The sequence below is a fragment of the Coregonus lavaretus genome (genome assembly GCF_964263955.1).
Source record: "Coregonus lavaretus genome assembly, chromosome: 3".
Classification (NCBI taxonomy): Eukaryota; Metazoa; Chordata; class Actinopteri; order Salmoniformes; family Salmonidae; genus Coregonus; species Coregonus lavaretus.
The window spans coordinates 50319625-50391472 of record NC_139990.1 but is presented as its reverse complement, the minus strand read 5'-3'; the positions used below and the strand labels follow the sequence as shown (position 1 = coordinate 50391472).

The 71848-nt window shown below is 46.0% G+C and overlaps 2 protein-coding genes and 1 pseudogene across 5 annotated transcripts in view; all 3 read left to right on the top strand.

The window, feature by feature from the left end:
• LOC311107810 (uncharacterized protein) overlaps nucleotides 1–17521 on the top strand; it is a gene marked incomplete at its 5' end in the record, with an annotated part of 20370 nt that extends 2849 nt beyond the window's left edge. The window contains 5 exons of the mRNA XM_084150364.1: nucleotides 456–674; nucleotides 1603–1749; nucleotides 2109–2349; nucleotides 2597–2761; nucleotides 12690–17521. Of these exons, the coding sequence (XP_084006490.1) occupies nucleotides 456–674; nucleotides 1603–1749; nucleotides 2109–2349; nucleotides 2597–2761; nucleotides 12690–15985 (4068 nt within the window). The 3' untranslated portion in view covers nucleotides 15986–17521. The remainder of the gene's footprint in view (nucleotides 1–455; nucleotides 675–1602; nucleotides 1750–2108; nucleotides 2350–2596; nucleotides 2762–12689) is intronic.
• A 3356-nt stretch (nucleotides 17522–20877) lies between these two features.
• LOC311120706 (zinc finger and BTB domain-containing protein 7B-like) lies at nucleotides 20878–41790 on the top strand (the record flags this gene model as incomplete). Of its 3 annotated transcripts, none has more annotated exons than XM_084157880.1 (4): nucleotides 20878–21229; nucleotides 26769–26889; nucleotides 39181–40259; nucleotides 40603–41790. In XM_084157880.1, 2 exons carry the CDS (start codon nucleotides 39187–39189, stop codon nucleotides 41309–41311), a joined length of 1782 nt encoding a protein of 593 aa, XP_084014006.1. In that variant the 3' UTR covers nucleotides 41312–41790. The 3 variants fall into 3 exon arrangements, with proteins under 3 accessions (XP_084014006.1, XP_084014007.1, XP_084014008.1); XM_084157881.1 differs by having other exon boundaries at nucleotides 20883–21229; nucleotides 26769–26896; XM_084157882.1 differs by lacking the exons at nucleotides 20878–21229; nucleotides 26769–26889 and adding an exon at nucleotides 37064–37126.
• A 3907-nt stretch (nucleotides 41791–45697) lies between these two features.
• LOC311125558 (NADH dehydrogenase [ubiquinone] flavoprotein 1, mitochondrial-like) lies at nucleotides 45698–57379 on the top strand (annotated as a pseudogene). Its single transcript has 10 exons — nucleotides 45698–45808; nucleotides 45936–46018; nucleotides 46267–46437; nucleotides 53569–53752; nucleotides 55121–55310; nucleotides 55711–55904; nucleotides 56069–56235; nucleotides 56340–56421; nucleotides 56770–56915; nucleotides 57284–57379. The product of its transcript is annotated as an NADH dehydrogenase [ubiquinone] flavoprotein 1, mitochondrial-like (transcript).
• Nucleotides 57380–71848: the final 14469 nt, after the last annotated feature.

Genomic DNA, 71848 nt, shown 5'->3' with positions numbered 1-71848 from the left:
CACACACACACACACACACACACAATCACACACACAATCTCACACACACACACACACACACACACAATCACACACACAATCTCACACACACTCAGCCTGAGATAAATACTGTATACTGTAGGTCTCTAATATTCATCATGCTTCATTGCATGATTGGCTAACACACACTGGGTTTATAACATATTTTAGGGCCATTTTATGATGATTATGATTATTATTATTCTCTAGCTTTTTGCCTGTGAGTAGTCTGTTTTACACAGCAGGAAGTGGAAAAGCAATGAGCACTTTACAGTCCCAGATATAGCCTAGGTTGTAGCTATTACCTCCCTCCCTCTCTTCCACCTTCCTCTCCCTCTCCCTCTTCCTCTTCTTCTCTGTCTCCCTCTGTAGAATGACATGTGGGCGGTCTCCAATAGCCTGTTTAACTCTCTCTCTCTATCTCTCTCACTGTCCAGAATGATACGTGGGGGATCCAATACTCATATGCCCTGTTCAAGGCGATGAGCCACATGTTGTGTATTGGCTACGGTGCCCAGGCTCCAGAGGGCATGACAGACGTGTGGCTCACCATGCTCAGTATGATCATTGGTGCCACCTGCTATGCCATGTTCATCGGCCATGCCACCGCTCTCATACAGTCCCTGGACTCCTCACGACGACAGTACCAGGAGAAAGTAAGAGATTAGGACCCTCTCTATCCCTCACTCCATCTCTCTCTCTCCATTCCTCTATCCCTCCTGCCATCTCTCTCTCATTCCTCTATCTCTCCCTCCATCTCTCTCCATTCCTCTATCTCTCCCTCCATCTCTCTCCATTCCTCTATCCCTCCCTCCATCTCTCTCTCCATTCCTCTATCCCTCCCGCCATATCTCTCTCTCCATTCCACTATCCCTCCCTCCATCTCTCTCTCTCCATTCCTCTATCCCTCCTGCCATCTCTCTCTCATTCCTCTATCTCTCCCTCCATCTCTCCATTCCTCTATCCCTCCCTCCATCTCTCTCTCCATTCCTCTATCCCTCCCACCATATCTCTCTCTCCATTCCTCTATCCCTCCCTCCATCTCTCTCTCCATTCCTCTATCCCTCCCTCCATCTCTCTCTCCATTCCTCTATCCCTCCCTCCATCTCTCTCTCCATTCCTCTATCCCTCCCTCCATCTCTCTCTCTCCATTCCTCTATCCCTCCCTCCATCTCTCTCTCCATTCCTCTATCCCTCCCTCCATCTCTCTCTCTCCATTCCTCTATCCCTCCCTCCATCTCTCTCTCCATTCCTCTATCCCACCCTCCATCTCTCTCTCCATTCCTCTATCCCTCCCTCCCTCCCTCCCTCCATCTCTCTCTCTCATTCCTCTATCCCTCCCTCCATCTCTCTCTCTTCATTCCTCTATCCCTCCCTCCCCCTCTCTCTCCATTGCGTTATATTAACGTTGTATTAATGTTGTATTCACGTTATATTACCGTTGTATTAACGTTGTATTAATGTTGTATTAACGTTGTATTAATGTTGTATTCACGTTGTATTAATATTGTATTGATGTTGTATTAATGTTGTATTGACGTTGTATTACCGTTGTATTGACGTTGTATTGATGTTGTGTTCCAGTATAAGCAGGTGGAGCAGTACATGTCGTTCCATAAGCTCCCTGCAGATGTCCGTCAGCGGATTCATGAGTACTACGAGCATCGCTTCCAGGGCAAGATGTTTGACGAGGAGAACATACTGGGTGAACTCAGCGAACCGCTAAAGGAGGTAACACACACACACAATGCACGTGCACACACACACGCACGAGACACGTACACACACACACACGCACGAGGCACGCATGCAGGCATACACGCACACACACAGTTACAAGTTACGAAAGCTAGCTGTAGCATAACAACAACAATAAAACTGCTCAAGCCAGTCGATTCAAACTGCCTCAAACACATTTTACATTAAAGAAAATGAAAATGTACTGATACAATTCAGTTCTTGTGCATTTTAACTCACTTCCCAACTCCTCTCCCTCCCCCTCTCTTTCTCCCCCTCTCTTTCTCCCTCTCTCTTTCTCCCCCTCTCTTTCTCCCTCTCTCTTTCTCCCCCTCTTTTTCTCCCTCTCTCAGGCGATAGTTAGCTTTAACTGCCGTAGCCTGGTGGCTCACATGCCGCTGTTTGCTAACGCGGACCCTAACTTTGTGACGGCGGTGCTGACCAAGCTTCGCTTCGAGGTGTTCCAGCCCAATGACTTAATCATCCGTGAGGGCACGATGGGACGCAAGATGTACTTCATCCAACACGGACGAGTCGGCATACTCACCCGCGGAAACAAGGAGACCAAACTCAGTGACGGGTCCTACTTTGGGGGTGAGGAGAGGAGGTAGAAGGGGGAGGGAGGGGTGAGGATAAGGACAGGGTGAGGAAAAAGAGAAGGGGAGAGGTGTGGTTGTGAGTTAGAGTAATCACTTCTTTAATTTTACAATTTCTTCAACAAAATCTTATTTTTTCCACTCTCTCCCACCCCTCTTCCCTTCTCCCTCTTCATCCACACCTCCCCTCCCTCCTCTCTCTCTCCTAATCTCACTCTCTCTCTCTCTCTCTCCCTCTCTCTCAGAGATCTGTCTGTTGACTCGGGGCCGGAGGACGGCGAGCGTCAGAGCGGATACGTACTGTCGTCTCTACTCCCTCAGCGTGGACAGCTTCAACGAGGTCCTGGAGGAACACCCCATGATGAGGCGGGCCTTCGAGACCGTTGCCGTCGACCGGTTGGACCGCATCGGTACTATACCTCTCCCGATTGGCTCAAGCATCTGCCAATCGGTCCATTACTTGCAATGACTTACAGTTTTCAATTCAGTTTCATTTCTATAGCGCTTTGTGCAAAGACCTTGCCAGTGAATAGCATTTTTCTAATCAATTCAGATTGTATTTCTAAAGCGCTTTGTAAAGTGACCTTACAGTTGCAGAAGCCCTTCGAAGCAGGTTAAGGGAGCGAGAAACTGAAAGAAAATCTCAGAGAGCTAATAGAACAGAGACCTACAGTGAGGGAAAAAAGTATTTGATCCCCTGCTGATTTTGTACGTTTGCCCACTGACAAAGACATGATCAGTCTATAATTTTAATGGTAGGTTTATTTGAACAGTGAGAGACAGAATAACAACAAAAATGTTATAAATTGATTTGCATTTTAATGAGGGAAATAAGTATTTGACCCCTCTGCAAAACATGACTTAGTACTTGGTGGCAAAACCCTTGTTGGCAATCACAGAGGTCAGACGTTTCTTGTAGTTGGCCACCAGGTTTGCACACATCTCAAGAGGGATTCTGTCCCACTCCTCTTTGCAGATCTTCTCCAAGTCATTAAGGTTTCGAGGCTGACGTTTGGCAACTCGAACCTTCAGCTCCCTCCACAGATTTTCTATAGGATTAAGGTCTGGAGACTGGCTAGGCCACTCCAGGACCTTAATGTGCTTCTTCTTGAGCCACTCCTTTGTTGCCTTGGCCTTGTGTTTTGGGTCATTGTCATGCTGGAATACCCATCCACGACCCATTTTCAATGCCCTGGCTGAGGGAAGGAGGTTCTCACCCAAGATTTGACGGTACATTGCCCCGTCCATCGTCCCTTTGATGCAGTGAAGTTGTCCTGTCCCCTTAGCAGAAAACACCCCCAAAGCATAATGTTTCCACCTCCATGTTTGATGGTGGGGATGGTGTTCTTGGGGTCATAGGCAGCATTCCTCCTCCTCCAAACACGGCGAATTGAGTTGATGCCAAAGAACTCGATTTTGGTCTCATCTGACCACAACACTTTCACCCAGTTCTCCTCTGAATCATTCAGATGTTCATTGGCAAACTTCAGACGGTCCTGTATATGTGCTTTCTTGAGCAGGGGGACCTTGCGGGCGCTGCAGGATTTCAGTCCTTCATGGCGTAGTGTGTTACCAATTGTTTTCTTGGTGACTATGGTCCCAGCTGCCTTGAGATCATTGACAAGATCCTCCCGTGTAGTTCTGGGCAGATTCCTCACCGTTTCACATGATAAATGCAACTCCACGAGGTGAGATCTTGCATGGAGCCCCAGGCCGAGGGAGATTGACAGTTCTTTTGTGTTTCTTCCATTTGCGAATAATCGCACCAACTGTTGTCACCTTCTCACCAAGCTGCTTGGCGATGGTCTTGTAGCTGTCACGATTTAACTAGATATGAACCCAAATGCAGACAACTACACCGAGCCAGAGAAGGTTTAACAGGTTTATTTACAAAAGTTCAATTTGTCCAGGTTTCCAATAATAGGGGAAGAGCAAGTCCAGGTTAACAGGGAGGGTAACAGATCCAGGTTCAGAGCAGGAGTGGTACCGTAACGTCCTAGTGTCCGTGGTGAGTCCAAAAGGAAGGTCCGGTAGTGGTAAGCAGGATGGTGGTGGCAGGAGTGAAGCGGAGGCAGGAGTCAGGTTCCAATAATATCGTAGTCTTGACTATGATCTGACGATGAGTGGCAAGTTTGACCGGGTCTTAAAGGCTGAGGTGATTATGGTGAATGAGCTGCAGCTGGAACCCTGACTCCCGCACACCAGACTTCACTCCTGCAATCAAGGACAGACAGAGGGGAGGGAGAGAGCAGAGAGAGAGCTACCTAGCAGCAGTAGGCCTAACAGTACCCCCCCCTCTACGGACGCCACCTGGCGGCCGACAGGGTTTATCGGGATGTAACCTATGAAATTCATGGACCAGAGCAGGATCCACAATGAAGCTCCTGGGCACCCAGGAACGTTCCTCAGGACCATAACCCTCCCAATCCACCAGGTACTGGAAACCACGACCCTGGCGGCGAACATCCAGAAGTCGCCGGACAGTGTAGACAGGACCCCCACCCACGATCCTGGGCGGAGGAGGGGGACGAGAGGGCGGGCACAGAGGGCTAACAGACACAGGCTTAATCTGTGAAACATGAAAAGTGGAATGAACCCGTAGGGAGGCAGGAAGCTGTAGCTTAACTGCGCAGGGGTTAACAATAGACAGTATCTTGAACGGTCCTATAAAACGCGGCGCCATCTTCTTAGACTCCACTTTCAATGGAAGATCACGTGACTTAAGCCATACCTCTTGACCAGGAGAGTAACCGGGAGCCTGGGACCGGTGACGGTTGGCTTGCCTCTGCATGTATGACGAAGCTCGGGACAGAGCTACCCTGGCCTTCCTCCAGACCTTGAAGCAGCGGCGCATGTGGGACTGCACCGAGGGTACCGCCAGTTCCCTCTCTTGAGAAGGGAACAGGGGAGGTTGATAACCCAGAGCACACAGAAAGGGAGACAAACCAGAGGAAGCGTTAGTCAAGGTGTTATGAGCATATTCCACCCAGGGGAGCATGGAGCTCCATGACCCAGGGTTAGACCCTGTGACACAGCGGAGAGCGGTCTCCATCTCCTGGTTCGCTCTCTCGGCTTGCCCGTTGGTCTGGGGATGATATCCCGAGGACAGGCTGGATGTGATGCCCAAAGCTTTACAGAACGCCTTCCATACCTGGGAGACAAACTGGGGACCCCTGTCAGAGACAATATCAGAGGGTAAACCATGAAAGCGGAACACATGTTCAACCAAAATATCAGCCGTCTCTCTGGCCGTGGGCAGTTTAGGTAGAGCCAAAAAATGAGCGAACTTAGAAAAACGATCAATCACAGTAAAAATGACAGTCTTTCCGGACGAGGGGGGAAGTCCAGTGACAAAATCCATGGCAATGTGCGACCAGGGCCGGCTGGGTATTGGCAGAGGTCGTAGATGACCAGCGCTGGCCTGGGTGGAGTTTTTACTTCGTGCACATACCGTACAAGCAGCAATGAAGGCTTGAGTGTCCGCCTCCATCCTGGGCCACCAGAACTTCCGTCGCACAAAGTCAAGGGTCCGCGTAACTCCAGGGTGACAGGTAAGGGGAGACAAGTGAGCCCACTGAAGTACCTGGGAGCGAACAGCCTCAGGGACAAACAACCGGTTAGGAGGACCCCTCCCAGGGTCAGCTTGATGATGTTGAGCCTGTCTAACAATCCCCTCGATGTCACATGTGATGGCCGCAATACTGCTGGTAGGAGGCAAGATGGGTTCAGGGTTACTACCAGTATCAACAGCCGAATGAACACGAGACAGGGCGTCAGGCTTGACGTTGCGTGACCCAGGACGGTAAGACAGAGAAAAATTGAATCTCCCAAAAAATTGTGCCCACCTGGCTTGACGGGGGTTGAGCTGCTTCGCTGACTGGATGTATGCCAGATTCTTATGATCCGTCCAAACGATGAAGGGTTGTTCCGCCCCCTCCAACCAATGCCGCCACTCCTCGAGAGCCAGCTTAACGGCGAGCAGTTCACGATTGCCAACATCATAATTTCTCTCTGCCTGAGAAAGTTTCCTTGAAAGAAAAGCACAGGGATGCAGTTTGTTATCTTCAGGAGAACGTTGTGACAACACCGCACCTACCCCAGTGTCGGATGCATCCACCTCTACGACAAACTGGCGGTCGGGGTCCGGCTGCATCAGAATGGGAGCCGAGGCGAAGCGATGTTTCAGTTCTTCGAACGCTGATTCGGCCCCTTCATTCCAAGCGAACGGTCGTGAGATGGAGGTGAGAGCGGTGAGTGGCGCCGCAATGCGGCTGTAGTCCTTGATGAACCTCCTGTAGAAGTTTGCAAACCCCAGGAATCGTTGAAGTTGTTTGCGGGTGGAGGGGGCTGGCCAGTCCGTGACAGCAGAGATCTTAGCTGGGTCCATCCGCAACTCCCCCTGAGCTATTATGTAACCCAAAAAAGAGGTCTCAGACACATGAAACTCACATTTCTCCATCTTCACAAATAGCTTGTTCTCCAACAACCTTTGCAACACCTGGCCCACATGCAGTTCATGTTCCTGGGAGGACTCAGAGAAAATCAGGATATCATCCAGATAGACAAAAACAAAACGATTCAACATGTCCCGAAGGACATCGTTCACTAGTGCCTGAAAAACAGCAGGGGCATTAGACAACCCAAAAGGCATGACCAGATACTCAAAATGTCCCAAGGGTGTGTTGAAGGCAGTCTTCCATTCATCACCCTTACGAATGCGCACCAGGTGATACGCATTTCGTAGATCCAGTTTGGTAAAGATAGTTGCACCATGTAGGAGGGGAAAAGCAGAATTAATTAAAGGCAGAGAATATTTGTTCTTAATGGTGATGTTGTTAAGTCCACGGAAATCAATACAGGGTCTGAGGGTCTTATCCTTCTTTCCAACAAAAAAGAATCCTGCTCCTACAGGTGACGAGGAAGGACGAATAATACCTGCCGCCAAGGAGTCCCGAATGTAGTTCTCCATAGCCTCCGTCTCCGGGCGGGAGAGATTGTACAGGCGACTGCTGGGGAGAGGGGCTCCTGGCTGGAGGTCAATGGCGCAGTCGTAAGGCCGGTGAGGAGGAAGAGAAGTAGCTCTGTGTTTGCAGAAAACGGATGCCAGGTCATGATACACGTCAGGGACAGCAGAGAGATCCATGGACTCCAGTGGAGGTTGAGGCACAGTGCTGGCAGGGGTCTGAGCAGAACACAAACAATTCACATGACAAAATGTGCTCCATGAAACAATTCTACCTGTCACCCAATCAATGTGTGGATTGTGTCTTATGAGCCAGGGGATACCAAGGATCAGGGGAGTCTGAGGGCAGTCAATGATGTGAAACTGAATGTTCTCCTGATGATTACCCGACACTCTGAGACAAACAGGCACAGTCTGATGAGTAATACGGGTCAACAATTGTCCATTTAGACCAGGGGTGTCAAACGTACGGCCCGCGGGCCAGATCAGGCCCGCAAACGGGTTTAATCCGGCCCGCGAGATGATTTAGAAAAAAAAAAAAAAAAAAAAAACATTTTTTTTTTTTTTTTTTTTTTGTAAAGTATAAAAATGCGCTGCAATTTTTCAATTAAATAAACTGCTGTTCCAATTGCGTCCACTGGATGGCGCAATAGCAATTGTGTTAAGCAAGCAAACTGTTTATACCGGGGCAGAGCAAGTAGGTCAAGCACGTGCAGCCAATGAGCTACTTTGTTTTGCCCACGATATTTATTACGGCTTCTACTTTTAACATTATGTGCTTTGGCACCCTCATTGCCCCAATATGTCTCTGTCAAAAAAGAGAAAAGTGGACGCAGAGTGCAGAGTGTTCCAAGAAAAATTGTCATCCTATTTATTCACGGAATTGAATGGGAAAGCTGTATGTTTGGTGTGTTCAGAGCATGTTGCAGTGCTGAAAGAATATAACCTTCGTCGCCACTATGTGAGTCTTCATGCCGACAAATATGACAACTTTCAAGGACAGCGGAGATGAGAGAAGGTGAATGAACTGTTGGCGGGTCTGAAGGAACAGCAGTCTGTGTTTACTCACAGCCGAGACATCAGTGACGCTGCAGTGAAAGCTAGCTACCTCATTGCTAATGAAATCACAGTGGCTTCAAAACCATTTAGTGAGGGTGAATTTGTAAAAACATGCATGATGAAGGCAGCGTAGATTGTGTGCCCTGAAAAGCGGCAGGCTTTTGCAAATATCAGCCTGACAAGAAACACAGTTGCAGACAGGATTTCCGATCTTTCAGTGGATTTGGACAGCCAGTTGAAGCAAAAAGTAAAGTCATTTATTGCGTTTTCGGTTGCAATTGATGAAAGCACGGACATTACAGATGTTGCACAACTGGCCATTTTCATCCGCGGAGTTGATGACACATTGACCGTCACCGAGGAGTTCGTGGAGTTGGTGCCGATGACAGATACAACGACAGCAGCTGATATTTTTACCGCACTCGTCGGCGCGCTGGACAGGGTCGGAGTGGACTGGTCCCGCGCTGTCAGCCTGGCTACAGATGGTGCGCCCTCAATGATCGGGAAAAAAGCAGGCGTTGTGACAAAGTTCAGAGAGAAAGTGCAATCTGCAAATGGAGGACGTGATTTTTTGACTTTTCACTGTATTTTGCACCAGGAGGCTTTGTGTTGCAAGTCATTAAAGATGGATAACGTCATGAAGGTGGTCATCCAAACTGTTAATTTCATCCGATCCAGAAGCCTGAATCACCGTCAGTTTGACAGCCTTCTCAGAGAGAAAGACCACATCTATGGCCTGCCATACCACACTGAGGTAAGATGGTTAAGCCGAGGTGCTGTGCTGAGGCGTTTCTTTGATTTACGAGAAGAAATTGAACAGTTCATGGAAGAAAAGGGCAAACCAGTGTTAGAATTTCATTCCGCAGAATGGATGCAGGACCTTGCATTTATGGTGGATGTTACAGAGCACCTGAATAACTTGAACAAACAGCTGCAAGGGCGCAACAAAGTTGTCACGCAGTATTATGACAGCATACGTTCTTTCAAGTTGAAGCTGTCATTGTGGGAGACGCAACTTGCCGGTGGTGATGCAGCTCACTTCCCCTGTCTGAAAAATGTGTGCGCGACCCAACATGTGGCAGACATGAAGCGGTTCAAAGATAAAATAACGGGACTGTTACGGGAGTTTGAGCAACGCTTTCAGATTTATGTTTATGTTTTTATGTTGATGTGCTATTGTTTTTATTTGTATATTTAACCTATTCTTGACTCTGTGGTTCTTGCACTTGTTTGGGGAACAGGATTTCATTATTTGTATCTACATTTCTGCCTGAGAAATGACACCCTGATATAGTTCTGTGATCTGTGATATACTTCTGTGAATCACTGAGGCATTGTGTGTTTGTGTGTTCTTTGTCCTCAGAACTTTCAAATAACTTGAGGTGTTTTATGATTAATAGTGATGTTGTGCTTTTGGACACTGTCCTCAGGCTCCAGCTTTATGTTTATATGTTTTTATGTTGATGTGCTATTGTTTTTAATTGATTTTATTTTATTTGTATATTTAACCTATTCTTGACTATGTGGTTCTTGCACTTGTTTGGGGAACAGGATTTCATTATTTTTATCTACATTTCTGCCTGAGAAATGACACCCTGATATAGTTCTGTGATCTGTGAAACAGTTCTGTTAATCACTGAGGCATTGTGTGTTTGTGTGTTCTTTTTCTTTAGAATTTTCAAATAAACTTGACGTGTTTTATGATTAATAGTGATGTTGTGCTTGTACTATTTTGGACACACTGTCCTCAGGCTCCAGCTTTATGTTGTATGTTGATCGTATTAAAACAAAGAAAACAATCTGAAGTTGTTGTTTTTAAGTTATATATACCATGATTTTTCCGGTCCGGCCCACTTGGGAATAGATTTTCCTCCATGTGGCCCCTGAGCTAAAATGAGTTTGACACCCCTGATTTAGACCCTTAGCCTGCAGCGGATGGTCCATAGGTACAGTCTCTAAATCCATTTGTTGAGCCAACTCTCGATCCAAAAAGCTTTCATCGGCACCAGAGTCAACCAGCGCACTAACAGGGAAAACCTGGGACTGCCACTGGAGGGATGCCTGGAGCAGAATGCGGGGAGAAGAGGAAGAATCCGCTGCTCGGCTCACCAAAACTTCTCCCATTAATGATGAGCCGGCCCTTTTCCCGGACGAACTGGGCAGGAAGGAACGAAATGACCAGCTTCTCCACAATACAGGCAGACCCGAGCCTGAATACGACGTGCCCGCTCCTCTGAGGACAACCGTGCACGACCCACCTCCATGGCTTCGGATTCAGTGCTCCTAGTATCGACTCGGGAAGACTCGGCCCTCTCCTTAGGGAAGAGGCGGGGAGGAGTTGGTCGACGACAGACAGGTTGCTTGGAACTACCACTCCTCTCCCGGCGGCGCTCCCGAATCCGATTATCCAACCTGATGGTGAGTGAAATAAGATTATCCAGCGTAGGCGATTCATCATATGACACCAATTCATTCTTCAAGGTCTCAGCCAAAGCATTAATGAACACTCCTTGTAATGCCTCGTCATTCCAACCACTCACTGCCGCTAAAGTTCGAAACTCCACTGCCATCTCCGCCACACTGCGAGACCCCTGCCGAAGAGACAACAAACGTTTAGCAGCCTCCTTGCCCGTACGGGGTGGTCGAAAACCTTCCTCATCTCAGTGGTGAAGGCAACGTAAGCGTTGCAAATGTCCGACTGGCTCTCCCAGACCGCGGATCCCCAGGAACGAGCGGAACCGCTAGTAGAGTTGATAAGGTAGGCAATACGGGCTCTTTCGGAGGCATAGGTGAGGGGCTGTTGTTCAAACACCAACGAGCACTGAGTCAAAAAATCACCACAGGTTCCCATGTTCCCGTCATAGCGCTCTGGAGCAGGAACAAAAGGCTCTCTGATCTGGGCTGGAGGGGCAAGAAAAACAGGCGGAGCAGGAGAAGGAGCAGTTTGTATGCCATGCACGAGGGGTGCATTATTAACTTGAGTAGTAAGGGCAGACACTTGATTGGTGAGTAATTGAACCTGATTAAGCAGCACCTGACTGTTCTCAGAAATAGTCTTAAACAAGGTATCATGTTGGCCAAGTAAAATGCCCTGATTGGCTATGGCAGTCCGAATCTGAGTGCACTCTGGGGTGGTATCCGAGCTACTGTCTGCTGGGTTCATGTTGGTCAGATCATACTGTCACGATTTAACTAGAAATGAACCCAAATGCAGACAACTACACCGAGCCAGAGAAGTTTTAACAGGTTTATTTACAAAAGTTCAATTTGTCCAGGTTTCCAATAATAGGGGAAGAGCAAGTCCAGGTTAACAGGGAGGGTAACAGATCCAGGTTCAGAGCAGGAGTGGTACCGTAACGTCCTAGTGTCCGTGGTGAGTCCAAAAGGAAGGTCCGGTAGTGGTAAGCAGGATGGTGGTGGCAGGAGTGAAGCGGAGGCAGGAGTCAGGTTCCAATAATATGGTAGTCTTGACTATGATCTGACGATGAGTGGCAAGTTTGACCGGGTCTTAAAGGCTGAGGTGATTATGGTGAATGAGCTGCAGCTGGAACCCTGACTCCCGCACACCAGACTTCACTCCTGCAATCAAGGACAGACAGAGGGGAGGGAGAGAGCAGAGAGAGAGCTACCTAGCAGCAGTAGGCCTAACAGTAGCCCATTCCAGCCTTGTGTAGGTCTACAATTTTTTCCCTGACATCCTTGGAGAGCTCTTTGGTCTTGGCCTTGGTGGAGAGTTTGGAATCTGATTGATTGATTGCATCTGTGGACAGGTGTCTTTTATACAGGTAACAAGCTGAGATTATGAGCACTCCTTTAAGAGTGTGCTCCTAATCTCAGCTCGTTACCTGTATAATAGACACCTGGGAGCCAGAAATCTTTCTGTTTGAGAGGGGTTCAAATACTTATTTCCCTCATTAAAATGCAAATCAATTTATAACATTTTTGACATGTGTTTTTTTTGTTTTTGTTGTTATTCTGTCTCTCACTGTTCAAATAAACCTACCATTAAAATTATAGACTGATCATTTCTTTGTCAGTGGGCAAACGTACAAAATCAGCAGGGGATCAAATACTTTTTTCCCTCACTGTAAGAGAAGACACCTGGTTCTGTTTGTGATCTTTAATCAGCCACTCAGCCCTGTCAGCCTCATTACAACTGTGTTGTTTGATCGTCACTTTATTTTCTACAACTTTGTTCTTGCTCTTGTTTTCGCCCATTTGTGTCAAACAAGAACAGTAACCATCCCCTCCATCAGTTTGTTTCTGTTTTGATCGTTTCATTCTAGTCTCTTCTCTCTCTTTGTTCTCCTCTGCAGGTAGGAAGAACTCTATCCTGATGAGGAAGTCGTCCCAGGCGGGTTCCATGGCGGGGGGCAGCGGTTTGGGGCGTGGGGGTCGAGGAGGAGGGGGGGCGGGGCTAGCCATGGGGGGGCTGGGCTCCTGTGACAGCATGCTGGTTCAGCAGATCGTTAAACACGACAGCATGCCAGCCATGCAGGAGGCCATCGCTGCTGCCGCTGCTGGAAGGGGGGGGGCCACGGGAGGAAGTGGTACGGTCTCCCCTAGGCCCCACCCACTGATCTGGGCTCCACTGATCCACGCTCCGCTCCAGACAGCGGCCGCTACGACTAACGTGGCCATCGCCCTCATGCACCAGCAGCAGCAGCAACAGCAGCTACAACATCAACTACAGCAGCAACATGCGCTAGGGGGCGCTATATTCTTCCCCTCCATCTCTCCATCACCTTCCGTCTCCTTCCCTCTCTCCCCCCCGCGGCCCCCTGTCCTGCAGCCCCTGCGCCCCTCTGTGAGTTCCCTCATTGGGATGATGGGGGTAGGAGGGATGGGAGGGGGAGGGCTGTCCCCTAGAGGGGGGTTTCCTGCCTTCCCCTCCCCCTCGCCCTTCCCCATGGCCCCCCCGGGAGGTGTGATATCATCCCCTGTTGCTCAAACCCCACCCACACCGGCCTCCTCTGTCCCCACGTCGGTCCAATTAGGAAGGACCCTGCACTACAGTCTCCGCCTCCACCCGGAACACCCTTCAGTGATGGGTGGAACCCCAGGAATCCCCAAGGTAGGAGGGGCCACCACACCACATCTGTTCTACCACGTGAATCCAACTGCAGCCACCAGTGTCATGTCAGACACTTGCAGTTCCATGGCTGGCCAGCAGGGGGCCAAGGAGGCACTGTTGCGTCACGGAGGAGGCAGCAACCAGGGCCTGCCTGCACTGGGGAGGCTCACCCAGGAGGCCAGACTCCGCTCCGCCTCGCAGCCCACCCTGCCTCATCGATCCTGGGCAAGCATGCAGCCTCACCCCCCTCTCCAGCGGAAGGCCTCTGGAGGTAACCTGCTGCCAGCCTCGTTCCTGGCTGGGACGCAGCTAACCAGGGGTGGCAGTGTGGGGGTGTTGACTACTCCCCTACCAGTCCAAGTCCCAGCACAACGGTTACAGATGCCCCCCTTCAATGCACAGACACAAGCACAGACCCTGGGCTCTATACAGACCCTCCCTGATCCTGTCTCTACACACTGCCCTGCACACACACACACAGCCACACACACACATCCCATCACTGTACCTGCAGCCACACCCACCTCAGCTTCTCCCCTGGCCTCCTACTCTTCCTCCCCCAAACAAACCCCCCTCTCCTCTGCCACCCCCTCCCCTGCTCCCACTCCTTCCTCCCTCACCCCAGCCCTGCCACTGACCCCTCGCCCCAAACCCACCCCTACACCCCCATCTCGCTCCTCCTCTCCTCCCCCCTGCTCCATCCCTCCCTCTGCCGGAACTACTCCCCTCACCTCAACCGCTCGCTCCAAACCCATCCCTACACCTCCCCCTCACTCTTCTTCCCCCTCTCCCTCCTCCACTCCCCCTCCCTCCTCTGTAACCACCTCTTCCCCCCTCACCTCAACCCCTCGCTCTAAACCCATCCCTACACCTCCCCCTCGTTCTTCTTCACCCTCTCCTTCCTCCACTCCCCCTCCCTCCTCTGTCAGTGCCCCTTTCCCACTTCCACAAACCCATGGGCGCAAGTCCTCTCTCGCATCCCCCTCTCCCCCCTCCTCCTCCCTACCTTCCTCCCCCACTCTTCTCCAGAGCCCCCTAATCAAGCCCTCCCCTACACCCCCCTCCCCTTCCCCTCTATCTGGGCCCACCCCTACCCCCTCTAAAGCCCCTACCCAGACTCATACCCCTACCCCCTCTCAAACACCTTCTCAAACCCCTACTCCTACCCATTCTCAAACCCCTACCCCTACCCAGACTCGTACCCCTACCCCCTCTCAAACACTTTCTCAAACCCCTACTCCTACCCCTTCTCAAACCCCTACCCCTACCCAGACTCGAACCCCTACCCCCTCTCAAACACCTTCTCAAACCCCTACTACCCCTTCTAAAACTCCTACCCAGACTCGAACCCCTACCCCCTCTCAAACACCTTCTCAAACCCCTACTACCCCTTCTAAAACTCCTACCCAGACTTGTACCCCTACCCCCTCTCAAACACCTTCTCAAACCCCTACCCCTACCCAGACTCGTACCCCTACCCCCTCTCAAACACCTTCTCAAACCCCTACTCCTACCCCTTCTCAAACCCCTACCCCTAGTCAGACTTGTACCCCTACCCTCTTTCAAACACCTTCTAAAACCCCTACTACCCCTTCTAAAACTCCTACCCAGACTTGTACCCCTACCCCCTCTCAAACACCTTCTCAAACCCCTACCCCTACCCCTTCTCAAATCCCTACCCAGACTCGTACCCCTACCCCTATCCTCTCTCAACCCTCCAATCGTCCCCCTACCCTTATTTCTAGTCCTGTTCCCACTCAGAGCCAAACCCTAACCGCAACCCCCACCCCAGCTGCAACCCCCACCCCAGCCGCCACTTCCACCCTAGCCCCAACCTCAACCTTGATTCCCACTCCTTCTTCCAGTAAACCTCCCACCCCTATCTCTATCCCTTCACCTGCCCTTACGCAAAGCCAAACTCTAACCCCAACATCTACCAGTTCTAAAACTCCGGCCCCAACCTCAACTCCAACTCCTACCCCCAAACCTCCCCCTACCCATACTGCCAAACAGACCCCACATATAGCCCCTGTTCAAACCTCCACCCCTACCCCAACACCCACTTCTAAAGCTTCTCTTAGTCCTGCACCCATCGCCTCCGCTGCTCCAATTCAAGCCCCAAAAGGCTCAGCCCACACCCCAAAACAGACCCCAGCTGTCCAAACCCCAGTCCAAACCCCTGCCCCAAAACCCACTTCTAAATGTTCTGTTACCCCCACAATCCCACTTGTTCCTATCCATACCTCAAAACAATCCTCCACCCCCAAACCTGCCTCAACCCATACCCAAAAACAGACCCAACCTTTAGGTCCTGTCCCTACACCTACATCTCCCCCTTACACCACTCATGCTCCCACACTGGCCCCTTCCCAAGCTCCAAAGCTGACCACACCCGTAACACCTGTCCAAACCTCCACTACCACCCTCCCACCCACTCAGTTGGCCCCAGGCCCAGCCACCTCCCTCCTTCAGACATCCTGCCCCCCAGCCGCCTCTGCCCACTCCGCCTCCCCCAAGGGGGGCAAGAAGGACCCTTAGCTGTCTCAGGAAAGGCTAATAGGGACTGAGACAAAAACTGCCTGCCAACATGTGATGGTCCTGGAGGAAATGATCTGATTGGAGGATGGACTTTTCGGGCCAGATATACTGTATAGGTTGTGTCACAAAACACCCCATGCCCCATATAAAGTAGCACACTGTAGGGAATAGGGTACTGCGGATTTGAGTTCAACAAACTATCCTCCAAACGGTCCATGACTTGCGACTAGGTTTTAACTGTTGTTGCCAACATGGCATGCCAAAATTCTAGATTGAAACGGAGTTGGGCAGACTCTGTATGTCTATGGCTCTGGTGACTAGGGCAGGCTAGAGTAGAATCACAGTTGATATTTAAAGTCCAAACATGTACATACATATCTGTGTCAGTGATGGTTGGAGCAAGCAAGAGAGATGAAGTGGAAAGGTAATGGCAGCACACAGTGGGAGGGACGATACAGCTGTCAGACAAGATGAGGATGATGATGACAAAGATAGCAATGGAGCTCGTTGCATCTTGCTGCTGATTGGAGGAGGGTTAGGTGGCCAATTCTAAGGCGACCAATAAGATAGGCATTTCCTGATTTCCAGCTCCACCTCCCTTTTGCCTGTCGCTCTTCATCAACGTGTAATATTTTGTCATTATATGATTAATCATAATATGAGATTACTAATCACTGCAAAATTGATCATCATATTGATCAGTAACTATAGGAGCGATTAGTCCACTTGTAGTTATGTTGTCCAAGGTGTGTGGTGGTTAGCTTCGGACCAATATGTTCACACAACTTCTGTAACTGAATTGTGTTTTTTGGTGCAACACTTAATACTGCTCTCTCGTAAACTGTGGATGTGGATTTATTTGTTCCGCCTAGCTCCCTGTAAATGCATGCCTCTCTCTCTATTCCCTCCTTTTCCCTCGTTCCTCACCTCCTCTGGCTCCTGTCTGCTTTCATCCTGTCTTTCATCTCTGTCTGTCTGATCCTCCTTTCATCTTTCACAGAGCTTTTGTAATTAACTACTGTTCCAGAGACATTCACAGATGTTCTCTACCTCTCTCCATCTCTCACTTTTTCTGTCTCTCCATCTCTCGCTTTCTCTCTCTATCTACTGTGTCTCCATCGCTCTCTCTTTCTTACTCATTTTGTCACCTGCCTTTCATAATGTACTCTCACCCCATCTCTCTCTCTCTCTCTCTCTCTCTATCTATCATTCCCTCCCTCCCTCCATCCCTCCTTCCCTCCCCCCTCCTTTCTTCCCTCTCTTGTCCTGGTGTCATGTCCAGTGCTGTTTGATGTTTTTCTGTGGGTAGCAACAGAGCATTCCTCTTTTAACCCTTGATACCATGTTGCCTAGATTATATTTAAGGACCAAATGTTATTTATTTTATTTGTGATCACAGCTTTAGCTTTTGAGTAAAATCAATTAAATGATAGTTGTTGATGATGATGATTATTAGGATGATAAGGAGGACCATGATTATGGTGACGGTAAGAATGCTCATAATGATAGCTAGAATAAAGCACATTTAGAAAGTCAGTTTGTCTTTGGTGTCATTGACGAGAGAGAGAGAGAGAGAGAGAGAGAGAGAGAGAGCGAGAGAGAGAGAGAGAGAGAGAGAGAGAGAGAGAGAGAGAGAGAGAGAGAGAGAGGAGAGTGTATGTGTGAGTGCTTGCATGCGTGTGTGTGTGTCTGTGTGTGCGTGCGTGTGTCCTGCCCGGTAATCCTGAACACCTCCAGAGGTGAAGCAGACTCGTATCCAAGATGACGCCTGTGGATGGGAACGCTGGGATCACTGTTGCTCTCGACTCTAACTAAATCATTATCCTCCTGCACTGGGAAGGATTATACCATATCTAATACACAGCCTGACCCTCCTGACTTGTGTCTCTCTCTCTTTCTCGCTCTCGCTCTCACTCCATCTAATCTGTGTTCAAGGGGGTTCAAAAGTCTCATCTCCACACTATGTTATGTTTGGTGGTGATTGTATTGTTTTCCACCTTTGGTGGATTGTGAGGCATTAGAGTGTTGGATTTACACTCAGAGTGATTTGCATTACGGCCTGAAATTAAATATTGTACTGAAGGGAACAATCATGATCTTTGGAGGGATGCATGATTGTTAGAGGGATGTATAGAGACTTATTGTGTTCATTCTACTCTATTCTAAAGGGACTCTGAGGCTGTTCTCAGACGTTTACTTAGCAGACACCAAATACTATACTATACAAACAAGTTTGTTCATACCTTTGGATTTAAATCTAGAGATTAAATAACTATATACTTTAAACCTATAACAAGAGACTGTATAGCTATACTCTTGTGAGAGATGTAGGCCTACCCTTCAGACACATTTAAGCAGTGAACTCTTGTAAGTACCAAGCTGTCATCTCCACATTGACCACTAGATGGGGCTCAGCACCTAAACCAGACTCCTGTCTGCATTCCAGGAAAAGGTAGCAGCTTAGGATAACACAGTTTATGGTACACATTGTTTTACCTTCACCATGGTGAGGTGTGACAGGCCCTTAGATTGAGATGAGATAAGAGAGCTTTGGAGATATATGTGGAGAAATATGTGGAATATGTGAAGAGATATGTGGAGACGAGAAATATGTGGAGAGATATGTGGCGAGATGTGGAAAATGTGGAGAGATGTGGAATATGTGGAGAGATGTGGAGTCTGTAGAAGCATGTAAGAGGTTAACAGCAGTGGCAGACCACAGGATTAGTAGAGAATAAATAGGACTGTAATTGCTGCCTGTCACTCTGGCTCTGAACTAGAGGACCTGCGGGGAAGCCCTATTCTGGGGCCGCAGCACTGGAATCACACCGGAATGTCTTAGAGGATCACCTAGGGCTTGCAGGACATGGACAGAAAGAGAAATGGATTTCAATTATTTTGTCAGTATATATGTCAGTGTTTTAAGGATTGTGTGTGTATTTGCAGTGTGTGGTGTGTGTGTGTGTGTGTGTGTGTGTGTGTCTCCCTGCAGAGAGCGAGGTGACAGTGGAAACTCTGATCCCCCATCATGTAACAGGTTATTAAGTCTATAAGGGTAGACTTGGATTCAGCACACCCAGGTGGGTCACACACTCCTCTCGACTGCTGGGCCAACTGTGTGAGGGTGTGCATTAGTTCCACTACTGTCAATGCATTTGAACTTCTGCAAGGAAATCCATAATTAGATTATTTGCTAAATGAAGTTCAATTCAGCGAGATTTTGGGGGACAATAAAACAATATTTTATCTTTGCCCTTTAACTTTTTTAGGTGAACAACAAGGTTACCCACTGCGCACAGATGTCAGTTCAATGTCTAGTTTTCATTTACATTTGGTTGAGTTGTCAACTAACATGAATTCAGTGTGAAATCCTCCCCCAAAATGAACCATGTCATTGGATCTAGGTTAAAAGTTGGGTGAAAAAAATATAAAATGCCTTTAGTTGATGACGTTTTGCTGATCCAATTAGTTTTCCACATTGATTCAATGTCATCACATAGATTTTTTTTAGTTGAAATGACGTAGAAACAACGTTGTTTCAACCAGTTTTTGCCCAGTGGGTAGTGTGAACACACACGTCACACACACCACACACAACAGGAGCCAGACAGGTAGCCAGACCGCAGATTGAGCACAGATTTAAGGTTAGGGGGCGGCAAGGGGAAGGTGGGCTGGGTGGGCTGGGTGGGTAAACCACAAGATGTTATATTTAGACTTCCCATCACTTCAAAACCTGCCATCTCTCTCACACACACACATACAGGGGAGGTGTTTGGGGGGGGGGGTCTGTAGTGTATGCGGGAGCAAAGAGCACAAGATGCAAAACTTAGAAAGGATAAGGTGATTCCTTCTGCTGTGTAGTTACCACTTCAAACAGGAAGCTGATGTGTGTGTAGTTCGCTATGAGGGGAGGGTTGTGTGAGCCGTGTGTGTCTGACGCTAACCTCATTCTCTCTCTAGTATGTCTCAAGATTCTTGCATCAGCCCTGTGTTGTCGTACACACTTCAGTCTCCCTCTGTACTGGAAACAGTGAATCACTTACAGTAGAAAAGGTCCTCTTTACCAAAAATTCGATTTTGAATTGCCTTCAGTATATCACAAGATAACACACACACTAACATAGACACACACACACTAACACACACACAGTGAGATATTATTCTTAGCTGTTTCAATAGAGTGGGTGTACCCCAGCTACTGTAGCCTGTACTGCCTCTAGTCTTCTCAGAATTTGGGGAGAAGTCTCTCAGAGTTATTATAAGTAGACTGGAGTTATTTTAAGACTCAGCAAGCCACCATGAGACTGCTGCTTTGTCATAGCTGTCAGTAAATATCTGGCAAGGGATGTGACTTGTGACTGAGGCTGAGTAGTAGCCTACAGATCTACTGTATGTGCACTTGCACATGCTGGTTTCTCTGTCTCTATGGTCACCTCTTGTCTTGGTCGCCATGGCTTCATTTGCAAATGAAATGCTGAGTCACTTTAGGCGCGCATAGAGAGAGAGAGGGAGAGAGAGACGGAGAAGAGAGAGAGAGAGAGGGAGAGAGAGAGATGTACAGTAACAGCCAGGTAGAGGCAGTTACACAGCATGAGTATCATAAATATCGCGTTTAAATAAGGCGATCTATTTCCAGTGGAAATGTCCGCTGCAGCTGGCACACGCATATGCCCTCCAACGTTCCTCTCCTTCTCTGTGCCCACCTCTCAGCCCCGCTGTGATCCCTCACAGACCTCCAACCTGCCCCAGGAGTCTCTATATCAACATGCCCACCCCGGCCCTCCTTCCCTCCCACCTCGCTGCGACAGACACTGCCGCTGGCCTATCGCACCGTGGCCGAACCCCCTGTGCCCTGCCCACCCCAGCGGTCCCTCTCCAGCCCCGCCAGAGCCAATCCGCAGCGGGGTGTAAGTAGGGCAAGCCGCTTCCTGGTTCAAGGAGGAGCTGCCTGGAGTAGGAATGGGCCAGTGGAGTCAGAGAGGGGGGAGAGCAGCCCAGCGAGCCGGCGGTCTGCGAAGAGAGAGCCGAGGCAGGGGGATATAAACGCCGGCAGAGAGACAAGAAGAGGCGGATATTACAGAGAACTCCCGGGTGATACGTGGTTCGTCAGAGGGAGTGGTTTGAGATTTTGGACAGTGCGGAAAGAGCGGTGACCCCCGGGGAGCGACGGGGGGGGGAGCCAGGAAGTACAGAAGCCGGTCAGGTGGGACGCGACGAGACAACACAGGTGACACCGGCGCACAGGTAAACCCGCTCCCTCACTCGCTCTCTGTTTCTTGGGGAAATTATGGAATTTTTAAAGTTAGGATTTTACGCTTGTCATTCCCATTTTCTATAACAACCGCCCCTGAACTCCCCCTTCCTCCCTCCCCATCGGTCCTAACCGGGGTCACGGGAGGACTACGTCATGGGTATTCGGTAACTCCCGTGTGACGTGTCGACAATAATTTCTCCCTAGAATTTTCGCGCTCTCTTTTCCTAGAGGCCTATTTTGACACATAAGCACGCATACTATTTAAATTACGTTAGCAGCGAATATGTATTTGATCTCAGGTTAGTTGTTTTGTGTTGCTACCTGTGTGGATGTGGCCAGGTGAACAAGCAGGGTCGACGGGTACACTTCTGGAGGCTTGGCTTCTAATTATAGCAGCGAACACCGGCTGACATCCAAAACCTAACCTGTTCTCACGCACATCACCGGCCTCTGTAGGCAACAAGCCATGTGTTCCACCACAGGGCAACTTTGGCCACGAATGATATTATTCCAAGACCCTTTCAGTGGGCAATGCTGTTGTCACCACACTTTGATATATCCTTCGTCTTAAATTCTATAGCTCTGTTGCTGATGTAAAGTTATTGAAATGTATATTAATGTTGGATGGATGAGGGCTTTTAAATGTATAACTATGGATGGTGGGGGGCTGTCATGCATGTGACTTTGCATTAGTTGTGGGTGTGTGTGTGTGTGCGTTGCTGACTCGCCCCTCTTGTGGTACAGACCGGCTGAACCAGCCAAACTGGCTTGGGTTTGGTCGTCTGTCTGAGTTTGTTGTTTCATTTACAACTTTATGGACACCATGTTATTAGTCGAATACACAGAAGGGTTTCTGGTCTACAATATTCATTTGGTGGTTTTAAACATGTATTTTTCACACAATAATTCTCCAAACAGTGTTGGTTCTAGACCTAAACTTCAATGCACTTAGAAGGAATAAGGAATATATTTGGCCTGTAAGAGTATGTAGGCTAATATTTGTACAGTGGGTTTCTGTGTGTGTGCTTGACAAATAGGTATTGTTGACGTCTGCGATGCAGATTAGATTTGTCACCAACCACAACTCAGTGAATAATGACACTATTATGTGTGAGAGTGATGGAAGAGAAAGCCCAGCGAGAAGCAGAAACGTTGTTCTGCACTGTCACCCCTAACTGCACCTTGTCTGAACTGAAGCAGTCTTCTCACCAACTAATTGACAGTTGGGAGACCTGGAAAGTCTGTGTAAACTGTCTTTGGCTTTAGTGGTAACTGATCTACCCCTCCCTCTCTTCTCATCTCTCCTTCCATCTCTCCTTCTGGTGTCATGGTAACTTAATTACTCCTTTCATTTACTAGATTGGACTATTCTCATGCCCTCTCTCTCTCTCTTTCACTCTCTCCCTACCACACACACACATGTTCACATGTACACACTCACAAACACCAAATTACATTTACATGCGCCTTTTCAATTATGACAGGTAATGGGTATAGTCTCTGCTCTTTCCACTGAGTATGGGATAGTGGAGTGTGTGTTTGTGTGTGTCTGAGTATGTCTGTGGTCCTACACAGGTGTGTGCTGTCCCTTTTTCTCAGCCCTGTTCATTGTTAGTGTAGGCCACTTCTGCTCTGGGGCATGGTGAAGTGGGAAGTGGTCTGGATCCGCCCCCTCCCCCCGTCTGTGCGTGTGTTTAGGTCGTTCATGTTCTTTATTTTTATTCACGCTTTTTATTTACCGCTTCTCGTTTACCTTTTGATTTCCTGTTTCTGTCTCTCCTTTCCCTCCTTCACTCTTTTACTTCACCTCTCCCCTCAATATTTGTCCCTATCCCTTCCCTGTGTCCCTGTCTCTCACGTAGCAGATATCAAATGCTGTATACTGTGCCTAGAGAAAGTATTCAACCCCCTTTTTCAAAATGTTGTTGCGTTACAAAGTGGGATTAAAATTGATTTGTCATTTTTTTGTCAGTGATCTAAACAAAATACTCTGTAATGTCAAAGTGGAAGAAAAATGTTTCAAAAATTAATGAAAAGTGAAACATTAGAAAGAATCCCCACCCCTTGACTTTTTCCACATTTTGTTGTGTTACAGCCTGAATTTAAAATGGATTAAATTGAGATGTTTTGTCACTGATCTACACACAATACCCTATAATGTCAAAGTGGAAGTATGTTTTTCAAAATGTTTACAAATTAATTAAAAATGAAAAGCTGAAATGTCTTGAGTCAATAAGTATTCAACCCCTTTGTTATTGCAAGCCAAAATAAGTTAAGGAGTCCAAATTTGCTCAACAAGTCACATAAGTTGCATGGACTCACTCTGTGTGCAATAATAGTGTTTAACATGATTTTTGAATGACTACCTAATCTCTGTACCCCACAAATACAATTATCTGTAAGGTCCCTCAGTCGAGCAGTGAATTTCAAACACAGATTCAACCACAATGACCATGGAGGTTTTCCAATGCCTCGCAAAGAAGGGAACCTATAGGTAAATGGGTAAAAATAACCCCCAGAGTCAATACATGTTAGAAACACCTTTTGGTAGCAACTACAGCTGTAAGTCTTTTTGGCTAAGTCTCTAAGAGCTTTGCACACCTGGATTGTACAATATTTGCCCATCATTCTTTTTAAAATGTTAAAGTCTTGCCATAGATTTCCAACTCAATTTAAGTCAAAACTGTAACTAGACCACTCAGGAACATTCAATGTGGTCTTGGTAAGCAACTTCAGTGTAGATTTGGCCTTATGTTTTAGGTTATTGTCCTGCTGAAAGGTGAATTCGTCTTCCAGTGTCTGTTGGAAAGTAGACTGAACCAGGTTTTCCTCTAGGATATTTCCTGTGCTTAGCTCTATTCTGTTTCTTTTTATCCTAAAAAACTCCCTAGTCCTTGCCGATTACAAGCATACTTATAACATGATGTCGCCTCCACTATGCTTGAAAATATGGAGAGTGGTACTCGGTAATGTGTTTTGTTGGATTTGCCCCAAACATAACACTTTTTATTCAGGACAACAAGTTCATTGCTTTGCCACATTTTTTTGCAGTATTACTTTAGTGCCTTGTTGCAAACAGGATGCATGTTTTGGAATATTTTTTATTATGTACAGGCTTCCTTCTTTTCACTTTGTCAATTAGGTTAGTATTGTGGAGTAACTACAATGTTGTTGATCGATCCTCAGCTTTCTCCTATCACAGCCATTAAACTCTGTAACTATTTAAAAATTACTATTGGCCTCATGGTCAAATCCTGGGCGGTTTCCTTCCTCTCCGGCAACTGAGTTAGGAAGGACGCCTGTATCTTTGTAGTGACTGGGTGTGTTGACACCATCCAAAGCCTAATTAATAACTTCACCCTGCTCAAAGGGATATTCAGTGTCTGCTCTTTTTCTTTTTTTTACCCATACAACAGTCGGTGCATTTCTTTGCGAGGCATTGGAAAACCTCCCTGGTCTTTGTGGTTGAATACAGTGCATTCGGAAAGTATTCAGACCCCTTCACTTTTTCCACATTTTGTTACTTTACAGCCTTATTCTAAAATTGATGAAATTGTTTTTTTCCCTCATCAATCTACACACAATAACCCATAATGACAAAGCAAAAACAGGTTTTTAGAAATGGAAATATCATATTTACATAAGTATTCAGACCCTTTACTCAGTACTTTGTTGAAGCACCTTTGGCAGCAATTACAGCCTCGAGTCTTCTTGGGTATGACGCTACAAGCTTGGCACACCTGTATTAGGGGAGTTTCTCCCATTCTTCTCTGCAGATCCTCTCAAGCTCTGTCAGGTTGGATGGGGAGCGTCGCTACACAGCTATTTTCAGGTCTCTCCAGAGATGTTCGATCCGGTTCAAGTCCAGGCTCTGGCTGGGCCACTCAAGGACATTCAGGGGCTTGTCCCAAAGCCACTCCTGCGTTGTCTTGGCTGTGTGCTTAGGGTTGTTGTCCTGTTGGAAGGTGAACCTTCGCCCTAGTCTGAGGTCCTGAGCGCTCTGGAGCAGGTTTTCATTAAGGATCTATCTGTACTTTGCTCCGTTCATCTTTCCCTCGATCCTGATTAGTCTCCCAGACCCTGCCGTTGAAAAACATCCCCACAGCATGATGCTGCCACCACCATGCTTCACCGTAGGGATGGTGCCAGGTTTCCTCCAGATGTGACGCTTGGCATTCAGGCCAAAGACTTCAATCTTGGTTTCATCAGACCAGAGAATCTTGTTTCTCATAGTCTGAGAGTCCTTTAGGTGACTTTTGGCAAACTCCAGGCATGCTGTCATGTGCCTTTTACTGAGGAGTGGCTTCCGTCTGGCCACTCTACCACAAAGGCCTGATTGGTGGAGTGCTACAGAGATGGTTGTCCTTCTGGAATGTTCTCCCATCTCCACAGAGGAACTCTGGAGCTCTGTCAGAGTGACCATCTGGTTCTTGGTCACCTCCCTGACCAAGGCCCTTTTCCTGATTGCTCAGTTTGGCTGGGCGGCCAGCTCCAGGAAGAGTCTTGGTGGTTCCAAACCTCTTCCATTTAAGAATGATGGAGGCCACTGTGTTCTTGGGGACCTTCAATGCTGCAGAAATTTTTTGGTACCCTTCCCCAGATCTGTGCCTCGACAGAATCCTGTCTCTGAGCTCTACGGACAATTCCTTCGACTTCATGGCTTGTTTTTTTTTCTGACATGCATTGTCAACTGTGGGACCTTTATATAGACAGGTGTGTGCCTTTCCAAATCATGTCCAGTTAATTGAATTTACCACAGGTGGGCTCCAATCCAGTTGTAGAAACATCTCAAGGATGAACAATGGAAACAGGATGCACCTGAGCTCAATTTCGAGTCTCATAGCAAAGGGTCTGAATACTTATGTAAATAAGGTTCACAACTCGACTGAGTTTGGAAAGAGGAAAATTATCTGTATGTGTGGGGTACAGATATGGGGTGGTCATTCATAAATAATGTTAACCACTATTATTGCACACACAGTGAGTCCATGCAATGTATTATGTGATTTGTTAAGCAAATTTGTACTCCTGAACCTATTTCGGCATGCCATAACAAAGGAGTTGGGGCCCCGTGTAGCTCAGTTGGTAGAGCATGGCGTTTGCAACGCCAGGGTTGTGGGTTTGTTTCCCACGGGGGGCCAGTGTGAAAAATAAAATGTATGCACTCACTAACTCTAAGTCGCTCTGGATAAGAGCGTCTGCTAAATGACTAAAATGTAAAAATGTAAAATGAGTTGAATACTGATTGACTCAAGACATTGCAGCTTTTCACTTTTTATTAATTTGTAAAAATGTCTCAAATCTAAATTTCACTTTGACATTCTAGGATATTGTGTGTAGATTAGTAACACAACATCTCAATTGAATCTATTTTAAATTCAGGCTGTAACACAACAAAATGTGGAAAAAGTCAAGGGGGTTGAATACTTTCTGAAGGCGTATCTTGGTGTCTATCTGTCAGTCCTCAGGGATCAATAAAGTTTGTTCAAATCCAAATCATCTAACTATCCACACATCTCATCCCCTCAGCTTTGTATCCCTGGAAACCGGTTGACTCTGCTGGAGAAGAACAGAAACAGAGGAAGAAGAGGAATATACAGAGGGAGGAAGAGAGCAGGGACCTGTCCTCCTCTGAGTTTATGGACTGGAGGTAAGAGGTGTGGAATGTTGAGTCCTTTTCAGATGAACTCCGCCCCCATTCTGATCCAGAGTGTTGCACAATAAGTGCATTGAACTAAGGAAAGTGTTAGTGTGCCAGTCGTTGACAGCTCCTGTCCTGTCCTACTGTAGATATAGGAACTAGAGATTATATTACATGGCTGTCCTCTGGTGCTGCAGGCCACTCCCATAAAATAAATCAGTGGACCTCCATACGTGTTAAAGTGTGTTGAATGAGGGCACCCCCATAAGATACTGATTTTGGTACAGTCCAGTATGTGTCAGGAAGGAACCCCCCAGAGTTGATGTGTACTGTACAGTATATTGTGTATGCAGGTAACTGACTGAGTCTCACTCTGTCTTCTTTCACTGATACTCAGCCAGGATTTTGGACTCAGTGTTTGGAATACGGTTCATTTGAACACGCAAATCCAAGGGTCAGCAATGGCATACATTTACATAAAGTCATTTAGCAGACGCTGTACTTAGAGTTAGTGTGTGGGTGTGTGTGTTTGCGAGCGACAGATCATGTGGTTGGGGCCGTGCAGAAGTGTGACCAGTGGGGAGGGGGGGTGTAACAACAGTGAGTGGTCTTTCAAGGAAAGAGGAACGTTTAAGATAAGACACACACACACACACACACACACACAGGCAGTCACCCAATTCCAGTAAGTATATGAATTAGGGCATGTGGCCCGTATAAAAAAAAAAAAAAAATTCCCCCTGTTCACAATGGGGGTTTCAGTTTCAGATACATACAGTAGGCTGAGTGGGAGGACGAGGCAGGGGAGAGAGGGGGAGAGGGGGGGAGAGAGGGGGAGGACAAAGTGGCATCAGCAGATTTAAGAGCTTCCTCCCTCCCTTCCTTCTATACCTTTACTCCTTCATATCAAATGTATCTTCCTCTCATCCCCCATCATCCCTTCATACCTCTCCCTGTTACCCTACACCACCCATTCATTCCTCCTTTATCGCCTCAGCTCATTCATTCATCCATCCATACTCCCTTTCCATATTCCCTCATTTTCCCACTCTTAGAACGGTTCAACTTTTCGACTACTCTCTTAGTTTCATCTTAGAGTTTTTTGCATATTATCCATTATTCCATTCACACAATGGTCAGAATCAGGGACATGTTCTGTTTGGTTATTACCATATATGGGCACTAAAAACATTTGAACCAATACACTTCATATAGGCCTTAACCATAATGTCTAGGTGCTGTGCCACTGACTAAGGTGCTCTACTGTATGTTGATGTACATCACAGCCTAGTTTGCCTCCAGTCGATCTGTGTCACTAGAGGAAGTAGTGCAAATGGCGTTTCCCCTTTTTCAGTCTCCAGTTTCTGTCGTGTTTCACAGCCCTCTCTCTCTCTCGACCACCGGCCTGTCAGCCTACCAACTCACACCACCCGCCTACTACCGGGGGGGATGGAAGAGCAGGAAGTGGCAATACTTTACTTCCTGTAAAGACAGACACCTCTTAAAGATGAAAAGAGTTTTAAAAAGGAGTGAGAGAGAACATGATTAGCTTTTCTTGTAATGGTGTAAATGTTGGTGTAGAGACTGAGGGGGTGGTGCTCATCAACAGGTACAGTGAGCCAGCGGTTCAGGGAAAGAGAGACAATGACACACACCACAGAGAATCATCTCCTGTATCTTGTTGTGAAAATGACCCCTAACCTTTAGATCAATTTTGACGAGAAATGACAGCTTGATGTTGTAGCTGTTGTAAGTACAGTACCATGGGTAGTCAGTCATCGAGACATTGAGAGTGCGGTATTCGATGAGCTCTAACTCGCTACGCATCAGTAGAATTCCCCCCCGTCAACGTTTGAATCTTTTGTCAAAGCGCTGTACTGCTGTAATTGGGCGATAGATGGATGGGTGTGATCATTCTCAGTTCTGTAGTAGTCCCGCCACTCGGAAGCCAGACCAGTGACAGTCAGGCAGACATTTTATTTACTAAGGGGGCAGAGAGGAACCTTTCTTTGTTGTGTTTCTCTGAGGACAGCTGAAGTAACCGCATATTCTGTGTCAACCTTTCAGCCACGAATTACAGTAAAAGCAACCGCTCTCCCCCCTGTTGACAAACCCCAGAGAACACTACTACAGTATCGTCCTGATGATGTCAGTGAACTGTCCAGCCTTTTGACCTTTACGACCTTTGATTGTGACTTTTAAACTTAACACACACTGTTCGTCACATGTTGACATGGTCTGGAGAGGATATCAGACTAACTGTCATTCTTCTTTTATACTCTAGTTCCCATCTCCTTGTCCCCTACCACTATCAATATCTCTCTTTCTCCTTGTCCCCTACCACTATCAATATCTCTCTTTCTCCTTGTCCCCTACCACAATCAATATCTCTCTTTCTCCTTGTCCCCTACCACAATCAATATCACTCTTTCTCCTTGTCCCCTACCACTATCAATATCTCTCTTTCTCCTTGTCCCCTACCACAATCAATATCTCTCTTTCTCCCTGTAGCCATATACTGTATCAGTTGTATTCTGTCTCTTTCTCAGAGCTGACATGGTCGTTCCTCCTTTACTTGTCTGTCTGTTTTGTCATCCATTTATCTCTCCATCTCACCTCGTGGTCGTCAGTCCTCACAGCAGAGGAAGAGGAAGCCGATCAGGATCAGTTAGTTTTGCGACATCGGTGTGTGTGTGTGTGTTTGTAGGGGTATGTGTCTACGTGTGTCTGTCTCTGTGTGTGTGTGTGTGTGTCTGTCCTAGTGTGTGTTTTGCGACATCATTCTCTGAAAAGGGAGGTAGTGTGTAAGACCTAGGAGCAGCTGTCGAGACCCTCCCTAATGATGTGGCAACTTCACCCAGCAAGCAGACACACATACAGTGGGGGAAAAAAGTATTTAGTCAGCCACCAATTGTGCAAGTTCTCCCACTTAAAAAGATGAGAGAGGCCTGTAATTTTCATCATAGGTACACGTCAACTATGACAGACAAAATGAGAAAAAAAATCCAGAAAATCACATTGTAGGATTTTTAATGAATTTATTTGCAAATTATGGTGGAAAATAAGTATTTGGTCAATAACAAAAGTTTCTCAATACTTTGTTATATACCCTTTGTTGGCAATGACACAGGTCAAACGTTTTCTGTAAGTCTTCACAAGGTTTTCACACACTGTTGCTGGTATTTTGGCCCATTCCTCCATGCAGATCTCCTCTAGAGCAGTGATGTTTTGGGGCTGTCGCTGGGCAACACAGACTTTCAACTCCCTCCAAAGATTTTCTATGGGGTTGAGATCTGGAGACTGGCTAGGCCACTCCAGGACCTTGAAATGCTTCTTACGAAGTCACTCCTTCGTTGCCCGGGCGGTGTGTTTGGGATCATTGTCATGCTGAAAGACCCAGCCACGTTTCATCTTCAATGCCCTTGCTGATGGAAGGAGGTTTTCACTCAAAATCTCACGATACATGGCCCCATTCATTCTTTCCTTTACACAGATCAGTCGTCCTGGTCCCTTTGCAGAAAAACAGCCCCAAAGCATGATGTTTCCACCCCCATGCTTCACAGTAGGTATGGTGTTCTTTGGATGCAACCCAGCATTCTTTGTCCTCCAAACACGACGAGTTGAGTTTTTACCAAAAAGTTATATTTTGGTTTCATCTGACCATATGACATTCTCCCAATCCTCTTCTGGATCATCCAAATGCACTCTAGCAAACATCAGCCGGGCCTGGACATGTACTGGCTTAAGCAGGGGGACACGTCTGGCACTGCAGGATTTGAGTCCCTGGCGGCGTAGTGTGTTACTGATGGTAGGCTTTGTTACTTTGGTCCCAGCTCTCTGCAGGTCATTCACTAGGTCCCCCCGTGTGGTTCTGGGATTTGCTCACCGTTCTTGTGATCATTTTGACCCCACGGGGTGAGATCTTGCGTGGAGCCCCAGATCGAGGGAGATTATCAGTGGTCTTGTATGTCTTCCATTTCCTAATAATTGCTCCCACAGTTGATTTCTTCAAACCAAGCTGCTTACCTATTGCAGATTCAGTCTTCCCAGCCTGGTGCAGGTCTACACTTTTGTTTCTGGTGTCCTTTGACAGCTCTTTGGTCTTGGCCATAGTGGAGTTTGGAGTGTGACTGTTTGAGGATGTGGACAGGTGTCTTTTATACTGATAACAAGTTCAAACAGGTGCCATTAATACAGGTAACGAGTGAGGACAGAGGAGCCTCTTAAAGAAGAAGTTACAGGTCTGTGAGAGCCAGAAATCTTTCTTGTTTGTAGGTGACCAAATACTTATTTTCCACCATAATTTGCAAATAAATTCATAAAAAAATCCTACAATGTGATTTTCTGGAGAAAAAAAATCTCAATTTGTCTGATGAAATTTACAGGCCTCTCTCATCTTTTTAAGTGGGAGAACTTGCACAATTGGTGGCTGACTAAATACTTTTTTTCCCTACTGTACACACAGTGCATCAAATACACAAGTCACACACACACACACACAAGCTTTTTTCATCCGTTCGTGAAAACACACAAACTCACACAAGTTCTGCACATAAATGGACCACTCATTCACACACTCCGTGTTCACACATGTAGTCTTGGGGGTTGGCTAAAACTGCTGACCAGATACAGATAGAAGGTGTGAAACCACTTTGTCAGCATGTGGTAGAACTAGTAAAGCCCTCCCATACACTCACGTATGCACTGTGTGTGTGTTCCCCATCTTTCTGAAACTCCCTTTCACTGATTGCTAATGATAGCGATTGCTACCACATCTCCCCTCAGACATCTGCAGACACACACCTGCAAGGACTCACTGCAGCTACTTCCTGTCACACTCTCGTTCCCTCACTCTTTCTTTCTTCTAACATTCTCTCTTTCTCTAACCTCTGTTCACGTCACTGTTCCTCTCCCTCTCATCTCTGCCTTTCTCTCCCCCCTCCTCTCCCCTTCTCTGTAACATAATTATCTTCTCTTATTTCTTCACTTTGACACAGATTGTTGGTAAATACTTTGCTGTTAGATTTACTCCACCCTACCTCATTCTATACCTATCTCTCCATCTTTTTTTACACCCACCCCTCACTCACTCGTTCGCTGACAGTCTTTTACCACCTCTCCTCTCCCACTCTCTGCTTTCCTTGTATGTTCTCTAGGAACACGTCTGTTTTAAGTCAAACAAACCTCCCCCGTCTTCTTCTCTTCTCCTTGATCTCCCCTCAAATCTCAGACCCCCTTTCCTCTTTCCAACCTCAGATTTCTCTCTCTTTTTTTCTCCCTCTCCTCTTCTCGCTCCTGTTTTTGACAGAGAGACGTGTCTGCTCTATACAATACATTTCTATGTGAAGGTTCTGTACCGTTCGTCCCTCCTGAATAAAACCCTTGATTCCCATCAGTAAAGAAGGATAACATGCAAAATGTCCTCGGTGTGGTGTGGCGTGGGAAGGCTGGGTTAAGGGCCTCCGTTCTGTACCGCTCTGCCAACCAAATGAATAATGTAATGTGTTCTTGGAACCAAGACCTCAACACACACACTGCCCCAGTTTAGCTAGGCAGAGGGGCTGGATGCAGGGACAAAAGGAACCTTTTCCAGGATATGATTTGTGTGTTTTTCTTACTCAAATGCACTTTGCCACTATTAAGAATTTCCTCCATCCTCGCAAGTGTTTATTGCGTGGTTGAGTGCAATTATTATTCCCTATATAATCAGATATTTTTAAGCTTTATAGAATTGCTTTAGCCACGTCTTGGAGGAAATGGATGTACCGGTAATTACCATAATATTGTGTTTATTCTCGTTATCCAGCATTTTAACGAGTTCAAATGACGATTCAAATTCTCTCTGGCTGGGTCTGTTTTTATATCTCTTTGAAAGATGCAAATAGCCGGTTCAGGGAGAACTATCAGTGGAGAGGGTCTGGGTTTTATTGTACTTCAGAAACGGTGCATGGTAAAGATATACTGTAAATGATGAAGATGATGATGGAGGAAGAGGTGGAGAACGGGGATGTGTCTCACATTTAATAACAATTCATACTTGCAATAAGCCTTCATGACGTCTTGTGAATGCTTTATAACTGCTTTATGAATGCCTGTAAATGTATTCATAATTCATTACATACAGGTGGTTCATAGAGTGTTGCCAACTCCTTGTGTTGGGCTGAATAAGGTTATATGTGGGCAGGAACTCATCATCCCCTTTTACCTCTCTTTCACCCCTCCTCTGAGAAGATGCACCTAAACCAACACCTCTCTCTCAGCCCCCTATGTTTAAGAGGGGGAGAGAGGCTAAAAAATAGTGTGTGAGAGAGGGAGAAGGAGATAGAGAAAGCACTGAGAGCCAGAGGAGCACGTGGAGGAGGAGAAACGGTATGAACAGAGAATCATGACTCCTATTTTCATCCACTCAGGCCTTGTGTGTTGTGTTTTGTTTGGGAACAGCAGTTGTTTGGTTCCTACTGTGCTGTTCTGGTTGTCTCATGTAAATGATACATATTTGGACTTTAATTGAGTTCTCGTTTGGTTTGGGTGTAGTTCTGATGGACTGAAATGACCTAGTTTATCCTCCCATTAATATGTGTCATGTTGTGTCTAATGACACATCTCCATAGGTCTGCTGTGTGTTTACATTTACATTTTACATGTTAGTCATTTAGCAGACGCTCTTATCCAGAGCCACTTACAGGAGTAATTAGGGTTAAGTGCCTTAAGGGCACACCGACAGATTTTTCACGTAGTCGGCTCGGGGATTAGAACCAGCAACCTTTCGGTTACTGGCACAACGCTCTTACCCACTGAGCTACCTGCCGCCCCCAAATGGAATAATACATTTTACTGCCACCCACCCCTCTTTAGCTTTGCATAATACTCTTTATAACATATGAATAAAATTCATAAATAGTTTTATTGTATCAAAACAAAAAAAAGTAATATTTTATCACACACAATTTAAATACAATTTTCAGGTTTACAAATGTTGTTTTGTTGTTTACAAATATCTTAGTAAATTGAGTTTATATTCGTACATTGTGTTATTATTTCCAAAAACTTTGTTTCCTTGTTTTCTTTATAGTAATTTATTTAAGCCTTCACTGTAAAAAATACGTTATTTTCTAAATTCAACTAAATGAAGAATAGCTATATTTTTTAAACTTACATTGCATTTTATTTTTATATTTATACAGTATTTCTGGTAAGCTGTGGATTGTTAGGGCCTGTGGCACGTGGATGTGAAACACATTAGAGCATTAGAAGTTTGCTAAAAACACTGCGAGTGAAACGCATTTAAACATATTATGAATGAACACACACACACACACTGGAAAGCGTCTGACATCAGAATTCATTTAAACACATTTCTGTGAATAGAGTAAAGTCATATTTTCCCCCTGGGCCGTTCAGAGCCGAGCAGAGCTGTTATAATTGATGTGGATTGGGAGAAGTTACAGGCTGTAAGGGAAAATAAGCACCAGTGTAATAACAGTCTAATGTCTTGTTTGTGGTAGAGCAGTGTCTACTACTGTTGATCTCTCACTTGGCGAACTTAGTTGAAGTTGCAGTCAAAATGGCAATACGTTTAGCCATTATTTTGATGGTCCAATTGTTTTTTACTTATTCATTCTATCAGGACCCCATTTAAAGTGTTGTTTTTTCCTGTCCAGAAAGATCTAAATTAATCGAATACATTTTGAGTTAAAATGGGGTAATGAACCATTCTAAGAGTTTTTAGAGCGTGAGTGATGTACATAATGAAAGCGAGGGAAGAGGAAGCCGTATTGTCGGAGGGGAGGAAAGGTAGTCAACTGTCGACAGAGGAGTGGGAGTTGAGAATCCGATCTGAAACAGAGTGATAAGTTGGCCACCGATCATTAAAGAAAAAGGGATGACAGTGTTTTATTTTTGGAAAATAAAAATAACTTCTTTACTGCATAAACACTTTTCAACCGGTTTTAATAAACTTGAAGTATGAGGAGTTAGTCATTCAGTGTAATGTAGCCTACAGTTTATACCAGTTGTACAGCATATTTCAACAAGAATTCTTAATATGGGGTTTTAGTTACTATTATATTCATTTGTCACATTTATTTGTCTTCACTGCTTCGTAATGTGTTTTTCATATTTCCAGTAAGCTGTGTTTTGTAAAGTGGTGTGCCGTTATCTGTTTTCGTGAACATAACCGTCTGACATGTTTTTCCACATATAGTTTCCACTTGGGTTGTTTTTTTCTTCATTTTTACCTTCCATTCTTGTGGGAAAAGGAGCTGTGTTTCAAATAATTTGTACTAATTTGTATGTGTTTTATTAAACACGTGTCAGTGTATGTTTGGGTGGCTGTGTAATCTATAGTGCTATAGTGTTAGTTAAGGAGTGATCAGCTGCTTCAGCATGGAGATGTCTGTCCCTGACTGTTAGCATAGGGGCTGCTGAAGAACTAGAAACTAGAAACAGGGTGACTAAGAGAGAGCGAGAAAAGACAGGGGACGAGGGGAGAAAGAGAAGACAGACACAGAGAGAGAAAAGATGGGGCGGCGGGGGTGGGGTGGGGGGGGGATTGTCATGTCTTACCGTCAAACAAAGATCATTGCTACTTTTTAACTGTGTGCAATAGTGTGTGTGTGTGTATTTCAGGGTGTGCCGTTATTAAGTGACTCACGGTTGTTCCATTAACAGGAATCTCTTCCCTTTTTCCGAACAACACTAACGTCCCCCTTCCGAACAACACTTACCCCCTTACCCCCTTCTGAGGAATCGTAAACCACCCCTGACAGCTTTTTTTATTTTACGCCGGAAACTAAACACTAGTATGCTCCTCATATTTGTCTTTTTCTCTCACCCCCTCTTTTGCTCTTTTCACCAACTTAATCTCTCTTTTTAGCTCCTCTGAGATTTCTGAGATGGATTCTGTTCATGTTGAGTTTTCTCTTAAACAAAACCTAATCTCAACTGGGACAGTTGTCTTTTCTATTGGCTTTTTGTTTTGTGCCTCATGACAAGTTCTCTCTCACACACACACACACACACACACAGTGTTTTCGGTGGGGATTTTGACCTTTTCTGGCAGCATCGTCTCCGTCCTCGTCTACTGCTTTTTCCAGTGCGTTGTTTTAGATGTGCTTACGAGCGTAGGAGACACCTCAAACAAATCTCCCTGAAATCACTTCCTACCTGCTCTGAGAGCGGTGGTGGTACAAATCCATGCCAGCGTCAATAGCTTGATGCATCAAACCGAGAATGTTACATGTCAAGAGTTGTTTTAGTGAACAAGCTTTCATTTGGAGAAGACTTCACAGAGTCAGTCAGAGTTGCCCTATGGGTTGTTGTAATGTGACTTCATCATCATCATCATCACTTGTCCTATAGTAAGACCGTCTGTAATATGGCTGGTTGGTTTGTTTGAACGTTTCATCTAATACCTACCTGGATGTCTGTGGCTGGTTCTATTATGACTCACAGCACCAATATGATTTTGGTTCTTACATTACTTCTTCTTTTACAATTTTGATGTTGGTTGAGTAGGTTAAATTGTCACATATTTGACAATGTTGTAGGGTATTTTTGTGCTTCGTTCAAGGTCCCTCATCAGTAATGTAGGTGCATAGAGATCCTTAATTCTGTGCGTAGGTAGCTGATGGCTGAAGGATGACACCACGGGCTGCATCTCAATAGTCTAGCATGGCTTCCTTCCTCTTCTTCGAGGAGAAGAAGCTACTTTAGACTATTGTACCCAAGTTCCCATCACCTGTCTAGAGACGGATGGACAAACGTCCTTCCTACCTGTCCATCAGCCGAGGTCAGAGGTCAGATCTGTGGTCGGGGAGGGGCAGGCCAGGAAGTTGTGTATTTCGGAAACTTACGATCGCTCGTTTCGGAAAATCGACCCGCTGTATTTTGGAGAGAGGGGCGCGTGGGCGAGAAGGGGGAGGGGTATCTCTCAATCTCTCTCTCCGCTGCCGAACACCTTCTTTTCATAAAACAGGAAGCGAGTGAGCGAGCGAGAAAGAGGTAGACATCCCCAAGGATGAACGCGTAACCCCAACTTCTCTGAACTTCGAGAGTTAAAGGTTTAAGGAGGGAGAGGGAGAATAGAAGGCTATAATAAAGAAAGGAAGAAAGGAAGAAAGAAAGGAAGGAAGGAAGAAGCAAGTAAGAGCGAGGAAGACTGAAGTACAAAAACACTTATGCCATGACTCAGACACAGCATCGCCTCCAGTCGACGGTCCCGCTATCAGTCATGAAGGCAGGAAAGGTAGGGGTCCCGTTTGGATTTTGGGTTTAGACTCAGCTGGATGGGTTGAGGTTGGGAGGTAAGGTTCTATTGGTACAGGTGGGATTGGGGTTTCTGTTGAAGAGCGACGATGTGAACGTTAGTGTGTGTGGACTGTATGGGTGGGGTGTGTGTGTTTTTGACATTGCATGAAGATCAACAGACCACAAACTGAACTGAACAATGGGGACTCGGGGAGCCAAGAGAGTGACACGCAACGTGTGTGTGTGTATTTAATCTTGGAGCAGGTTAGTCAGGTGAAACAGAATGTACCGTCGTCGAGGAGAGCCCCTCGGGGTGCTATGTGGACAGTATTATAGGATGGTTAGGGGGCTGTTGGTGGTTGCTATGGGAGGGAGACAAAGGTGGGGGGGAGGGGGGAGTCAGTCTGTTGTTTGTGGAAAATGTGGTCTGCTCAGGTGTGAGTGGTACGGTGGAAAAGGAGAGGGGGTTAGGTGAGAGCCAGGGGAACAGGAGAGGAGAGCCCTTGGTGTTATAAATAAACCTCATCATATGGATACATAGACAGTATAGACTTCTATAGACCTGGTAACCTACCTAGAAAGTAGTCTATGGACCTTGGGAGTCAGTGGCCTGAGATTAGTCAAATGGAGTAAGACACAAACTTCGGTTGTAGGCCTAAATGCTCTCTCTGTCTCACTCTCTCTGTCTCACTCTCTCTGTCTCACTCTCTCTGTCTCACTCTCTCTGTCTCACTCTCTCTGTCTCACTCTCTCTGTCTCACTCTCTCTGTCTCTGTCTCACTCTCACTCTCACTCTCTCTGTCTCACTCTCTCTGTCTCACTCTCTCTGTCTCACTCTCTCTGTCTCACTCTCTCTGTCTCACTCTCTCTGTCTCACTCTCTCTGTCTCTGTCTCTGTCTCACTCTCACTCTCTCTGTCTCACTCTCTCTGTCTCACTCTCTCTGTCTCACTCTCTCTGTCTCACTCTCTCTGTCTCACTCTCTCTGTCTCACTCTCTCTGTCTCACACTCTCTTCCTCCATTATACACCTCCCCTGGAGGGCATGTGTGAAAGGAAGGACAGGAGAGTGGGTGATGAGGTGGTGAAAAGAAGGGAGGAGAAGAACAAGCTTCTGTTATCCTCACACAAACACTTCTAGACACGTCTTGTTTTACCCAACATTAACCCTTCTCTATGTTTTTCAGTTTCCTAAAGTAAAAGTTTTGTTTCAGGAAATACCACACACACACTGTTAAGGATAGATTCAGTGGGCAGAATCCTGACTTGAACTATAGCCATATAACTTGAATCTTCCTTTGACGATGTGACATACGTAAAAGCTCTAACACCTTGTGTATGTCGACGTCCTAAGTCTGGATTTGGCCCAGTACAGTCTGACTCCTCTCTTTCACCTTCCTCATTCTATCTCTTCCTCTCCTTCGTCTCTCTCTCTCTATTTTTAATCAAGGAGCTAAAACAATCAAACTCTCTGTCACACACACACACACACTCTCTCTCTCTGGCACCCCCTTCTCCTCTACCCCTTCTGATCCTCCCAGTTGTCCCCCCTTTCCACCCCCTTTGCCAAAATCACTTTTTCCTGATGTCGTAATCTGGGGTTGAGGGGGTGGAAGTTCGAGGAAGAGGGGAGGAGTGATAGGGAGAGGGGAGCAGTGATTGAAGGAGGGATAGCGCTAAGCTCTTGTTTAATATGGTCCCTCACGTGAAGGAGAGCTCCTTGTGTAAGTCACGCTAGTAATGAAAGGCTACAGTACCAACCAAAATATCTCTGCACCGTGACTGCATTAACTAACACAGTTTTACTTGTCAAAGGGCGCGGTATTTGGTATTTGTGCATTTGTTTCCTGGTATCAAAAGCAATGAAATGTGATCTATATCAAAAGCATACACAATATTGTGATGATGTCACCACACCAGAAGAAATTTTAAACATTTTTGTCTAATTCTTATTTTTTTCCATGTTCAAAAATACATCTGTGGCCACCGAATGAGTTTGACTCAGCCTGAACTTCAATGTCTGTGTTATTCTAACCAACTGTTCCCTCCTGCAGGTGGCGATGTCTCCAGGAGAGGACGGTCTGATCGGGATCCCCTTCCCAGAGCACAGCAACGAGCTCCTGTTCCGCCTCAACGCCCAGCGCAGGGCGGGGCAACTCTGTGACCTCACCCTGACCTCGCGGGGCACCCGCTACCCCACCCACCGCTCTGTCATGGCTGCCGTCAGCCTCTACTTCCGCGGGCTGTTTGGGGCGGAGGAGGGGGCAGAGGCGGGGGGAGGAGGAGGGTTCAGAGTATGCCAGCTGGACTGTGTAACGCCCGATGCCCTGGATGCCCTGCTGGAGTTCGCCTACACGGCCACCCTGACCATCCGCAGCTCTGGCATGAGAGACGTGTTGAGAGGGGCTCAGTTACTCGGGATCCAGTGTGTGGTTGACGCCTGTAGAGACATACTGGGGGAGACGGCGGGGGAGGTAGAGTGGGAGACGGGGGAGCAGAGGGTACAGGCAGAGAGGGAGAGAGAGGTGGCGAGGGGGATTAAGAAAGGCTCCCGGAGGAAGATAGACAGACGGAGAGTCACCAAGGTGGAGTCGTCACACCACCAGCCACTGCCTCATCGCCCGAATGTCAACACACACCAGCACCCCTCCACTCCTCCTCCACACCCCTCACCTGTTCAAGATGGGGCCCGCTCTCAACCCTCCACCCGACCCCCCAGCCCTGAGCAGGAAGAGCACCCCCCCACCATGGGACAGAACGGGGATCGGAAGCAGGGCAGGGGTGCAGGTAGAGGGAGTACAGCAGTCAACGGAGAGGTGCACTGGCCTCAGGAGCGCCTCCTCGCCCCCCACCCCCCTCTCCCCCTCTCAGACGACAGACTGTCAGAAGACGAGGAGGAGATGGAGGGAGTAGGGAACGGAGGGGTGCCCAGCTTTACTTCCACCCCCCTGGCAGAGCAAGGGGGGGCCACGGGGGCAGGAGGAGTGGGTAGGAAGAGGAAGTCTCAGACCCCTCAGCAGTGTCCTGTCTGTCAGAAGATCATCCACGGAGCGGGGAAGCTGCCCAGACACATGAGAACACACACCGGGGAGAAACCATTCGAGTGCTCTACCTGCGGGGTCCGCTTCACCAGGTACGTACGTGTGTATTTTAATACTATTAACTATAACAGATTACAGGGCTAGCAATGTCCTACATGTGATGCTAAACCCTTATCCTCTCTCTCTCTCTCTCTCTCTCTCTCTCTCTCTCTCTCTCTCTCTCTCTCTCTCTCTCTCTCTCTCTCTCTCTCTCTCTCTCTCTCTCTCTCTCTCTCTCTCTCTCTCTCTCTCTCTCTCTCTCTCTCTCTCTCTCTCTCTCTCTCTCTCTCTCTCTCTCTCTCTCTCTCTCTCTCTCTCTCTCTCTCTCTCTCTCTCTCTCTCTCTCTCTCTCTCTCTCTCTCTCTCTCTCTCTCTCTCTCTCTCTCTCTCTCTCAGGAATGACAAGTTGAAGATCCACATGCGTAAACACACAGGGGAGCGTCCGTACCCCTGCCCTCACTGCCCCGCCCGCTTCCTGCATTCCTACGACCTGAAGAACCACCTGTCTCTCCATAGCGGGGCGCGACCCTTCGAGTGCCCGCTCTGCCACAAGGCGTTCGCTCGCGAGGACCACCTCCAGCGCCACCGCAAGGGCCTCAGCTGCCTGGAGGTCCGTACCCGGGCACGGCCAAGGCGCGGGTCTGGGGCTGACCACAGGGAGGAGGGAAGAAGGGATAGAGGAGGAGGAGGAAGAGGCCATTCTCCAGACCAGCTCGACCCACTGGAGAATCTGGCCCTGCAGCCCCACGCCTCAGCATTCCACCCCCGTGCTGGGATGGTGGGCCTGGGGGATGAGGCTGGGGTTGGGGCTGGGGCTGGAGGTCAAATGGTGTTCCAGAAGGAGGCTGACAGGGAGCGAGCTTTAGCCCTCTTAGGGCCTCACAGGCTGCCTTACACTGGTCTGCTGTGGAGAAGCCTGGAGCTGGGGGCGAGAGGGGTGGAAGGGGAGGAGGCAGGCGGGGGCCACTCTCCTGCACTTCAGCATGCAAGATGGGAGGAGGCAGGCGGGGGCCACTCTCCTGCACTTCAGCATGCAAGATGGGAGGAGGAGGCAGAGGAGGAGGCAGAGGAGGAAATGGCAGAAGAAGATGAGGAAGACGAATGAGAAGAGAAGAAGAGAAGAGAGTGCATGTATGTGTGTGCGTTTATGTGCATTTGTATATGCATAAGTGTGCGTGTGCGTGCGTTTGTGTGTGTGTGGCACCCACAGTAAGGATGGGGATCTCACTCAGGTGACTGGACCTGCTCCTTCTTACAAAGCGCTTAGAGGAAGACTAAACGATCCCAAAAAAATAATGGAAAACGGGTTTTCTTATTTCTTACTGTTGTTTCATGGCTGTCTGTTTTTAATTCAGTTGTCTCGAGTTCTGTTTCTAGTTGTCTTATTTTACTGTACTTATTTTACTGTATTTCATGTTTGAGCAATTTTATTTCATGTTCTGGTTATTCTTATTTGCTGTACATAAAAATAGGCTTTATTGAGGGAATGTTTTGCGCATATATGTACTGATGGGGATATGGGGTGCTTTTCTCTCACTATGCAAACTGAAGTCTGCAGCTGAGAAAAATAAGGTGTCCAAATGTAAAAAAAAAAAAAATGATTAAACAAATAATGTATTTTTGAGCAGAGTGCTGTTAGAGTAATATAACAATCAAATGTTATTGAAGTTCAAACAATGTATGTACAACATCCATACAGGTCTACTAAACCCTATCACTCTTCATGTCATTACAGTAGCACTCAGCAGGGTCGTAAGAAACCGGGAGCATCCGGTTTTCAGTGGAAAAGCAGAGAAGACACAAAGCCATGAAAACCGGTAGCTTCCGGTTTCTTCCGACCCGCTCAGGCATTTGTTTTACACCTGCTAAATTAGGTAAATATAGTAGTAGGTGTAGAATCTGCTGTTCCACTTTGGGTGTAATGTACTACCCTCTAGTGGTTATTGGTGGAGCTAGTCGCCAATGGCAACAAGTCACACAGGTTTCCTATTGAAGATTATCTAACCCTAGTGGTCTTATTTTAAGGCTTATTATTTTGCTGTCCGTTGTAAGTAGATTTTCATGCCCTTCTTTTTATAAGGCACTGATGATACCAAAGATTTCAGTTTATTTCTTCCTAATCAATCAGTTTGATCAAGCACAGGAGCACCAGAGCTATAGATTGAGATCCCAATGGGCACACACTGGTTGAATCATTGTTGTTTCCACGTCATTTCAATGAAATTACATTAAACCAACGTGGAATAGACGTTGAATTGATGTCTGTGCCCAGTGGGATGGCTCTAAGAGGGATCCTGGGATTTTAGAGCCAAGGTTTGGTTTGCCCGGTTCTCCGCTGCAGAGTGATAGAAGGGTTGGAGACTGCTTCCATAGGTTAAATTCTCTGTGGAGCTCTAGTGCACTGTGAAAAATGCCTGACCAAAACTAGACTACGTTTGCAGGGTTATTGGATGATTGTTAATGAGAGGTGTGTGTTTGTTGCTTTAGCATTTACTTTTTGACATTGACGGGGGACCATTCCTTTCCAAAGTCTCCTTCTTTAGAACGTCTTCTGATCATGCACTCCTTGTTTTTTGTTGATTGCAAAAAGAGTGAGAGAAAAGGAGAGACCAAGAGGGAAGGAGGGAGTGAGGGAGAGACCTTGATCTCTTGATCGCTCTGTATTTATTTATTTATTGTTATTTATTGTGGCTTTCCAGTTGAAACTGTGTGTGTGACCTGACCCAAGGTATCCACAGTGACCTGACCCAGGGTATCCACAGTGACCTGACCCAGGGTATCCACAGTGACCTGACCCAGGGTATCCATAGTGACCTGACCCAGGGTATCCACAGTGATCCGACCCAGGGTTTGACACAGTGACCCGCAGCACCACTCGGCTCGGTCCCCTTCTGGCACAGTTGAAGTGCTTCGTACCTGCTTCCTTTTGAGTCTAAAGAGAAACTGCATTGTGCTTAAAGTGACGGCTAAGAAAGACCCATACACCCAGTGCCCTGTTGGGTGATAGGTCCTCTGTTGGCTATTCTTCCTCCTTTTGCATTTGTTTTGCACAACACATCACACCCCGAAAAGGTACTGCAATAATACCAGCACATTCCATCCTCCGGGGTAGAAAGAAGGGATCAGAAAAGAGAGAAGGAAAAGAGATCGACAGCCTCTCTCTCTCTCGCTCTCTCTCTCTCTCTCTCTCTCTCTCTCTAGAGCACAAGCCATTTGACACTTTCAGTTAAAGAGATAAGCATCAACTGCACTTAGGGAGAGAACTGTGTTGTTGATTCAACATGTACTGTATGTTATTGTGTAATCTGTCAAAGCTGTGTGTATAAGTCACAGATAGGCCCTTTAGGGGGCCTGTCTCTAGGAGACCAGTGGCCATCTTGGGTGGCGCATTACAGGAGTAAGGCTGCTTTGCTTACAGATAATCAACTATTTCTTCAAAGTCTGTCACTCTTTAGGTGATAGTGAGTTATGTTTTTCATTTACAACTAGTTACGAGGGCTGTAACTCTAGCCTTATGTAGCTGTAGCATACTGGACCTGTGTGTGCTATCCATCCCACGCTATGTAGAAAAAAACTTTCCTTGTTTCTGATTTATTTGCACTAAAATTATTGAGAGCTTTTATGTTTTTGTTTCACCTCCTTATCCATTCCATGACGTCACTCAGTATCGTTTATGATTGTAAGAGAAGATATCTATATATCGTTCCTTAAATTCTTGATAATAACATTTGTCTATTTTGTCTATATTCTTTCTACTGCGTAGTGTAATAATGATGATAAGAGATTGCTATGTAAAGGGGTGAAGCTGCCTTGGTCTTTTGTTTTGTTTTTGTGCTGTAACTATTCTCAGGAAATCTTGAGCAATGCACTAAGTAATTATGCAAAATTCTGGGGGAGATATGCTGTGTATGTATGTAGCCTATGTATGTTCATACATGTGTCTGAAGGGGGTAGTGAAACCTTTCACTTAAAAGTACGGTTTCAATATAACACCTTGTACCACATGCGTATGAGGAAGTAGGATAAAAGCAAATCCAGAAGTAGTAAAGATATACATTTGTATGGTAAAACGTGTACAATGTAGTGTACATCAATTGAAACCCGCCAGTCACACACATTGTGCTGAAAGGTTTTCTATGCGGAGGGGTGTTGCTACCAGCATTTGGAGAGCTTGGTGAGTGAATGAGAGATAAACAGTACGCCAGCTGTGAAGCGTTGTGTTTTTCTATGGGACTTTGTGTAGTTTTCTTTGGCTTTGGTGAAGGGATCTGGGGTCTGTTTTGAATAGAGACCCCACTATCAGGGATACATTTTTGTCTTTCTGTTTTTAGTGGACCTTCTGTCAGAGATATTAATTCATTTTCCCATAATTTGTTTCAGATAATGTAAAGAAAACAGATAAATAAACAAATATCTATCTCTGTCTGTTTGTGTTGTTTGTTTGACACTAATGCATGGTTCCATATCCATAGATGGTAGCCTAGGCCTAGGTAGGCCTAATGTATTAGTCTACAGCCTGCTTCCTGCTGTATTACATTGTAGTAAATTAGTTGTAATTTGGAACTTTCATTTAGTGCATTTATTTAGCCAATACAAGATCAGAGCCTAACTGAAATTATAATATATATAATATAATAATAATAATAATATGCCATTTAGCAGACGCTTTTATCCAAAGCGACTTACAGTCATGCGTGCATACATTGTTTTTTTGTGTATGGGTGGTCCCGGGGATCGAACCCACTACCTTGGCGTTACAAGCGCCGTGCTCTACCAGCTGAGCTACGGCGCCGTGCTCTACCAGCTGAGCTACAAATTCCCAATGCAATAGATTTCCCACAGCAAAATGTTTTCAATTATAGTAGATTATTATGGACAACAAAAATATATGCACTGAGTAGGCCTAACTTCTTAGCTGCAGTCTTTCACATACACTGTAGCCAGAAGCACTTCTGCCAATGATGCAGGGAGGAATGTCAGCCAGCCTCGACACCTGTGGCTTTGGGTTGTCGCAGGCACACGGGCCACAGAACGTCATAATCTGATTAGCAGCACTAGTTGAGTTAGCTAACCCAACTAGCTAGCCTGGCCAACAACCGACCGCACTGCTAACTAAACTGAATTTGGGAGTGTTTTGTCATTTTTGAGACGGCAGTGAACAAATCAAGGAGAGAAGCAACGGCCCAAAGAGGGAAACCTTTCAGGTTATCAACAACATCCTTGGTCATCTAATGACAGCGTCAGGAAGGTGAATGGAGATTAGTTAGCTAGAACATTCTTAGCAGCACAAATTAGCAGCTAAATTAGCTCAACTAGGCTTTTTTAAATTTGTTTGGCCAAATGTACATAGAATAAGTTGCCATATGCTGCTTAAGGTATCTTATATAAAACGTTATTAAAGTATAGATTCTTAAATGAGCACTAGGCCAATAACTGGCTAACTGGACTAGATATCTAGTTGGCTACAAACAAAGTTCCCTTCACTCTCAGGATGCTGACGCTGCGCTGGATGCTAGGAAGCGCAGGTGCGCACTCAGCGGCGGCGCAGCAGTGCCTCTCGCCCCATCTGGCCCAGCGCTACAGCACCGTGGCAAAGCAACAGGTAGCCTTCTCTCACCTAGTGTAGTTTAAACCATTTCTGTTTTCTAGACTAGGCTACAACTGCCTATGTCTCCATCTAGCCTATTATCGTTACATAAATTATTATGTGTGTTTATCTGGGTTGCTAGGAGAATCCAAAGAAGACTAAATTTGGTCCCTTGAGTGATCAGGACCGGATTTTCACAAACTTGTATGGCCGTCATGACTGGAGGTAGTAACATCCCAAACGTAACATCACTGTGCACATACACACTCTGGATACCATCAAATCTATGCACATACAGTACTCTTGCCCCCTTCTTAACCATCCATAAAGTGTCCTCCTCTCCTTGTCCCCTTCCCTTAACCTACCCGAGAATACATTATATCTGAAAACAACACCTACACCAAGTACATAGGAAGTATTAGGGGATAGTGGCCTATTTAAAACGCCATCTATATTTCCCATTGTGTCCCCAGCCTGAAGGGTGCTCTACGTCGGGGTGACTGGTATAAGACTAAAGAGATCCTCCTGAAGGGGACAGACTGGATCCTGAACGAGGTCAAGGTGTCTGGTCTGAGAGGGAGAGGAGGAGCTGGCTTCCCCACCGGCATGAAGTGGGGCTTCATGAACAAACCCAGTGACAGCAGGTAAGAAAGAGAGCGAGAGAGAGGGAGAGTACGTGTGTGTATAACAGTGGCGGTCGGTGCCATTTTTTTTATAAGCATGGCCTTATTTATATTACAGCATATTGGATGACTGTAATTCATATTCCATTCACATTTTAGTCATTTAGCAGACACTCTTATCCAGAGCAACTTACAGTTAGTGAGTGCATACATTTTCATACTGGCCCCCTGTGGGAAACAAACCCACAACCCTGGCGTTGCAAGCGCCATGCCCTACCAACTGAGCTACAGGGGACTCACCCAGCTCAATGTAACATCGATAGGTTTAGGCTACTACATTATACTCACGTTTTCCCTATACCCATCATGAGGTTGCTACAACCTAGCCTATGAATGAAAGTTTACCATGTACGCTAGGTGCACAGGTCGAGAGAAATTTGAGTAATCAAGGTGACAGACATTGATACATTCAATACCGCCTTGTACACTCTAGCCTGCATCTAGCTGATCTAGGGTGTAATCATTAGTTCAACAGTTGCAAATTGGAGTTACTATTGAACAAATTCAGGTTTATCCCCAGTTTGTTCCGTTTGCGTCCGTTTAATAAAAGTTTTCAACAGAATCGGCGGAATGAATACAAATCAAATCAAATCAAATGTTATTTGTCACATACACGTGTTTAGCATATGTTATAGCGGGTGTAGCGAAATGCTTGTGCTTCTAGCTCCGACAGTGCAGTAATATCTAACAATTTCACAACATATACCCAATACACACAAAAAAAGTAAGGAATGGGATTTAAGAATATATACATATATGGACAAGCAATGACAGAGCGGCATGGACTAAGATACAGAAGAATATTATAGAATAGAATGCAGTATATACATATGAGATGAGTAGTGCAAGATATGTAAACATTATTAAAGTGACTAGTGTTCCATTTCTTAAAGTGGCCAGTGATTTCAATAGGCAGCAGCAGCCTCTAATGTGCTAGTGATGTCTATTTAACAGTCTGATGGCCTTGAGATAGAAGCTGTTTTTCATTCTCTCGGTCCCAGCTTTGATGCACCTGTACTGACCTCGCCTTCTGGATGATAGCGGGGTGAACAGGCAGTGGCTCGGGTGGTTGATGTCCTTGATGATCTTTTTGGCCTTCCTGTGACATCGGGTGCTGTTTGTGTCTTGGAGGGCGGGTAGTTTGCCCCCGGTAATGCGTTCGGCAGACCGCACCACCCTCTGGAGAGCCCTGCGGTTATGGGTGGTGCAGTTGCCGTACCAGGCGGTGATACAGCCCGACAGGATGCTCTCAATTGTGCATCTGTAAAAGTTTGTGAGGGTTTTAGGTGATAAGCCAAATTTCTTCAGCCTCCTGAGGTTGAAGAGGCTCTGTTGCTCCTTCTTTACCACACTGTCTGCGTGGGTGGACCATTTCAGTTTGTCGGTGATGTGGATAGGGGGGTGCACCCTCTGCTGTTTCCTGAAGTCCACGATCATCTCCTTTGTTTTGTTGATGTTGAGTGAGAGGTTATTTGCCTGGCACCACACTCCCAGAGCCCTCATCTCTGTAGGCAGTCTCGTCATTGTTGGTAATCAAGCCTACTACTGTTGTGTCGTCTGCAAACTTGATGATTGAGTTGGAGGCGTGCTTGGCCACGCAGTCATGGGTGAACAGGGAGTACAGGAGGGGGCTGAGCATGCACCCTTGTGGGGCCCCAGTGTTGAGGATCAGCGAAGTGGAGATGTTGTTTCCTACCTTCACCACCTGGGGGCGGCCCGTCAGGAAGTCCAGGACCCAGTTGCACAGGGCGGGGTTCAGTCCCAGGGCCTCAAGCTTAATGATGAGCTTGGAGGGTACTATGGTGTTGAATGCTGAGCTATAGTCAATGAACAGGCCACTTTCTACCACTCTAAATTCCAAGCATCTGCCTCTAACCCCAGGAAGCTCTTTGCCACATTTTCCTCCCTCCTGAATCCTCCCCCCCCCTCCTCTCTCTCTGTGGATGACTTCGTCAACCACTTTGAAAAGAAGGTTGACGACATCCGATCCTCGTTTGTTAAGTCTAATGACACTGCTGGTCCTACTCACACTGCCCTACCCTATGCTTTGACTTCTTTCTCCCCTCTCTCTCCAGATAAAATCCTGCGACTTGTGACTGCAGGCCGCCCAACAACCTGCCCGCTTGACCCCATCCCCTCCTCTCTTCTCCAGACCATCTCCGGTGACCTTCTCCCCTACCTCACCTCGCTGATCAACTCATCCTTGACCGCTGGCCATGTCCCTTCCGTCTTCAAGAGAGCGAGAGTTGCTCCCCTTCTCAAAAAACCAACACTCGATCCCACTGATGTCAACAACTACAGACCAGTATCCCTTCTTTCTTTTCTTTCCAAAACTATTGAGTGTGCCGTCTTTAGCCAACTCTCTTGCTATCTCTCTCAGAATGACCTTCTTGATCCAAACCAGTCAGGTTTCAGGACTGGTCATTCAACTGAGACTGCTCTTCTCTGTGTCACGGAGGCTCTCCGCACTGCTAAAGCTAACTCTCTCTCCTCTGCTCTTGTCCTTCTAGACCTGTCTGCTGCCTTTGATACTGTGAACCATCAGATCCTCCTCTCCACCCTCTCCGAGCTGGGCATCTCCGGCGCGGCTCACTCCTGGATTGCGTCCTACCTGACCGGTCGCTCCTACCAAGTGGCGTGGCGAGAAGCTGTCTCCGCACCACGTGCTCTCACCACTGGTGTCCCCCAGGGCTCAGTTCTAGGCCCTCTCCTTTTCTCCCTATACACCAAGTCACTTGGCTCTGTCATATCCTCACATGGCCTCTCCTATCATTGCTACGCTGACGATACACAACTAATCTTCTCCTTTCCCCCTTCTGATAACCAGGTGGCGAATCGCATCTCTGCATGTCTGGCAGACATATCAGTATGGATGACGGATCACCACCTCAAGCTGAACCCTGGCAAGACGGAGCTGCTCTTCCTCCCGGGGAAGGACTGCCCGTTCCATGATCTCGCCATCACGGTTGACAACTCCGTTGTGTCCTCCTCCCAGAGTGCGAAGAGCCTTGGCGTGACCCTGGACAACACCCTGTCGTTCTCCGCTAACATCAAGGCGGTGACCCGCTCCTGCAGGTTCATGCTCTACAACATTCGGAGAGTACGACCCTGCCTTACACAGGAAGCGGCACAGGTCCTAATCCAGGCACTTGTCATCTCCCGTCTGGATTACTGCAACTCGCTGTTGGCTGGCCTCCCTGCCTGTGCCATTAAACCCCTACAACTCATCCAGAACGCCGCAGCCCGTCTGGTGTTCAACCTTCCCAAGTTCTCTCACGTCACCCCCCTCCTCCGCACACTCCACTGGCTTCCAGTTGAAGCTCGCATCCGTTACAAGACCATGGTGCTTGCCTATGGAGCAGTGAGGGGAACGGCACCTCTGTACCTTCGGGCTCTGATCAGTCCCTACACCCAAACGAGGGCATTGCGTTCATCCACCTCTGGCCTGCTGGCTCCCCTTCCTCTGCGGAAGCATAGTTCCCGCTCAGCCCAGTCAAAACTGTTCGCTGCTCTGGCACCCCAATGGTGGAACAAGCTCCCTCACGACGCCAGGACAGCGGAGTCACTCACCACCTTCCGGAGACATTTGAAACCCCACCTCTTTAAGGAATACCTGGGATAGGATAAAGTAATCCTTCTACCCCCCCCCATGTGTGTGTGTGGATTTGTGCTGTTGTGGATGTGTGTTGGTGTGGATGTGTGTTGGTGTGGATGTGTGTTGGTGTGGAAGTGTGTTGGTGTGGATGTGTGATGGTGTGGATGTGTGTGGATGTGTGCTGGTGTGGATGTGTGTTGGTGTGTATGTGTGTTGGTGTGTATGTGTGTTGGTGTGTATGTGTGTTGGTGTGGATGTGTGCTGGATAAGAGCGTCTGCTAAATGACGTAAATGTGCCCTTGAGCAAGGCACTTAACCCTAATTGCTCCTGTAAGTCGCTCTGGATAAGAGCGTCTGCTAAATGACTAAAATGTAAATGTAAAATGTGATGGTGTGGATGAGTGTGTGTGGATTTGTGCTGTTGTGGATGTGTGTTGGTGTGGATGTGTGTTGGTGTGGATGTGTGTGTGTGGATTTGTGCTGTTGTGGATGTGTGTTGGTGTGGATGTGTGTTGGTGTGGATGTGTGTTGGTGTGGAAGTGTGTTGGTGTGGATGTGTGATGGTGTGGATGTGTGTGGATGTGTGCTGGTGTGGATGTGTGTTGGTGTGTATGTGTGTTGGTGTGTATGTGTGTTGGTGTGTATGTGTGTTGGTGTGGATGTGTGCTGGATAAGAGCGTCTGCTAAATGACGTAAATGTGCCCTTGAGCAAGGCACTTAACCCTAATTGCTCCTGTAAGTCGCTCTGGATAAGAGCGTCTGCTAAATGACTAAAATGTAAAATGTAAACAGCATTCTTAAATAGGTGTTCCTCTTGTCCAGATGGGATAGAGCAGTGTGCAGTGTGATGGCAATTGCATCGTCTGTGGATCTATTGGCACGGTAAGCAAATTGAATACACCCCTGATCACACGCAAACACAGTTCACTTTCATAGCAGCAGCATACAGTACCAGTCAAAAGTTTGGACACACCTACTCATTCCAAGGTTTTTCTTAATTTTTACTATTTTCTACATTGTAGAATAATAGTGAAGACATCAAAACTATGGAATAACACATATGGTATCATGTAGTAACCAAAAAAGTGTTAAACAAATCAAAATATATTTTATATTTGAGATTCTTCAAAGTAGCCGCCCTTTGCCTTGATGAAAGCTTTGCAAACTCTTGGCATTCTCTCAACCAGCTTGATGATGTAGTCACCTGGAATGAATTTCAATTAACAGGTGTGCCTTCTTAAAAGATAATTTGTGGAATTTCTTTCCTTCTTAATGCATTTGAGCCAATCAGTTGTGTTGTGACAAGGTAGGGGTGGTATACAGAAAAGAGCCCTATTTCGTAAAAGACCAAGTCCATATTATGGCAAGAACAGCTCAAATAAGCAAAGAGAAACGACAGTCCATCGTTACTTTAAGTCATGAACGTCAGTCAATCTGGAAAATTTCAAGAACTTTGAAAGTTTCTTCAAGTGCAGTCGCAAAAAACATCAAGCGCTATGAGGAAACTGGCTCTCATGAGGACCGCCACAGGAAAGGAAGACCCAGAGTTACCTCTGCTGCAGAGGATATGTTTATTAGCGTTACCAGCCTCAGAAATTGCAGCCCAAATAAATGCTTCACAGAGTTCAAGTAACAGACACATCTCAACATCAACTGCTCAGAGGAGAATACGTGAATCAGGCCTTCATGGTCGAATTTGAGATTTTGGGTTCAAACCGCTGTGTCTTTGTGAGACGCAGAGTAGGTGAACGGATGATCTCTGCATGTGTGGTTCCCACCGTGAAGCATGGAGGAGGAGGTGTGATGCTGTGGGGGTGCTTTGCTGGTGACACTGTTGGTGATTTATTTAGAATTCAAGGCACACTTAACCAGCATGGCTACCACAGCATTCTGCAGCGATACGCCATCCCATCTGGTTTGCGCTCCAGGCTGTGTAAGGGCTATTTGACCAAGAAGGAGAGTGATGGAGTGCTGCATCAGATGACCTGGCCTCCACAATCACCCAACCTCAACCCAATTGAGATGGTTTGGGATGAGTTGAACCGCAGAGTGAAGGAAAAGCAGCCAACAAGTGCTCAGCATATGTGGGAACTCCTTCAAGACTGTTGGAAAAGTATTCCAGGTGAAGCTGGTTGAGAGAATGCCAAGAGTGCAAAGCTGTCATCAAGGCAAAGGGTGGCTACTTTGAAGAATCTAAAATATTACATCTATTTTGATTTGTTTAAGACTTTTTTGGCTACTACATGATTCCATATGTGTTATTTCAAAGTTTTGATGTCTTCACTATTATTCTATAATGTAGAAAATAGTAAAAATAAAGAAAAACCCTGGAATGAGTAGGTGTGGCCAAACTTTGGACTGGTACTGTACATACACCATGATCCCTTTGATCGTTGGATAATTTCTTCTCGCATCTACATGCTCTCCTCCTCTCACCTTTTCGCTTTGCTTGTGGACTCCAGTGCACAACACATCAGCTGTCTGTAACCAGGCGAAAAAACCTTTCCAAGCCAAACCTTCATATCATAACCGCTAACCGCAACATACAGCCTACATCGTTGTCACCATATTATAATGAAATAGTCAACATAGGTACTAGAACTAACGTGTTAGTAAACCCTCTACAATCATGCAATACAGTGTACAGTCAGCAAGGAGTTTAGTAGTTACACCGGCAGGCCCCGGTGGCAATAAATTAATACAACCAAAAGCTTACCTTGACTTGGAAGAGTTCCAGTGTTGGATAGCCATAGTCAGCTAGCTAACATAGCATACCTCTCTGAGCCGGTTGTTTGAGTAGGCTAAACTAGCTAGCTGCAGTGAAAGTGAAAAAAATACCAAATATAACTAGCTCTCTCTCTCGCTCTCTCTTGCTTCTCCTTCACTTTTGAATACATTTATTTGTTCAAAACTGTTCAACTATTGTCTTTCTCTCTCTTCGAGTGAACTACTCACCACATTTAATGCACTGCAGTGCTAGCTAGCTGTATTTTATGCTTTCAGTACTAGATTCATTCTCTGATCCTTTGATTGGGTGGACAACATGTCAGTTCATGCTGCAAGAGCTCTTATAGGTTGGAGGACGTCCTCTGGATGTTGTCATAATAACTGTGTAAGTCTATGGATAAGAGCGTCTGCTAAATTATGTAAATGTAAATGTAAATGTCTATGGAAGGGGGTGAGAACCACGAGCATCCTAGGTTTTGTATTGAGTCAATGTACCCAGAGGAGGACGGAAGCTAGCTGTCCTCCGGCTACACCATGGTGCTACCCTACAGAGTGCTGTTGAGACTACTGTAGACCTTCATTGCAAAACAGTGTGTTTTAATCAATTATTTGTTGACGTGAATATATTTAGTATAATTTTATCTAAAAAGGATCACTTTAGAAATTTTTCACTATTTAAATGTTTCTGAAATTCACGGCGGAGGATGGTCCTCCCCTTCCTCCCCTGAGGAGCCTCCACTGGTGTATAACATACAGTATCTGTATCTCAGGCCTAAGTACCTGGTAGTGAATGCAGATGAAGGAGAGCCAGGGACATGTAAGGACAGAGAGATCATGCATCACGACCCTCACAAGCTGGTGGAGGGCTGCCTGGTGGCTGGGAGGGCCATGGGAGCCCGCGCCGCTTACATCTACATCAGAGGAGAGTTCTACAACGAGTCCTCCAATACACAGGTCAGAGTTCTATAACGAGTCCTCCAATACACAGGTCAGAGTTCTACAACGAGTCCTCCAATACACAGGTCAGAGTTCTATAACGAGTCCTCCAATGCACAGGTCAGAGTTCTATAACGAGTCCTCCAATGCACAGGTCAGAGTTCTACAACGAGTCCTCCAATACACAGGTCAGAGTTCTATAACGAGTCCTCCAATGCACAGGTCAGAGTTCTACAACGAGTCCTCCAATACACAGGTCAGAGTTCTACCACGAGTCCTCCAATACACAGGTCAGTTCTACAACGAGTCCTGCAATTCACAGGTCAGTTCTATAACGAGTCCTCCAATGCACAGGTCAGAGTTCTACAACGAGTCCTCCAATGCACAGGTCAGAGTTCTACAACGAGTCCTCCAATACACAGGTCAGAGTTCTACCACGAGTCCTCCAATACACAGGTCAGTTCTACAACGAGTCCTGCAATTCACAGGTCAGTTCTATAACGAGTCCTCCAATGCACAGGTCAGAGTTCTACAACGAGTCCTCCAATACACAGGTCAGAGTTCTACAACGAGTCCTCCAATACACAGGTCAGAGTTCTATAACGAGTCCCCCAATACACAGGTCAGAGTTCTACAACGAGTCCTCCAATACACAGGTCAGAGTTCTATAACGAGTCCTCCAATACACAGGTCAGAGTTCTATAGCGAGTCTTCCAATACACAGGTCAGAGTTCTACCACGAGTCCTCCAATATACAGGTCAGTTCTACAACGAGTCCTCCAATTCACAGGTCAGAGTTCTACAACGAGTCCTCCAATACACAGGTCAGAGTTCTACCACGAGTCCTCCAATACACAGGTCAGTTCTACAACGAGTCCTGCAATTCACAGGTCAGTTCTATAACGAGTCCTCCAATGCACAGGTCAGAGTTCTACAACGAGTCCTCCAATACACAGGTCAGAGTTCTACAACGAGTCCTCCAATACACAGGTCAGAGTTCTATAACGAGTCCCCCAATACACAGGTCAGAGTTCTACAACGAGTCCTCCAATACACAGGTCAGAGTTCTATAACGAGTCCTCCAATACACAGGTCAGAGTTCTATAGCGAGTCTTCCAATACACAGGTCAGAGTTCTACCACGAGTCCTCCAATACACAGGTCAGTTCTACAACGAGTCCTCCAATTCACAGGTCAGAGTTCTACAACGAGTCCACCAATACACAGGTCAGAGTTCTACAACGAGTCCTCCAATTCACAGGTCAGAGTTCTACAACGAGTCCTCCAATACACAGGTCAGACTACCTGCTTAGGCTGGTTAGAGTCCTGTCCTCTCCTGTCTCCTCCACACACGAACACTTACAGTATGTCCTGTCCTGTCCACCAGGTGGCGATAAACGAGGCGTATGTAGCAGGGTTGATAGGCAAGAACGCGTGTGGCTCTGGGTACGACTTTGATGTGTTTGTGATGCGGGTAGCAGGAGCCTACATCTGTGGGGAGGAGACGGCCCTCATCGAGTCCCTGGAGGGCAAGCAGGGGAAACCCCGACTCAAACCACCCTTCCCCGCAGACATAGGTGAGGAAATTACCTACCACCTTTGACCTTGATCTTTGACCCCTTTCTCCTGTCACTCCTTTCTAACTTACCTGCTAACATAGGTAAACACCTACCACCTTTGGATTTACCTCCTTCTTGCCAAAAAAGAAACAACCAAAAGAATGATAATATGGTCTACCAAAACTCTAACAGAAAAATTTGTAGTTTCATGTTATCACAGGTTGCTTTACATGTTGTCACATTAACTTCACATGTGATCACATGAAAACATGAATGTGGTTCATGTGGTTTTTTTCCATAAGGGAAGTGTACATTGCATTTCTGACAGTTCAATTGTTTTCTGTAGATTATACTGTGAAAAGAAATGCTCTTCTTATTGACTTTCTCTCAATGTACCACATTGTCTTTGGGTCTCCAGGGGTGTTCGGATGCCCAACAACGGTTGCTAATGTGGAGACGGTTGCCGTGGCACCTGCTATCTGTCGTCGAGGTGGAGCGTGGTTTGCGAGCTTCGGGAGAGAGAGGAATGCTGGGACAAAGCTGTTCAACATCTCTGGTCATGTGAACACTCCGTGTCCATTCCTCTCAGAGAACTCATAGAGAGACACGCAGGTGTGTGTGCGTCTGTGTGTGTTCGTGCAAGTGTTAGTGTGACAGGTTTTCTAGTACTGCCTGTATTTGTGTTACTGTGTGTGTATGCCAGAGTGGGTATATTATTGGTGCTGCTGATATTTGTGCGCCTGACACTCCCTTCCCCTCGTCTCTGATTGGTTCAGGAGGTGTGAGGGGCGGCTGGGACAACCTACTGGGAGTGATCCCTGGAGGCTCCTCCACACCCATTATCCCTCGCTCTGTGTGTGATGATGTCATGATGGATTTTGATGACCTCGTCCGCGCAGAGTCCGCTCTGGGCACCGCCGCCATCATCGTCATGGACAAATCTGTAAGCATGCACTCACGCACACAGTATTTACTTTATATTGATTAACATTGTTTTATAAGAACAAATCAAATTTTGAAGAATATGTGTGTACTCCATTCTCCCAGACTGACGTAATCAGAGCCATCGCCCCTCTGGTTGAGTTCTATAAACATGAGAGCTGTGGCCAGTGCACCCCCTGTAGGGAAGGTAAGGTACTACATGCTCTGTATTTTACATTTTTGTAATTTAGCAGATGCTCTTATCCAGAGCAATTAGGGTTAAGTGCCTTGCTCAATGGCACATCTGCAGATTATTCACCTAGTCTGCTCGGGGATTCGAACCAGCGCACCTAACCGCTAGGCTACCTGCCACCCTATATTATTTTGATAATATAATGTCCACAGGTTTTGCTTCTATATAGCTTATTGCTCAAACATAAAACTCCATCTCACTTCTGATAATTTGATATCTGTGTGGCACAAAGACAACCAGGTAACTGGGTGGTTAGTTGATCTCTCTCTCCCTCGCCCTATCTCTCTCTCCCCCCCACACCAGGAGTGGACTGGATGGATAAGATGATGTGGCGGTTTGTGCGTGGCGACGCGGCCAACTCAGAGATTGATATGATCTGGGAGCTGAGTAAACAGATTGAGGGCCATACCATCTGTGCCCTGGGGGACGGGGCCGCATGGCCTGTACAGGTGAGACTTCTGGGGGACAGGGCCGCATGGCCTGTACAGGTGAAACTACTGGGGTCAGAGGTTAGACAGGTACAGGTGAGACTACTACGGTCAGAGGTTAGACAGGAACAGGTGAGACTAATGGGGTCAAAGGTTGATACAGGAACAGGTGAGACTACTGGGGTTAAAGGTTGATACAGGTACAAGTGAGACTACTGGGGTCAAAGGTTGATACAGGAACAGGTGAGACTACTGAGGTCAAAGGTTGATACAGGTTGTTAGACCGGGGTGAAGAGTTAGATGAGAACGGATGTGGAGATACTAGTGAAGTAACATCCTGACCCCCACCTCCTTCTCTTCCTTCACTCCAACCTTCTCTTCCACTTTAGGGTCTGGTCCGTCACTTCTGTCCGGTCATGGAGAGCCGCATCTCTGAGTACCACAAGAAGAACCCTGCCAGGGAGGCTGACATTGAGATGATCTGAGCTGAAACAGATATCAGGCTGAGACTGAACTCCCTGGTCTTAACATTCTGATCTTACCATTCCTCATTTCAAATCATTTCCATTGCTTAATGACTGGTTCACAGTTCTTCAGTTTTATTGGATATTTACAGTATGTTAATGAACCTAGTACGTATTCAACACCAACCTACTTTGTTTGTTTTTGTTATTTACCCATGTATTTATCATGTATTTATTAATTTGTTCATTCATTTGTTTATGTACTTCAGATTACCTCTGAATATACACACATGAATAAAGTTCAATCAATATGGACTTGTTATGTTATTTTCTGTCATCTCAAAAATAGCTTATAATCTAGTACATAAAACATCTATATCAGTAGAACAGAAGTAAGTCGATTTGCTTTTCTGTCATCAGGTTGTTAGAGGACGATTTGGGGCTCTTTTAACCCTCTGACTTTCCATCTGATTTCCCCTCACATAGGGAAGAGCAGGAAGGCACTGAAGGTGTTGTGACTAACTGTATCATCATCAAATAGTTTGTTGCCTGAGGGGAGGCGCATGTAGACCAAGTCCCCCTCTTCCAGCTCCAGAGTCACCGCACTGGATAGATACTGGTTGCCTCCGTGATTGTTCTGAGCTGCCCATGTTATAAGCTGGTTATTCTTGAACATAGACACCGTGCTGGTGAGAGGTTGTCCATGGCAGTGAATCTGATGTAGTAGACTCCTCTCACTGGTGCTGTGAAGACACCTGCATCAGAGGAAAAACAGAGATCAACACTGTCGGTCTCTCACAGGGAGCAGCCTGGTAGTGATGTCGGTGCCTGTAGTTACCCAATGTGGACATGTGAGTTAATACAGGTGTGTAAGCAGGAGCTGTAACTGGGCTGTAGGCTTGGCCAATATTTGTGGTGACATTAGTGTAGTCCAGAGTTATTTTACTATCAGAAAAGGGTCCGACCGTTCTTTCTAAACCAGCATGGAATGCCACTTTTGGTCTATCTGTGAACACAGGAGTTCCATAATAATGTAATATGCTGTATAATACAGTGGGGGGGAAAAGTATTTAGTCAGCCACCAATTGTGCAAGTTCTCCCACTTAAAAAGATGAGAGAGGCCTGTAATTTTCATCATAGGTACACGTCAACTATGACAGACAAAATGAGAAAAAAAAATCCATAAAATCACATTGTAGGATTTTTTATGAATTTATTTGCAAATTATGGTGGAAAATAAGTATTTGGTCAATAACAAAAGTTTCTCAATACTTTGTTATATAACCTTTGTTGGCAATGACACAGGTCAAACGTTTTCTGTAAGTCTGCACAAGGTTTTCACACACTGTTGCTGGTATTTTGGCCCATTCCTCCATGCAGATCTCCTCTAGAGCAGTGATGTTTTGGGGCTGTCGCTGGGCAACACAGACTTTCAACTCCCTCCAAAGATTTTCTATGGGGTTGAGATCTGGAGACTGGCTAGGCCACTCCAGGACCTTGAAATGCTTCTTACGAAGCCACTCCTTCGTTGCCTGGGCGGTGTGTTTGGGATCATTGTCATGCTGAAAGACCCAGCCACGTTTCATCTTCAATGCCCTTGCTGATGGAAGGAGGTTTTCACTCAAAATCTCACGATACATGGCCCCATTCATTCTTTCCTTTACACGGATCAGTCGTCCTGGTCCCTTTGCAGAAAAACAGCCCCAAAGCATGATGTTTCCACCCCCATGCTTCACAGTAGGTATGGTGTTCTTTGGATGCAACTCAGCATTCTTTCTCCTACAAACACGACGAGTTGAGCTTTTACCAAAAAAGTTATATTTTGGTTTCATCTGACCATATGACATTCTCCCAATCCTCTTCTGGATCATCCAAATGCACTCTAGCAAACTTCAGACGGGCCTGGACATGTACTGGCTTAAGCAGGGGGACACGTCTCGCACTGCAGGATTTGAGTCCCTGGCGGCATAGTGTGTTACTGATGGTAGGCTTTGTTACTTTGGTCCCAGCTCTCTGCAGGTCATTCACTAGGTCCCCCCGTGTGGTTCTGGGATTTTTGCTCACCGTTCTTGTGATCATTTTGACCCCACGGGGTGAGATCTTGCGTGGAGCCCCAGATCGAGGGAGATTATCAGTGGTCTTGTATGTCTTCCATTTCCTAATAATTGCTCCCACAGTTGATTTCTTCAAACCAAGCTGCTTACCTATTGCAGATTCAGTCTTCCCAGCCTGGTGCAGGTCTACAATTTTGTTTCTGGTGTCCTTTGACAGCTCTTTGGTCTTGGCCATAGTGGAGTTTGGAGTGTGACTGTTTGAGGTTTTGGACAGGTGTCTTTTATACTGATAACAAGTTCAAACAGGTGCCATTAATACAGGTAACGAGTGGAGGACAGAGGAGCCTCTTAAAGAAGAAGTTACAGGTCTGTGAGAGCCAGAAATCTTGCTTGTTTGTAGGTGACCAAATACTTATTTTCCACCATAATTTGCAAATAAATTCATTAAAAATCCTACAATCTGATTTTCTGGATTTTTTTTTCTCAATTTGTCTGTCATAGTTGACGTGTACCTATGATGAAAATTACAGGCCTCTCTCATCTTTTTAAGTGGGATATCTTGCACAATTGGTGGCTGACTAAATACTTTTTTCCCCCACTGTATATATATTCTATTCAGCTCCTTCAACTGGCTGTCACCCTGTCCTCCAAAGACAAAACCATATTAAAATAAACCTCTGACCTCCATACTGAATAAAAAACAAATTATCCAAATGGTAATCAGTGGGATCAATGAAATAGCCTCCATTACCTGCATTCTCTATCTTCAGCTCCTCCACCTCTGTCTCACTGGCTGTCACTCTGGCCCCCATGGCTGACAATTCTGCTGCTTGGACTAGAATTACAGGAAATATATCTACAGTGTTCAATCTGATAGAGACTAATGAAAACACAATTCTGTAGATATTTTCCAACGTGGTCTCAGAGCATTTCGTATTATTCTGTACGTATATCCGAGACACTCCATTTAGTTTGATATGTTAGGTTTCGTATGGTATGTGTTAATCCATCATCCATTTCATGTATGTTACGGTTTACAATTTGTATGATATGTGCCAAATTGCAATTCGTACAACATGGTACAAATTTCAAAAACGTACAATATGTTACGAATTTGTAAAACATTTGAAATGTTACGAATTCCAATTTGTTGTTGCTAACGTTAGCTAGGTGGCTAGGTGGCTACTGCTGTTTATTATCTATACATAGTCACTTTACCCCTACCTACATGTACAAATTACCTCGACTAACCTGTAACCCCGCACATTGACTGGGTACCTGTAACCCCTGTATATAGCCTCGTTATTGTTATTTTATTGTGTTACTTTTTATTTTATGTTTTACTTTAGTTTATTTGCACCTTTTGTATTCGGCGCATGTGACATTTTTTTATTTATTTTTATGTATTTTATTTATTTACTATGTTACATCTAGTCTATGAGACCAGTCTGATATTTTCCTATCTCTACATTACATGCATTCTCTGTCTTCAGCTCTTCCACATCTCTCTCACTGGCTGTCACTCTGGCCTCCAGTCCTAGAATATGATGTAAAAAGATACAAATAAACTGTTGATGACTTCAAAACCCAACTTAGTTATTTGTTAATTACAGTAATCAAATAACATAAGTTATAGCTGCCTCAATTTACCTGCATTTTCTCCCTCCAGTTCCTCCAGCTTGTTCTTGTAGAACTGTAGTTCATTCTTAGTGACACTCAGTTCCACTCTCTGGTTCACCACCTCTTTCTGCAGCTCATCCACCTGGCTCTCACTGGCACTCAGTCTGGCCTTCAAACCTGCAATAACATGAAGAGAAGCTTTTTAATCCATACTGAATGAAGAATGTGCAATCCAATCCACTGCAAACATTTTAGTCACTGAAATTCAAATTAATATCCTCTTTCACCTGAGTGCTCTCTCTTCAGTTCCTCCACCTCTCTCTCATTAGCTGTCACTCTGGCCCCCATGGCTGACAGTTCTGCTGCTTGGACTGGAATTATAAGAAAAATGTGAGGGGCTCTTTATCTGATGTATATCAATTTACAAACTAGATCCTTTTCAGATACTGTATATACAGTGGGGAGAACAAGTATTTGATACACTGCCGATTTTGCAGGTTTTCCTACTTACAAAGCATGTAGAGGTCTGTAATTTTTATCAAAAATCCAGAAAATCACATTGTATGATTTTTAAGTAATTAATTTGCATTTTATTGCATGACATAAGTATTTGATACATCAGAAAAGCAGAACTTAATATTTGGTACATAAACCTTTGTTTGCAATTACAGAGATCATACGTTTCCTGTAGGTCTTGACCAGGTTTGCACACACTGCAGCAGGGATTTTGGCCCACTCCTCCATACAGACCTTCTCCAGATCCTTCAGCTTTCGGGGCTGTCGATGGGCAATACGGACTTTCAGCTCCCTCCAAAGATTTTCTATTGGGTTCAGGTCTGGAGACTGGCTAGGCCACTCCAGGACCTTGAGATGCTTCTTACGGAGCCACTCCTTAGTTGCCCTGGCTGTGTGTTTCGGGTCGTTGTCATGCTGGAAGACCCAGCCACGACCCATCTTCAATGCTCTTACTGAGGGAAGGAGGTTGTTGGCCAAGATCTCGCGATACATGGCCCCATCCACCCTCCCCTCAATACGGTGCAGTCGTCCTGTCCCCTTTGCAGAAAAGCATCCCCAAAGAATGATGTTTCCACCTCCATGCTTCACGGTTGGGATGGGGTTCTTGGGGTTGTACTCATCCTTCTTTTTCCTCCAAACACGGCGAGTGGAGTTTAGACCAAAAAGCTCTATTTTTGTCTCATCAGACCACATGACCTTCTCCCATTCCTCCTCTGGATCATCCAGATGGTCATTGGCAAATTTCAGACGGGCCTGGACATGCGCTGGCTTGAGCAGGGGGACCTTGCGTGCGCTGCAGGATTTTAATCCATGACGGCGTAGTGTGTTACTAATGGTTTTCTTTGAGACTCTCTTCAGGTCATTGACCAGGGTGATTGACCGTCATCTTGAACTTCTTCCATTTTCTAATAATTGCGCCACAGTTGTTGCCTTCTCACCAAGCTGCTTGCCTATTGTCCTGTAGCCCATCCCAGCCTTGTGCAGGTCTACAATTTTATCCCTGATGTCCTTACACAGCTCTCTGGTCTTGGCCATTGTGGAGAGGTTGGAGTCTCTTTGATTGAGTGTGTGGACAGGTGTCTTTTATACAGGTAAGGGGTTCAAACAGGTGCAGTTAATACAGGTAATGAGTGGAGAACAGGAGGGCTTCTTAAAGAAAAACTAACAGGTCTGTGAGAGCTGGAATTCTTACTGGTTGGTAGGTGATCAAATACTTCTGTCATGCAATAAAATGCAAATTCATTACTTAAAAATCATACAATGTGATTTTCTGGATTTTTGTTTTAGATTCCGTCTCTCACATTTGAAGTGTACCTATGATAAAAATTACAGACCTCTACATGCTTTGTAAGTAGGAAAACCTGCAAAATTTGCAGTGTATCAAATACTTGTTCTCCCCACTGTACATAACGTAGTACCTGTTTTTTCACTCTCCAGTTCCTCCACCTTATTCTTGTAGAACTGCAGTTCATTCTTAGTGACACTCATCTCCACTCTCTGGTTCACCACCTCTTTCTGCAGCTCCTCCACCTGGCTCTCACTGGCGCTCAGTCTGGCCCCCATGTTCCTCAGCTCCACTCTCTGTTACACCACAATGTCTCTCAGCTCCTTCAGCTCAGTCCAGATTTCAGGCTGGGTAGTCAACTGTTCAGCATTCGTCTCTCTGCTCTCTCCTCATTCACTGACCCCTCCTCTCTCTCCCTGACCTCATGTCCCAGACAGACAGAACAGCAACACCAGCAGAGCTACAGCACCCCTCATTCTGAAACAATGTCTCTTCAGAACTAATGTAGTCTACTGGGCTCAGTCCCCTTCTTTATATACTGTACACACTGGTGTTGGTGTCCTCGTGGAACATTTTGGGAACATAGCCAAGGGCTGAGTGATGTAACAGAACACAGGTAAAGATAATTTCATGCCAAGTCATTCAAATGTGCAGTTGTTTAAGGCCATGGGAGAATCCCACCTGTTACCTGTTACTTAGTTACAGCTACCCCTTTATTCCTTAAAGTTTGTATAGAAGTCTGTCTGTGTTTAGTAATGCTTTTTGTTTTGTTTTTGTTTTTTCAACTGGTCAATTGAGATGCCATTTTTATTTGTTTGACAACCTGGTCAAGAGGCAAGTACACAGCAAAGACAATGTGTAAAGGCAAAATTACAACAAGTTCAGATCAATACACAAACAATCAATCTTTTAGTAGATCTCTGTAAATTATTTTCTGCATTAGTTTGTCAATCTGTTCACTATACATTTTACATTTTAGTCATTTATTAGATGCTCTTATCCAGAGCGACTTACAGTTAGTGAGTGCATACATTTTTTTTATATACTGGAATCGAACCCACAACCCTGGCGTTGCAAATGCCATGCTTTACCATTTCAAGGACCCAGATTAAGCTTTCTATTTAACAAAATTCAAGATCATGATAATTTGTTTTAATGGGAATGTATTATAATAGGCTTGTCCTGGAGTCATAGGTCTATTTTCAGTTTATTGCAGTTTTCGTTTTTGGTCACCTAGATCTAGGCCTATAGATGACTGGGTTAACATTAATTGACAAGTAAATTTGTTTTGCTGCTTACCATATTTGAAGGATATTATGCTAAAAAAACATGTGAAGTTATGAAAAGATCAATTAGATTTTCCTGCATTAGTCAGGGTTTGATAAATGTGGTTTAACTTAAACGTTCATATTATTCACATTAATTGAAAATATGATGAGTAAAATGTGATTCCCCTATGCCCATCACTTGAGTAGGTGGCTTATTGTCAACATGTGTTCGACCAGTCTATTGGTTAAGAGCCAGACGATGGTAAACGATGTCTGTAAATGGGCGAGTTCGTTTTGCATGGCCCGGTGCCACAGGTGAGTGGCGATTTCACTTAAGGACCAATGGAATGGTCTAAAATGTGCAGACTCGCCCAATTTCTGTCAGTTCGCGGCGGTCCTCATTGGCAGTTGTGTCAGGGCATCTGCATCAAATAAAATTGTTCCTCAATCCTCTTGGTCAAGTCAGTCAGTACGAGAAATGCTATTTTTTACATAGGCCTAACGGTTTACATTCTATATTTCAATTAAAGTTGTAAAGTTAGATTTATTTAGCTCATCAATCTGTAAGGAACCAGTCATGTTTTTCTACCAGAGCGTTTTGAATCGTCATACAGGCTGCTTCTCCACAATATGGTGAGTAGGCCAAGTTGCTAAAAAATTGTGGTTGATATTTGATATGTAGGCTAGAACCGTTTCATTTGGATGAAGGAGCAATGTTAATGAAGTATGCGAATAATAGATCATTCGATTCTCATTATGTTTTTGTAACTTTGTCATAATCCTACCCGAGCTCCACGGCATAGCCTAGTTTGACTATTACCTGCTTATCATGCCTACCTAGCCTACTGTATGATCAATTATAGCTAAGTCAGCCTAGACTACTTCATGAAAGATGAATGTAGGCCTACCTTGCAATGAATAAGACACAGTTATAACTCTATTATAATAATGTAACACTATTATAATATTAGTTAGGCCGATCCTATATACATTTATCTAAAATGGTTTTCTGATATTTCTCATGCTGTTAAATCTAGCTGCTAGTGTCTGGGTCTGGGGTCATGTAAAGGAGAACAGGTGCAACAGCCAGACATAACAATGATAGACCAGGTAAACACAGAGGAAACATAAAGAAAACATTTGTGCTCTTCTCATTGTCAACAGAGACACATCAATGAATGCCGCTCTAGAATTAAACTGAGACGCATAAAATGACAAACTTTTAAACGTTTAGGAAAATATTAGAGAAGAGGAGAGAGATCATCAGTCTGAAAGCTTGAAAGAGAAGTTTGATTTCCCCGCCAGCCTCTCAGTCCAGTGATTTCAAAGTACCGCGAACCCGAAGAGCGCACGCTCTGCTACTTTTATCCAATCAGAGCGCTTTAGAGGTTTCCGGTCGACATTACTGTCCAATCATACCGCTTCCAGTGTTTTTTCCATATCAGTGCAGTGAAACGGAGCAGAGGCAGGCGGGCTATCTGATTGCTGATATCCATTTGTCTGTAATGATGGAAATATCTGTCTGTTGTGTGGTGATTCTAGGCTGGCTGCCACCAAAGGGATAAAGATCCCACGAAAATATTTCCTGAAAGTCAACGTCCAACGAACATGGTAAGAGATGGTTTGCCTTTGCCTGTTTGTCATTGAAAAACTTTTGCTTCATACATTTGTTTCTGGTGGGATTATCATCATCATCATCCTTGTGTATAGCTAGCTTCAGTGTTCTACAATTGAAAACGTATATAAATATAGGCTACTGTTTAATTTTTTGTTTTTTAATCATTCCTTTCTGAGCCCTGTGCTATAGTAGTCTACATGGATGCCATCATGCCATATCCCATTTGTTGTGCACCTACAGTGATGACATCATGGACTATGTGCTGGTGCGAGTCCCGCCCCCTCTGCCGGGATTGCCCCGCCCCCGTTTCTCCCTCTACCTCTCCTCCCAGCTCCAATATGGTGTCATCATCGTCTTCCACCGCCAGTGTGGGATGCTCCTGGGTAAGAGGGAGAGGAAGAGAGTGGGAGTCATAGAGGGAGAGGAAGAGAGGGGGAGTCATAGAGGGAGAGGAAAAGAGGGGGAGGAAAAGAGGGGGAGTCATAGAGGGAGAGGAAAAGAGGGGGAGTCATAGAGGGAGAGGGGGAGTCATAGAGGGAGAGGAAAAGAGGGGGAGTCATAGAGGGAGAGGAAGAGAGGGGGAGTCATAGAGGGAGAGGAAGAGAGGGGGAGTCGTAGAGGGAGAGGAAGAGGGGGGAGCCAGAGGGAGAGGAAAAGGGGGAGTCATAGAGGGAGAGGAAGAGAGGGGGAGTCATAGAGGGAGAGGAAGAGAGGGGGAGTCGTAGAGGGAGAGGAAGAGGGGGGAGCCAGAGGGAGAGGAAAAGGGGGAGTCATAGAGGGAGAGGAAGAGAGGGGGAGTCATAGAGGGAGAGGAAGAGAGGGGGAGTCATAGAGGGAGAGGAAAAGAGGGGTAGTCATAGAGGGAGAGGAAGAGAGGGGGAGTCATAGAGGGAGAGGAAAAGAGGGGTAGTCATAGAGGGAGAGGAAGAGAGGGGGAGTCATAGAGGGAGAGGAAGAGGGGGAGTCATAGAGGGAAAGGAAGAGAGGGGGAGTCATAGAGGGAGAAGAAGAGAGGGGGAGTCATAGATGGAGAAGACGAGAGGGGGTCATAGAGGGAGAGGAAGAGAGTGGGAGTCATAGAGGGAGAAGAAGAGAGGGGGAGTCATAGAGGGAGAGGAGGAGAGGGGGAGTCGGAGAGGGAATGCGAGGGAGGGAGAGAGGGAATGGGAAAGAGAGGGGGAGTGAGTAGGAAAAGAGAAGGTTGGAGAGAGGGATGGTGCAGGTAGGGGAGAATAGGAGGTGTGGAAAAGACAGTAGTGTGACAGTAGAGTTATGACCTCTGACCTGTGGTGTGACACAAGAGTTATGACCACTGACCTGTAGTGTGACAGGAGAGTTATGACCTCTGACCTATAGTGTGTGTGTTTCCAGAGGAGATCCAGCAAATCCTGGACAGACTAGCCAAGACCAGAACCATCCAGAAGATCGACGTGGATGAGCCTGACAGGTGGGTACAACAAACCCTGTTTCTCAACTCTCATGTTCTTCCAGGGGGAGAGAGAGGCGTCTGGCGAGTGCGCTGACACAAAATGGCTGCCATGAATTAGGATCTCTCTCTCTCGCTCTCTTTCCCTCAGACACGCTCTTTCTCTTCCTGACGTGTTGTCTCTCCTGGAGGAAAGTGGGTGGGCCGCGCACCCCTTCTTTGGAGAAATGCATTCTGGGTACGCAATACCCAGCCCCAATACACTAATACAGGTACATCAGACAGTGGCTCAAATTACTGTGTGTGTGTGTGTGTGTGTGTGTGGTAAAATGACTGTGTTCTATTGACACATCTCGTCTTTCTCTGATCTCTTGTTCTGTTCCTCTTCTTGTCTGTCAGCTGGGTGGAGAGTTTAGGAGAGAAGCTACTCCTGAGCGCCCCCTGCTTCTGAGTCCAGGAACTCCCCCTCAGGACGGTGAGAGAGGAGGGGAGGAGAGGGTGGGGGAGGAGGGGGGAGTTTAATACATTAAGGGGAATGGGAGTGGAGAAAAGGAAGAGTGGTCATGAGTTAAATGGTAATCCATTGGGTTTCCTTTATTGTTGTTTATGGTCTTATCCCTCGTTCATTCCCAGGTATCACGGCGTCTCCAGACTCCATCACTCTGATAGAGACTGAACCCATCACCATCCCCTCAGCAGAGGTACACCTGTCAATCAGTACAGCTGTCAATCAAACTAACCTTCCAATCAAACCATCTCTCTCTCTCGCTGGCAGTTTGAAGGGGCGGAGCTCGCTGAGGTCACACATCAAGACATGGGGATGATTGACTTGCTGATGGACCAGTTGGATCACTTCCCAGAGGGTGAGTGACAGGTGAATTCTACTCTGTCCCTGCCCCCTGTACACAGGGCAGCTGTAAAAATGAGTCTGTGTTTCAGGAGTGATGGAGACAGAGCGAGAGAGGGGCCCAGAGACAGAAGAGAGGGAGAGAGAAGGAGAATCTGTGGGAGAAGGGGACTTGGAGAAAGTGAACAAGAAGTAGAAAGAGACAGAGAAGAAGAGACAGAGAGGACAAGAGAGCTGATTGGATCCCTTATTGGGTAGGTTAATGTATACTGACACACTCACACACACACACACACACACACACACACACAGTAACTTTGGTTCCCGCTGTCTCCTCTGTCAGACTGCCGCCCACCACCCTATCCAGCGAGGACCCCACAGTGCTGCCTGATGAGGAGACAGAGTTGCTGCCCATGGAGATGCCTGCAGCGCTGGCAGAGGAGAGGACCCCAGTGTCTGTTCCTCTGCCCCCTTCCACACCCGGTGAACCAGAGGAGAGAGGGATGGATGGAGAGAGGGAGAGATGGAGAGATAGCCCCACCCTACAGGATGTTACTCCCCCAATGAAGCGACCTCGCAGGAGGCAGCTGCTCTTCATCGACCAGAAAAAACAGATTACCCAGGAGGCACTGCAGCAACAGATAGACAACACGCTCATACAGACCAGGCCCCTGGTACACACACACACACACACACACAAATACATACACACACACATTTGAACTACATTTACATTTACATTTACGTAATTTAGCAGACACTCTTATCCAGAGCGACTTACAAATTGGTGCATTCACCTTATAGCCAACTATACACCCAAAACTGTAATCATTTACAAGGTATTCATAAACAAGTTAATCAGTTAGTGAAAGTGTGAGAGTAATTAAGATGTGTGTTCCAGGTTGTAATCAGTGGTCTCTCAAAGAGAACAGTGTCTCCAGCTGATCTCCTTGGTAACCCATGCACCAGTGAGTATCAACTCTCATACTCTCTCTTTCTCACTGTTAAACAACCTTTAATCAACACTGAAATAACGTTAGGTCTCTATTCCTCCTCAGCCCTCCCTCCAGAGCTGCTGTTGCCATGGAAACAGGTGGCGGTCATCACAGTGCTCACTGGCTCCGCCCTGCTGGTAGGGAGGACAGAGACAGACTCGGAGTCAGAGAGAGAGAGGGATAGAGAGAGAGTGATGGAGGCAGCGGAGGAGGGAGACAGAGAGCAGGAGGAAGAGCTCAGCTCAAAAGAGGTGAGGAGGGATCAAACAGTTTTTTAGGTGACTACATATGTGTGCATCTAAAAACTGGACAATGACGATATCGACAATTATCCCTGTGTGTGTAGGTACCTAGAGAGTTGGCAGAGTCAGGCCTGTCCCAGCCTGATGTTTCCAGTAAGATATTACAATACTGTAGTATAATTCCATAGATCAGTCATATGGCTGGGGGACTGCAAGATGCTTGGTCATCTTGCAGACAGTGCTCCCTCTCCATCTCAAGATAGATGTTAACTCTGTGTGTTCCTCCAGCTCGGTCGCCGCTGTCCCTGGAGGGCTCTGATAGAGACATGTCCCGGGAGAACTCCCCCCTGGACACACCCGAGAGCAGAGGGTGAGAGGAGAGGGAGGAGAAGAGGGGGGAGGGGGAGGAAGGGAGTTGTATATTGTGTGCAACTGGTAGTTACATACAGTTGACACATGATAATGTCATATTGTGTTGTGTTCAGGTCTCCTGTCCCCAGGTCTGTGTCCAAACTGATGGACATTCCAGAGGAGGGCGAGGGACCGCTGGAGAGAGAGGCAGAGCACATACCCCTGGCTGACCTATCAGCAGAGCTACTGGAGTAATAATCTAGCTATTACATCATCAAATTATAGTTTTTTTTCTTCTTCTAAAGAGCTCACCCCCCTCTTTCTGTGTGTTTATCCAGCACAGTGACAGAGCCTCTTGAGGATCATGAAGGGGTGCTGTTCCACTCTCTGCTGCCCCCACTGGCCCAACGCAGTAGTGTCACTCACTCATTCTGGACCCTACTGGGTAAGACAATGCAGATGTGTGTGTTTGTGTGTGTGTAACAGTCAGATGTGTGTGTGTGTGTGTGTAACAGTCAGATGTGTGTGTGTGTGTGTGTGTGTGTAACAGTCAGATGTGTGTGTGTGTGTGTGTAACAGTCAGATGTGTGTGTGTTCTCTACAGAGATGGTAACTGCCAGGAAACTCTGTGTGCAGCAGGATTAACCTTATGGTGACATCATCATTTCACCTGGACCCAACTACGAGGAGGGGAATGAGAGTGTGTAACACACACACACACACACAACTGGAGAGACTGTTTCTTCAAAGATGACTTTCAAATAGATCTCACACAGATAGTTTGATTGTGGTAACAAAAAGAGACGACAGTTGACCTGTTCCTCTTTGCTTATCGTAATTTAGGAGTTGCGTTTTTGTTGGTCATTTATCAGAACCTCTTATCCAAAGCAGTTTACAGTAGTGAGTACACACATTTGTCTTACTGGTCCCCAGTGGGAATTGAACCTACAATCCTGGCATTGCAAGCACCATGCTCTACCAACTAAGCCACACAGGACATTTTGTAAAGTTTTAAAGCAGGTTTTGCTTTGTCTTATTATATTATGTGACTAAAGACTGAAGACTGAATTTAATATTCAATATCACATTTTTAAAAAGCATTTAAAATGACTTTTCCGCCATTTCTATTTACACAGTATTTTTACCTAATCTTTGCCTGTGCTGACATGTAAAGGGCTTAGTGTGTTTCAGTGTTGCTGTTTTTTAAAACTTGTAACAGGTGTTTGTTTCTGTGAATAAACATGTAAAACTATTTATCTGTACTGTGTTTGTGTCTGGCAGACCCAAGTCAAAATCTAAAGGAGTTAAAAGTACAATTGTATGTACAATGTACTCATGATGAACCACAATTGGAAGAAAAACATTTAATTGAATGATTAATAGCTCATATAGACTATAGTACATGAGTTTTCACAAATCATCCCTTGTACTGTACACAGATGGCCGACCGGTAGTTGGACATTAACTCTACACATTTCATGCACTTTAAACGTTGGTACAATGCTGTATTAATAATGAGACGGGACACCAGTGTTAGCTTCAGGAAGGGCTTTAGTAAGATAAAACCAGATACAGAACATCATTGGTACTGCATTACATCATGCTACACCTCCTTTTAGTGATAGTAGAGGAAGACACAACACACTTTAGAAATATGGTAAAAATCTTAATAAATATATTTAGTGTTAGCTTCAGGAATGTCTTTAGTAAGATAAGTACTGTGGTACAGCATGCTACAAACGCCATAAAACCTGAACTTGTCTATTGTGTACATCTGTGTAAATCACTCATAATTAATGGCTATAAAATCAAGGCATGTTACAAAGAAATATAATAGTTTTATAGATTATTTACACTGTTACAAATGTATGGATTACAAAACTTCCCCACAGACACTGTTGTCATTTTCTTTCATTCACTTGACAGAAGACATAGTCCTCAGAGTAACATAATGAATACAATAATAAAGAATGTAAAACTGTTCTATATCGTTCTGTTCTGGCTCTGACAGGCCTGTGGGACTGGTACGTTTGTCTGCCTGAGGTGGCGCTCTTGGGCTGTGGCAGGAGATCTCTGACAATAAACTGGAGGGGGTATCAGCATATTGAAGACAGAGAGGAGCTCTTCTCTATGCCAGTGGACAGAGGATGGACAGTGTGATTATATAGCTGTTAGATTCTGCATACACACTTTAGAGTTGAGAGTTAAGAGAGGAAACTGAACTGTGATATATTGGATAACAATGTTGGATAACAGTGTTTTTGGAGC